The sequence below is a fragment of the Pseudochaenichthys georgianus genome, chromosome 1, assembly GCF_902827115.2.
Source record: "Pseudochaenichthys georgianus chromosome 1, fPseGeo1.2, whole genome shotgun sequence".
NCBI classification, from domain to species: Eukaryota; Metazoa; Chordata; class Actinopteri; order Perciformes; family Channichthyidae; genus Pseudochaenichthys; species Pseudochaenichthys georgianus.
The window spans coordinates 16,562,513-16,634,017 of record NC_047503.1 but is presented as its reverse complement, the minus strand read 5'-3'; the positions used below and the strand labels follow the sequence as shown (position 1 = coordinate 16,634,017).

At 40.3% G+C, this 71,505-nt stretch overlaps 5 protein-coding genes across 6 annotated transcripts in view; 4 read left to right on the top strand and 1 right to left on the bottom strand.

Moving 5' to 3' along the window:
- slc2a15b (solute carrier family 2 member 15b) overlaps positions 1-5,681 on the top strand; it is a 16,928-nt gene extending 11,247 nt beyond the window's left edge. Inside the window, exons 8-12 of the mRNA XM_034090918.1 lie at positions 267-377; positions 1,334-1,435; positions 2,217-2,292; positions 3,443-3,570; positions 5,469-5,681. Of these exons, the coding sequence (XP_033946809.1) occupies positions 267-377; positions 1,334-1,435; positions 2,217-2,292; positions 3,443-3,570; positions 5,469-5,681 (630 nt within the window). The remainder of the gene's footprint in view (positions 1-266; positions 378-1,333; positions 1,436-2,216; positions 2,293-3,442; positions 3,571-5,468) is intronic.
- A 24,589-nt stretch (positions 5,682-30,270) lies between these two features.
- Positions 30,271-34,787, top strand: fgf8b (fibroblast growth factor 8b). Its single transcript, XM_034082624.2, has 5 exons — positions 30,271-30,979; positions 31,071-31,107; positions 31,702-31,882; positions 33,548-33,654; positions 33,929-34,787. Exons 1-5 carry the CDS (start codon positions 30,921-30,923, stop codon positions 34,223-34,225), a joined length of 681 nt encoding a protein of 226 aa, XP_033938515.1. The 5' UTR covers positions 30,271-30,920; the 3' UTR covers positions 34,226-34,787.
- A 1,651-nt stretch (positions 34,788-36,438) lies between these two features.
- On the bottom strand, positions 36,439-38,893 carry dpcd (deleted in primary ciliary dyskinesia homolog (mouse)). Its single transcript, XM_034092842.2, has 6 exons — positions 38,756-38,893; positions 38,061-38,141; positions 37,830-37,954; positions 37,567-37,700; positions 37,305-37,407; positions 36,439-36,882 (listed from the first exon to the last, which is right to left on the bottom strand). The coding sequence occupies exons 1-6, from the start codon at positions 38,817-38,819 to the stop codon at positions 36,778-36,780; spliced, it is 612 nt and encodes a 203-aa protein (XP_033948733.1). The 5' UTR covers positions 38,820-38,893; the 3' UTR covers positions 36,439-36,777.
- A 181-nt stretch (positions 38,894-39,074) lies between these two features.
- poll (polymerase (DNA directed), lambda) lies at positions 39,075-52,267 on the top strand. Its single transcript, XM_034092283.1, has 9 exons — positions 39,075-39,129; positions 40,291-40,434; positions 40,574-40,871; positions 41,454-41,571; positions 42,693-43,031; positions 43,185-43,358; positions 47,410-47,538; positions 48,119-48,287; positions 51,195-52,267. The coding sequence occupies exons 1-9, from the start codon at positions 39,114-39,116 to the stop codon at positions 51,548-51,550; spliced, it is 1,743 nt and encodes a 580-aa protein (XP_033948174.1). The 5' UTR covers positions 39,075-39,113; the 3' UTR covers positions 51,551-52,267.
- Positions 52,268-52,683: 416 nt separating this feature from the next.
- wbp1lb (WW domain binding protein 1-like b) lies at positions 52,684-71,283 on the top strand. Of its 2 annotated transcripts, none has more exons than XM_034097095.2 (4): positions 52,684-53,037; positions 60,503-60,605; positions 65,199-65,360; positions 67,398-71,283. In XM_034097095.2, the coding sequence occupies exons 1-4, from the start codon at positions 52,951-52,953 to the stop codon at positions 68,204-68,206; spliced, it is 1,161 nt and encodes a 386-aa protein (XP_033952986.1). In that variant the 5' UTR covers positions 52,684-52,950; the 3' UTR covers positions 68,207-71,283. The 2 variants fall into 2 exon arrangements, with proteins under 2 accessions (XP_033952986.1, XP_033953066.1); XM_034097175.2 differs by lacking the exon at positions 52,684-53,037 and adding an exon at positions 58,870-59,131.
- Positions 71,284-71,505: the final 222 nt, after the last annotated feature.

The following is a 71,505-nucleotide window of genomic DNA, read 5'->3' as shown; positions in this document are numbered from 1 at the left end:
GATTAATGAGAACACACAAATTAATTTCAGAGGGAGCAGTTGTCAGACGTCCATGCTGATGAAACGATGTATCTCAAATGCATGAGTGATGGGCGGTGTGATGATAATGATCACGATGATGAATCACGTGGACACAGCAAATAAACATAGCGACTTTTTGGCTTTTCTTTAAAAAGAACGTTTCATAGCATCTGTCTGGGTGGGTATCAAGGGTTGGTCCTACGTATTTATCGTGTCATTGACTTCTTTTCACTTTCAATTTTCAGATTTGGTTCTATACAAATGACATATTTAGGGACGCAGGAATCCCTGATCTTAATATTCAGTACGTGACTGTGGGAACTGGTGCCATTGAGGTCATCTCTGGGATGCTGGGGGTGAGTAGACATAACCACACTTCAAACACCATAAAGATGACATATTATATAACACTATCTTGTTTGGTGTTTATATAGTGGATCCATTGTTGGGATTTGTCGCTCCATTTTATACCATTCTTTAGTAAATATCTAGCATAACAAGCCGTGCCACCTCACCTCTGATGAGTGTATTTATAGACTTGACAGTTAATCAAATAATCACCTAAACGAAAATTGATTCATCCAAAATATTGACTTGTTCATAATGGTAATAGTCAAAGATTGCCGGCTGAATACTGTTTATTAGCTTAAGCAGCCAAATTAAAATAAAAATGTTGTAAAAACATTAACCAAATTGCACATTTTTTATTTGCTCTTGTAGTTTGTAGTTGAAGACGGTATTTTCATTTAATTTCATAGATTGAAAGTTAATTGCCAAATTGAAAAAAGTATTTGGGAGATTAACCAATCAGATTATAAGTGTTCATTTTAGTTCTAATCATTTGTTGTTAGTCATTTGCTAATTTGTCCTAAGAACATTTTAAATTAGTCACACAATTGCACCTGTGGGATTTCTTTTCTTTTTCTGTTCACTGTACAAAGGTCCATTTAGGGCATCGTTTTGCAAACTACATTATTTTATAGACATTTTTTACAGCCGTAAAAGTGTAGTTGTAGTGAAATCATTAAAAACAAATAAATATCTGCTGGAATAGGTCTGTTGATACTGGTCCATACTGTATACTCACCCTGACAATTAAACTAATTGATAACAGAAAAAACTGCGAAAGCACAAATCATTGACTTTTATCTTCAGAACTCTACCTTTACTTACTTTTCACATTATTTAACATGAATGCAATGTAATGTGCCAGATTAGCTAAACGGCTAATCATAGATGCCTTGTGTGTTATGGAAACATCGGTAAATATTCAGCCAATCACAACCATTTTCTCCTCTGTGTCTGTTTGCAGTGTTTCACGATCGAGCGTGTGGGCAGAAGGCCTCTCATCATTGGCGGCTTCCTCTTCATGGGTATCTGCTGTGCTGGGATCACATTGTCTGTCCTCTTCCAGGTCATCTGTCATCTGATCCTGTGCTAAACAAAGAATATATTAACAGCACCAGCAGATTGAAGCTTAGACTAGCATACAGTGCATTGTTTTAGATGGCGCCAAGGGCATAACTACATTTACATAATCATTTACTTAACCAAGATCTGGTTCTAATGTATGGTTGTTGTTGTTGGCATACAGTAAGAACACCATATAAGGGGGTTGCCCATATAACTATTTAGAATAAAGTGTATTATATGCTTGAGGGTTCAGCAGTCTAAGATCCAAAATAACTAATCAAATGTAATTCTTCCAAAACCAAAGTCTGTTTAGTAATAATTTCCCTTTTTGTTTCCCTTTGTGGCTACAATGGAAGAATCATAATGAAAAAGTGAATTTTGTACTTAAAAGGCTAATCATGGAAGATATCCACTTGATTTGTCTAGTCTCGCTTACATTACATGACATTGGGATAAGAAAATAACCTAGAGAATAAAGAAAATTGAAAATAGCCCAAATGAGCAGGAGTGTGTCATGTGACACATTTGAAAAACGCTGATTAATTGTTTTAAATGATTTGTAAAATTTAAAAAAAGGTGAACAATTTGAATTATTAGATCATAAGTAACAAATGTCAGGAGCCCCACATGGTTCATATCATGGAACTCATTTGTTTTTAAGTTGTACGAACAATAGTCAAATGTTTAATTGTGAAAAACTATTACACTATAACTATACATTGTTTTTCGTATGTTTACAACTTCTGACCTCTGACTCCTGACTTGTGTTTGACCAATCACAGGCACAGGTGGCCTATATGCGCTACATCAGTGTCGGCTGTGTTGTGGGGATCATCGCTGGCTTCTGCATAGGTCCAGGTAAATACTTTAGTAACTCTCTCTATTTGGAACTCTTTAAAACAAAAATCCACTCCATACATACTTGCACTGCTGCCCTGTGTGTAGGATAACACTGCTCCCTGCTGGAAGCTCGCGCAACAGCAGCCCCCACATATTATTTCAAAAGCAGCACCCCTCCCTACTCCTCATGTGACTGTGAAGAGATATTGTATTTCATTAGTCTTGTAAATTAGGAAATCATAACTGCCACACTACATCCATTCCCACAGCCATTTGTACACGGGATGAGTTGAGTGAAGTGAATTAAGAGGCAATAGTTTACAACTTTGGGAGCCCCGTTGAGTGGACCTGCGAGGATGATGAATTAGAACAAATCTGGTTTACATAGCGTCATTTGTCAAACCGACAAAAATCCATACCTCGGCATGCGGACGAGAATTTCTGTTGCTGCAATTAGACTTTTAATGGCTCATTGTTCATAAGCTAGCCGTGATGAATACGGTTTCCTTTCAGACGAAACCTCGCATGCACAATGACGCCCCCCATACATACCGCAGATGTTGACAAATTACGGCCTCGTTATTGGTTTGACGATATTAAACCTTCCTGCATGCAATTATCGTGAACAGTTAATGAGGACGTCGTTGGGAAAAGCTCATCATTAGAGCTTTTACTAATGCATATTTCTCCTTCATGGCTTTCACTTTTAACAATGAGGAATTATGCGTTTTAAAGATAGGACAACATCTCTACATATTCAATTAATGAGCTGCACAAGTCCTGGCTAAGCTTTTCTGTTTCTTGTGGCGCTGAGTTGGACTTTCTCCAAGTTGAAAACATCCTTCTCTCTTTCAATCTATGACCACAGTGTAATAATGAACACATTATGAACTACACACAGAAAAAGGGAGTGTAATAAAATAGCATGTGAATTCAATTGGTTTCGTCATTGTTCTGTTTATTTTGAATGACTGCCAAAAAGTTCTGTGTGGGATATTGATCAACTAATTGATAAATGAAGATGTGGGTGTTATTTGTACCCAATAGATTCATATAGCTACACATGGATGCCTTGTAAGATCAGACCGATAGATGAACTACAGGGAACATGTCGTCAAAACCTGTCCTTTTACATAAAACATATATGTTTTCTTCTCTCCTTACGTAGCTGGTGTGCCCTTCCTGATCACTGCAGAGCTTTTTAAGCAGTCTCACCGACCGGCTGCCTACACGGTGGCTGGTGTCCTCAACTGGATGTCCAACTTCACCATCGGCTTCGTCTTCCCCTTCCTAGAGGTCAGAAAAAACTTTAAATTCTTCTGTTGGCTTTGTATTTTCAAATATACGACCCTAAAACACGGTGATTCACATCTCATGGGTTAACTGTCAGAAATGAGTTGACCTTCTGGCACTTCAGGTTGAATTGCTCGTGTGGAAGTCAATATACTTTTAGCATATATATAAATATATGTTTTTAGTTAGATGCCTGAAATCCCATAATGTGGTTAACAGAAGCTTAAGTTCTACAACAATAATTACATCAGTAAACATGTTGGTAGTTAACAAGTGACCTAATGGCACGTGGTTACGTAGCCTTTATCTTAGCGGTGGTGATGCGCAGCCTTGGGACAGTCATGTAGTTCCTTTAAAGCAGGGGTGTCAAACTCAATTTCATTGCGGGCCACATTCGCATTTTGGTTGCACTCAAAGGGCCGGTTGTAACTTTAAGACTATATAAAAAATACATATATACATATTTAACATATATAAAATAATGTATTATATATATTACATTATTGGCTCTGCATTGGATTATTATCGGATAGGGTAATACCTTCATAATTAACTACGTCTGAAAGCAGAAGTCTAGGGCAAATATTTGTAAGTCTCTTCAGTGAGAATGTCACAAAATGATTTAAAAAGAAAAGCCAAATTCTGAGAAAAAAGTCAAATTTGAGATGCATTGTGGGACATGGAGCTTATGGGCAACGTGCCTCCGTAAAGTAGCATGGAACCGTATAATAAACACATCATATTTTTTGCAAGCTCTTGTGGGGCCACATAAAATGGCCTTGAGTTTGACACCCCTGCTTTAAAGCCTAACGTTAGATTTGTATTGCTTAACCATAAAGCGGTATTAATATGTTGAGATTATCCAACTTAAAAAAACCTGTAAGTGTCATAACTGTTTGTTTGCCACAGAGCTTGTTTTTTTTCTATAATCTAAAAGCCAATGTAAAAATCCTATTAGCATATTGTCGAGGGAGCCCTTGTGATGCTAACATCTTGGTCGGCCTACACAAACATGTCATCCCTGCATCACTCACCACTAAGGTTCGTTGTAAAATCATCATCTTGTAATGATTTCTAATATGTTGTATAATAAGTCCAGTTGATATTGAAACACTCATCTTGACATTGCACCAAGGATCTGATGTGGCTTCACTCACAGTGCCAGACAATTGATGTGGGCTGTCTGGTTTTGTTTGAATAGAGGCGACTCCCCACAAAGCAATACAATTACTAATTAAAAGCGACCTTGCTGTGGCTTAAGGTCTAGTAAAAGACTTGTCTTGTAAAAGGCACAAAGTAAGGAGGACGGTGATCTGTCTTGTGGAAAGGGTTTGATCTGTCATCTTTAATTTAATTTAGAGAAACAAAATGAACCGAACAGCTTCAGTGCTTTCCAAAGCCATACTTTCCACTTGGACTTATGCTAGCAGCTAGTCAAATACTTATGTGTGATGTAAGTGATGAATCCGAAGATTAGTATCCGCTAACTTTGCAGTCCCTTAGCTCAACAGGGCGCAACAAAATGCAGTTTAGTGTGTAAAAGGTGGAGAAATGTACATGGTAAAAGAAAAGAATAGAATATATATCCAGTAAGGTTTATGAATACAAAAGGCAATACATTGTATGATATATGTAACTTAAGGTATGAGTTAGCCGCTAGCTGGTGAACATAGCGGTGGGTGCATTTAGCAGCTAAAGAGACATATGTCCTGAAGATTCCTGAAGAAAAACCCTGGAAATAGAAGGAGAATGAATATTACATGAACATGATTCCAAATGAACGATCATGTTACTCCGAATCTACGTGTAAATGAGCAACTTGCCAGAACATTGGTTTTCCTTGATTAGACATTTGTAATCTTGTATTCACTGTGACACTGTGTCCCCCCCCCCCACTACAGATGACTATGGGCCCTTACTGTTACCTGATTTTCTGTACCATCTGCTTGGGAGTGGCCCTCTACACCATCTTCGTTATTCCTGAGACCAAGAACAAAACTTTTATGGAGATCAGCCAGATGTTTGCCGACAAGAACAACATCCTGGAAGAAGAGCTGACCTCCAATGGGTATCTCAAAATGGCTGAGATGAACGGCTACGGAACGCACAGCTAAAGATCAAAGGGGCGAGGAGACATACCTACATTTAAAGATGATCTTCTTAGTATGTAATGACTGAAGTTAACGTAGTAGAGGTAAAAGGGGGAACTTCTGTGACCAAGACGAGATCTGCTGCTTCAAGTTTAAAACTACAAAGACCCATGCCAACACACACACACACACACACACACACACACACACACACACACACACACACACACACACACACACACACACACACACACACACACACACACACACAGAATCATTTATGTTTCAACAGTTAACCTCCTGTCAAAGTGCAGCTCCTGTACATAACGTGAGACAGAAGTCACGCGGTAATCCTTTTCAAATCAAGCATCACTGACATTTTAATCAGTTTCTCCGCATCTTAAAGCATTTTACAGGAGCCGAGTTGGTTTCTCACAGTGCTCTGAGAAGTTTCAATCTCCGCATTAGCTTCACTTTGTTCAAACACATCCCATGATCACTTCATTGTTCACAGTCAGGGTTGAATGCTTCCTTTGTTGCTCAATTGACACTGACATATGTTCATTTAGTGACACAGCAACAGCACACACTAAAGGAAGATATATAATTTATCCAATGTTTCAAACAGCTGTTAAATAAGTCACAAGACATCGTGAGAATGATATAATGTTATATGTAACTGCGTGTTCACAGTGTTCAGCTCAAGGTGAACGTTTCCTCCAACAACTTGAGCTGGTGTTTGTTTCTTCTTCTGTTCACTTTGTCAATTTGATGTCTATTTTACGAGAGCTGGATATTGTGGCCATTTCTATTCGATATTGTCCAAAGATACGCACATATATTTAAAGCTTGTTAAAGAGCTATAACTTATCAATAAATCAAAACAAAGTTTAGTTTTTTCTTTTTGAACTGGCCTGTTTTACAAGAACTCTGTGTTTAAAATACGGTGGAAATAAAATGAAGGCTGTTCGAAAAATGGCTTATTTAAATATGTCTCTCTCTCTTTTTAGTTTTTCGCTGTAAGAGCAAAAAAATGAAATGTAATCTATATGCAATAAAGTCATTTACTTCACCAACCACCAATATGTAGCGCAGCGGTTCTCTAGCAAAACAATTATTTTAGGGCAAATGTTTATTACTTTAGCTGTTTCGGCGACCTTTAACTGGAGATTGTGTCCATATATAGAATGTAATACATAAAGTGAGAATATAAACAGACACATCTGATCTTCCCACAAAGCCAAAATGATTCCTAATGTTGACCTAATAGAAAGTATCGTTGTATCGTATCGTGTTGACCTTAAAAACAGTGGTTTAGAAAGTAAACGCCCGCATGAAGGTCAATTTAGTGGTATGATCAGGAGCATTTATCATATCACATGATCATCATCAGCAGACCCAGTGTGCCATTGACTCTCCAACGTGAACGATAAGTACTAATTGACATTTCAACATTTACAATTCCATGCAAATTTAGCAAAAGTCATCTGCTGATGAGGACGATAGGATATGAACAGAAGCTCATTGAATTGAATTCAGTTCAAAGCTGATAATAAGAGCAACTAGTTACAGAAAATCCATTTGGCTGCATTTCATCCATTGTACTTGGTAATTATTCAGTCAAGCCACGGTTATTTAAAAAAGAAAACACAAAGCAAGTGCCATTAAATATTAATATAGCACCAATAAGAAAAAGAAACATTTAAACTATAACCAACAAACACACTTCTTTCTTACTAATAGGATCTATAACAGTGTACATTTAACATAATCTTAAAGGTCTCCTATTATACTCTTTTTCATCAATATATTATAGGTCTCAAATACAAAACATGTCTCTGTAGTGTTTGGCCTCGAAATACCAAAACAGATCGTGCATTGCAGCATCCCATAATCCCCTCTGTTTCAGCCCTGTTTCCAAAGTGCTGATTCTCTGTCTGTTATTTTAGATGAAAATAAGGAGCCACTCCCCTCTGAGAGATATTTGGGGGGGGGGTTACCCTTGGTTGGTGATTGGCTAATGGTTACACAAGCCAAAAAAATCGTTGTGACATCATAGATTGGCCAAAATCTGATCAGCTCATTTTCAGACAGGTGTTTATATAAATGGATCAGGACAGAAGAGAGAGAATCTCTTTACGCATGGGGACACATGTTTATATATAAAAGACATGAAAAAGAGGATTTTGCATAATAGGTGACCTTTAACAGTCTCTGCTTCTTTTCCTACCAAGAATTCTGCCCTGCGTTTGAGGTTATGACCATCTCTGATATGTTTGACCTTCACGTCAAACTGTGTATTGATCAAGGTGTGAATAATCTCCCAGTGGGTGAAACTGCATCGTGACTGCAGTCCTTTGCCAGCCAGGGTTGTGAATGTGCCATGTGACATTGTATGGTAAATCTGGGAGGCATACAGTATGTGCAAGGATGGGAAGTGGCGCTCTCTCTCTCATCTCAACTCACTGCCTTTAGGCTGGCTGATCCATCTGTCAGAGTCCTGCAAACCCCCAACTGAGGCAGGATGGATACTCGTGTAACACTTCTGCTTGAGAGTGAGAGGAGGGTCTACCAGGCCGTCGTTGGAAACATCCCATCTGGATTGTTTTGAGGAAGAGTGCACTTTCACTTTCAGACATGGCTCCCTGTCAAAGCAAAGGAAGGAAAAGGAGGTTGGTTGATTGAGAGTCAACCTTTGGAGTTGTTGATTTGCTGCTGAATGACAAATGGACAGCAGAGCCCTGTGAGAGGAGGACAAACAGGGGCCGTGTGGCTGTTCATATGTAACTTCACTGCCAAACAAAGGGCTTCTTGTCACTGCGACTACAGTACATTTCTGTGGATAATGCCAAAGCACATGTGAAAACACACTCACACACGCAGGCAGGCTCACTCCGCCTGGGGCAGGCAGAAGCTATAAATCAAACAAATAGCATCACAGCCTGGCGAAGGAAGCATTCCAACAGATAAAATGCTCTCCCCCACAACAAAGCCACACTCACTGCGTAATTAATTGCAACAAATTACCTCTCCCTCTCCCTGTCGGCCCCCACCTCGCCTCTTTTACGGCACTGACAAGCGCACTACACGCCGTGCGTTCGCGTGCGTGTATGCGCACGCGGCGCACACTCCTGCGCGCATGGTGGCACCGGTGCCCACACACACATACTCGGCCTGCACCCTTCATAAGTGCTTTAATGTGGCTTATTGCAGTGTGCGGTCCCCTTAGCCGTGGAAATATTCGCTTGACGGATGTGCTTTGTCGCCGGCGCTCCCCGGCGGAGGGCGGCTGTCAGGGAGGAGATGATAACATTAACAGGGAGGCAAGGCGATGACAAATGCCTGTTATCAGCGAACGAGGCCGGTGACAAATCGAACGGCAGCGCCCAGGCAGCCCCGGCGCGGCGTAATAAAAAAGAAGATGGATGGCACACCCAGGCAGGGCCCGCGTTAATGCGATTTCCACTGCTCTCCCTGACTCCCAATTAAGGCTGGGAGGGAAGGAGGAGGGTGGGGGTGAGGGAGAGAGAGTGTGTGGATGAGAGTGTTAGAGGGAGCATGATGTGAGGTAGGGGTAGAAATGTGAGGGCAGGAAGGGAATGGGTGCAGTCAGTGGCATTATGAAGAGGATGGATGTCACCGAGGATGAGGCACGAGTGACAGGAACAAAGTGGAGGAAGCCTCAGCAGAAGATGCAGCTTTAATTGTCTGCCGAGCCCATCTGCTCCCCGCCTCCTATCCCCTTTTACTCACATCTCAATCAGGGCCATGTCTCAGAGGTGTTGGGTTTGTAATATGTCATTGCGGCCAGGTAATGAACAACACCTCCCTCTCTTTGCATTGGCAGCTTGACGCTCCTTGATTAGCCATCAGGTGTGTCAGCACTGGATCGAAGTATTACAAAAAGAGTCCTGCATGCTCTTGTGGTTCTCTATTGGCTCAGGATTCAAGGGCTGCTCCCTAAATCAGCTCTTATAAAAACAGATCTGACAGACAGCCCATGGCTTACAGGCAGACAGAGCTATAGAGATGAGCTACGACTCTGAGCCGGGATGACTGTTCCAACTAATCCTGTCCAAGGACCCAGATGTTATCTCTTTGCTAAAAGGATCAGCGCAGGATATTGAGAAATCGCCGAGGGATGGTGGGGGGCATCTGCGCCCCGAATACCCAAGGGCTGCTGTTTTGTCACTCTGACAGTGTTTTATAAAAAGGCTGAGGAAGCTCCGAAGACTGCAGAAACGAGGGCCCATATATCTCCTGCTATTACACCCAGGCTAGGAAGAGAGGCTTGAAATGACAATGAAATATAGCCCCGGCTCAACGGGACAAAGAGAACAGGGTCTAAAGAGGGACGGCTGAGTCTCCTCAGGAGCCTGCAGGGGCTGTGCTCCAAATCGGAGACAGATGCACGGCAGTCCCAGACACTAACCCTGCACAATACTGCAAGTACTCAGAGGTGAGGAGGAGAAAATATGTGGCTCATAGAGAGGAGTCCTTGGAGAGAACATTCTCTGTGAGCCTCTGCTGATATTAGTCTGAAAGAACAAGGAGAAATTAGAGCCCCGCAGGAGGAGACGAAGGGAGAAGGTGAAAGTCCAAACTCGGCAAGGAACCCTGCATCATTAAGTTGTCAAGTGGACGGGAGGCCCCGAAATATGACTTGGAGTTATGGCTGGGGCCGGGGCTGATGATATAAGAATTACAGTACATGGATCATGGCCGGATCGATAGGTAGACAAAGTCATTATGGAGGGGCTAGAGTTCAATGCCTCCCTGGGGCTGCAAGCGGGGACAGAGGGCTTACATTTATCACCATGGCAATGTGTAACACACACAACACACAGGTGGGTAGCTGTGTAGTTATATTTGCCCTTATTTCCAAAGCTATCCGTTCCAGCTGTATTGATCGGGCTGCAGAAACAGACCTCTGCATGTGTGTATGTAGGTTTGGCATTTATTCGCCAATGCTTTTGTGAAGGATGTCCGCACATATGTGTGTTTACAGGTAAGCTAAATGTCTTGGTGCAGGCACATCATTCAGCGGCCAACATTTGTCCTTCCTGGCTCTCTTGTCTTTGCAGCAGAGGGATGGGGAGCAGGAGCAGGGCAGCATCGATCCTCTCTGTGCCGAGAGAAATTAGGCATGAAATGAAAGCTCTCATCAAAGGCCGGGGCCGGCACTGTCACCTGATCCAGCACTATTTATACTCCTGGGAGATGGCGATGATGATGTCTCCATCACGCTGATGATAACAGGACAGAGAGGAGAGAGGGAGAGAGGTGGAGAAAGAGAGTCTCTCCCCTCCATCCGCCATGCCACTGACCTGCCATCATTTATACTGCCAGGGCCCAAGTGCAAGGTTAGCGCCAGCCCGAGCTCCCATAAATCACTGCTCTGCTGGACGGAGCGAGGCCGGGGTCGACGCCTCTCGCAGCCAGCCTCTGCCGATGAGAGAGTATTTATAGATCAGGAGGGAGAGAGGAAGGAAGAGGAAGGATAAGTGGCTTAAAGGAATACTTCACCCACAAAATGACCATTTGTATACCGATTACTCACCACGTGTTATCCTGAGTTGAATAAAACGTTGCTTTTCTTGCAGGCCTCCATGATGAATGAAAAATCCGATTGAAAATGTCTTGATGAGTTTAAGGGAATAGATCAACAGCAAAACGATCTGTTTTCCAACTCTCAAACAACTCGTGTATAATCCAAGTGTCATTGATTCAGGTGTATTCTACTTCTTAAATTAAACTACTTTGCTAAAAGTTCACTATACAACACTTTTGCCTTCAATGGATTAGAAGTGTGCTTGCACAAGCATAGATTGTTTAATTAGTGTTTTAAGGTTTTAGTGAACTTTTAAGGGGATGTTTTTGATATAGTTTTGCTGTAGTTAAACATAGCAATCTTTACTTTAATGCTTAAAGAATATTCTCAGTTTTTGTATTCTTTGTTTAGTGTTGAATGCATGATAGAAAAAAAATGTCTTCACAAATTCAAGGATACACAGGATAAACACGTCGTCATTTTAGGGGTTAAGTACTCCTTTAAGAGGACATGTGCTCACAGATATAAATATTCGAGGAAATAATCTAAATGCATCAAATCAACTTTAGTGCTGCTGATAGCAAGTTAGAACATAAACTGAGCTGTTTAGCTGCAGTAATATGAAGTCAGTGAGTGTACAGGAGTCATAGAGTTGTGAGGAAGTCAGGAGACAGCAGGGGGAGCCCACCGCACATCACACCCCGTGTTGGGTTTCCTTCACCCTCACACACTCTGACTTTTATTTAAAAGGGCAAAGTTGCCTTTTGTCCTCTACTTAAGACATCACGTTTAAACAAGACACTCAACCTGCAAGTTCAAAAATGTCCATGTCAAATCAGCAGCTTTAGACACATATTTTATCCAGTCACATTGTGCTAGCAGTCCCTGCCAGGAACAGTGTTTTGACAGCAGGACAGCAGGGCCCCGCATGGAGCTGTAACGACCGGGGGACAAAGGTTGTCCAGGCTAAACACTGGTTACGGTGAACCACAAGATGACGGGTTGTCTCTCAGTCTCACTTTTTTTTGCATGCTGCTGGTGTGCCGCACGGCATCCACCTCTCCAGCAAAAATAAACGTTGGCTTTGTGCCAGATTTTCACGATTTGTTGAAGAAAAAAATCACTTTTAAAAAGTTTTTTTGTGTGGTGAAACAGTGATTCGATAATGACTTAACGTTGTTGTTTTATTCACTCTGAAAACCTTCAACAATTACACGAATTGTGAAGGGATTTCAGTATGCAGTGTTTGAACAGGGCAACAGAAGCCTGGGGATTAGAAAGGAAGGCTTGTGATTGGTTCAAATCCAAATTGGCTCAGTTTTGGGAACATAGTTGGAAAGTAAATTGACTTGGATACTGTACAGTGTACACCCTCAACATACTGAGTCATTTCTCATATTAACTAGTTATTATTTTAATTACATTGTTATATTCTGAAATACTTTCTAAAGATGCCTTGATGAGAGAGAATTATTGTATATTTACATTTATAATCTATCTGTGGTAACTTTACAGAGTAAACTATACTACTCAAACTGAACTCATATAATGTATTGCTAGAGTGATAGCGAAGGATAGAAATGTGTTGGTGGGGTTTTTTAAACAAAAGAAGAGAAGATTTGAAAATAAAATCAACCAATTAATTAGTAATGAAAATAAACCAGTTGCATTGCAAGGATAACTGTATTACATGTTATGGAGTAATCTATGCAAAGCTTCACTACTTTTGAAAATTAAGTAAAGTTTACTGTAGAAACTATACATACATTCTGAGTGTTTTTACCTTTAAAGAGGTGTTACTACATTACATTGTGTTTTTGATTTGCTTTTTCACTCAACTTGAAGTAATAAATTACTCAAAGAGCCTTCAATAAAAGCCAATAAAAGTCAGAAACAGCAACTCATAGATAAATAGATTATGCATATGTATTTCTCTGCTATACGCTCTTATATTGTATTGAATTTACTATGTCAATCACAAGACAGCACCCCCCCGCCCCAGACCACGTCTCCCATTACAGCCTCCCCACCCAAACACCCCTCCTCAGGACATGAAGGTCAGCGTGGCAGATAGCAGGGGTGTTTGATCGATAAGCACCACCCTCCCCTCGGCTCACTGACAGCTCCTGTCAAGTGTCCAGCAGGGCGCGTATCAAATGGATCAACCCTTTAGCCCCCCACCCACCGCCGCCTGCCCCCCACTTTAAAGGAGAACTGTCACTAACTGCCACTGTCACATACCAGTCAGGTGCTTTCAACGCACTGATAATGTGCCAAGGAATTTCACCAGGACTGTTATCCCAACTGTAAGGTGGGGGGGAATGTGTGTGTTGGGAGGAGAGCTGTTGAAAGTTGGCCGGTATTGTGCGAGCGAGCGAGCGTGTGTGTGTGTGTGTGTGTGTGTGTGTGTGTGTGTGTGTGTGTGTGTGTGTGTGTGTGTGTGTGTGTGTGTGTGTGTGTGTGTGTGTGTGTGTGTGTGTGTGTGTGCCCTTTCTGACCCTGTTTTCATTTCAGATCAAGCCACTAGAATATAGGATTATTCTGCCTGTTTGATTGATTTTACAGTTTCTCTTCTTCTGTCGACAAAAGTGCCCGGAAAGACTCTGTCCTGCAAGAAATCATCATATGTGGAAAGAAAAAGTGACTAGTTGAGATGAGTTACAAGGCTGGAAAGCTATACTTGTTAAAAGAGACCTGCTACTCTCTGCATTTCACCAGAGGAGTGGTGCTCCTCCTCTGTGACCCATATCACAGATGTTGGAGGTGGAAGAGTCCTTTGTGTGAAGTCTGAGAAATCTGTGTTGGTGTGTCCTACACCATCCACAAGACCCACATTCTTAGGTGCTTAACACATCGACGACTGTGTCCTTAAACTGAGACGCAGCAAAGCGGCCTACAGGCTCACAGAGTTGGTGTGTTTGTGTGTCTTGGAGTGGGGTGGGGGGGGGGGGTTAAAGGAGCGACAAGGCGATAGTGTCGCTGATTGACACGTGAAGAGCGACTAAAAAATGCTCCCCTTTGGAATGCGACAATCTCCCACCGTCCCGTGTTGCTCTGCGTCCGACAGTGAATTGTTAAAAGCATTCCTGGCAGTTGGGGTGAGGGTGAAAAGAGGGTAAAAGGAGACGGTCTGGTGCTAAAGGAGGAGTTTGTTTACCCCCAAAGAGGATGAACCGTATCCTCAAAGGCCTGAAACATAATCACACACAAAAGATAAAAGATGGAGGACAAAAAAGGGATGAATATTTGAGCTTGTGTCTGAGCATCTCTGTGATGTTACTGTCATTCTGAAAGGCACAAACAATCTTCCATCCTTTCTCTTTAAGAGCTAGTCAAGCCAACATTTGGGATTTTTACTGAGGACAGGGGTTCAAAAGACCCTTGGTGGTCCCTGGGCTCCTGCGGTCGCATACACCCCCCACCCCACCGTCCCAAACCCACCCACTGAGGCAGGCAAGGTTGTGGTGGTCGCGCTACGGGGCAAGGGCCTTGTTGGAGCGGCAGGTTAAACCGACCACACGACAGTGGCAAAAGCCCCCCGCTTACAAGGTCTAATTGGTTCCACAGGTTGCAGACTACAGAGGAAAGAGGGGAACGGGGCAGAAGAGGAGGGTGAAAGAGGGGGGGAGGGAAGAGTAACAGCAGGGAGTAAGAGACAGATAAATGGGAGGAGGAGAGAAAAAGGAAAGAGGAGGGTACAGGAAGGAGACATCGGGCATGAAGAGTAAAGCAAGCCGCGGGGGGAAACGCAGAACACAGATAGAAATCAGATAGATGGAAAACACAGAACAGAGATCAAGCTAGAAGGGGAAGTGAGGGATGAGGAAGAAGGGAGAGATGGAGAGGTGGAATAGAACATACAACTACATTATAGTAACATACAATTGTTGGGTTTTGCAGTGACTTTTACTGAGAGCGTTGAGGACGGGACTGGATTAGGATTCATTGGTTAAACGCTGGGCAGTGGTCATCCTAAATGGTTGCCATCTTGGCTACAAAGCAGATGGGAACGGACAAACAAACTTGGTGTCGGGCGAGGAAGCTGCAGCAATTGCAGTTGCTCCAGTAGATACAGGAAAACATTAATACAATTGTGAAAAATAAAAAATAAATGTTAGTGGCTGACAAACGCTGTCCGGTGCACAACAGCAGTGTTCAATCACAGAGAAAAGCATCGTTATTCAAACATTTAATAAGTACGTAAACGGTGTTAACAGCATACTATGTGGTAGTGTACAGAAAGAATTGTCTAAATGTTTGTAATATTATTTGGAGCCATGCTGACTGATCTTCAGTGTGTGGCTGCACAACTGAACTTTGAGCTAATCCTAACATGCACACAGTACAATGTTTACATGCTCATCTTTAGCAGGCAAAATGTTAGCCATGTGCGGCGCTATGTTAGTTTAGCTTGTTAGCATGCTAACATTTCTTATAAGAACTGAACACAAGGTAGTCTACCGCTGAGGCGGATGGGAATGTCTAAAAGCTAAGTATTGGACAAAACAAGACAAAAAAATGGACTTGATGACGGTTCTAGATGAATAGCTAAGGGATCATCAAATTATTACAGTTTATTCTGAGAGGGAAATGTAATGCAATTGCTAATTTCATGGCGGTGCCAAAGATATTAGGCTGCATACCTTTGGATTATCAATATCTGTGAAAAAATAGTTTTTAGTTCTTAAAAACTACAATCCATATATGAAAAGAGGTCTATTTTTGTAGTGTCTTGTTAGTGGTCTAGTTACAAAAGTTAAGGTGATGAGGTTTTCCTGTGCCGGCATGTCAATTCCAAAAGGGGAAATTGTTTTTTTAACTCGCTCCCCTCCACAGGAGGTCAGGGAGCAGGGTCAGCAACAGAGCGGCATCCCACCAGCAGGACAACTACTTGTTGTCATTCATGGAGGCTTGAACATGGGCCTCTGCATTCAAGGTAACCCTGTCTGAAACCCATTAAGCCTAAACAGACTTGGAATTCTTTCAAATATTTCTACAATTCTACATAACAAATGTGGTTTTTGTTTTTTCTCAGAAAGCCGTATGATTTTGGATGTTTACTTACAAGAAAGTATATAGTTACTTATTTACTGAATTATTGACTCTAACCTGATAAAGTCATCTCATCATTTGTTTGTATCTTTAAGGAGATGAAAACTTCCCTAAGCAAAGCCCACATGTGATCCTATATTGCCTGTTATGTCTTTTTTTTGTATTTTGTTAGATTTACATTACCTCTTAATTTTCAGCCTATGACAAGAATGAGCCAGGCCAATAGCCAGACAACCACAGCACAAAGCCTTAAAGCTGTAATGCCATTGCGAAGTAAAATCTGGAACTGTTCAGCAGATGAAGGAGTGACTTTGTGAGTCCTCAGAGTATTTATTTATTTTTATACCCCTACGAGCTTTAGTCTGTATTATTGGTAGTTATAGAGCAGAAAATGGTATTCCCAGAAAAATCACCCTGGGTGCTATCACACCACAGGAAATCTTACAAGTCATTTAATATAGTTAGGGCTCTTAAAATATTATTTTCCTTAAAAAAGCGGTTAAAACATCTAACAAGGTGAAGTCATTTAACATACTTCTAATGCAAATACATAAAATGCTTGAAATGTCTTGAAGAGTGTCCTTAAAAGAATACCTTTATGATACTACAGGAGCATTCGGCTGGTTTTTATATTGTTTCTTATTTCAGCTCCATGTCTGAGACACCTGATACTGTGCTGGGAATACGGAGAATTACCTGACTGGTATACTTCATGTTTTGGGAACAATATGATTTTCCATACACTACTTTTTATTGCAGACACCGTCACCGTGTTGCATAGTTTATTTTTTATATGGAACAGGTCCAATTTTACATCTCCATGACATCTGTCCTAGACTGTCTAGACTCTAGACCATAGTAATAACACATATAAATTCCTAAAGTGACTGGCATTCCCATTTTATGTAAATTGATCTGCTGTGTGCTTGCCAGGAAGGAGTGAACAAGATCACTGACACTTCTCCGGTTAGACAATTTATTTGTAGGATTCACTAAGTATAAATGTTCCAAATCCTTGTGTTTTTGTACATGATGCTGCAACTGTAAAAATGGAGTGAAAAGTACCTGTGTCATTCAAAAGCTTCAATGGCACTCCTCTCAGCTTTTATCTACTAAAACATCCATTCAACAAAAAAAATTGTCAACTTCTTTCTGCCAATTCCTTATCTCTAAAGCTGCTAAATGGGTTGTTTTCCGAGCATGGACACCTTCAGCCAGTACAGCTGCAGTTAAGTCATGCCATGGATAAACTATTATGGTCCAGATGTTTTGAAAAGTATGCAACACAGATGTTAAATGATGTATTCATAGATGTGTTATGAATGTGTCAAATATCTAGTAAATGTAAGCCTTTACCACATCTTTTAAATTAAAAAGAACTTGAAATAGTGTACAAATCTGGTTTCTCAACTATGTGTCTTGACTTTTAACGGGTTATTGGACTCTATCCCGACACATTTATATAGAGCCCAAACCCATCCAGCTATTCAACGGAGTAATGAGAGCAACTCTGCAACCAGGTTGTGTTAACTTTAACAGAAACAAAGATTTAAACATTAGTGAAAAGGCCAGTGTGGTTGTTTTAACTAAATACTCCTACACCGCGTTATGGTGCTTGGTCAGAAAAGGAATCATTTCTGAAAGTTAGATGAATAGATTGATACTACTTTCATTAGGAAATCTAAATTCGGGAATAAGGTTTTGGAGTTCACGTGGCATCCAATATTTTTCACATCAAACAGTATGATAACAGTAGTATGTGTTCCTTGTTTGATTCTCGTAAAACAGCAATAATACACAGGTAATTCCATCCCCAGTACCCCCTAGTATCTGTAATATGGTCTTGCTTTTTTTACGTTTTCCGGGACGCCAGGCTCCATGTCAGCGAAAGATGGTTTCATTTCCCTCTGCAAAACATCCTGTACTCAGCTTGAAAGAACTACAACAGCCATTATTCAAGAAGGAAACAGAAATGTGCCAGATTTGGCACAACTTTGTGTAATGGGACGTACCATATTTTTCTAAGGTTTCTGGTCATGCTAAGTTCTATGCTACCGTTAAAACTGATAGGGCAAACAAATAGCTTGGCAATCCATAACAATGAATCAAAATCCAAAACACATGTTTTTACTGGGGGATTATTTGTAGAACCATTTTTTGGCGATACATAGATAGAAACATCGTACTGCACTTGGAGGTTTCACATCGTGTGAATCGTGTTTTTTTCCCTTTGTTTTTGTACATAAGACAATCAGTGAGCTTTACAGATGCTGATCAGCATATTTGTTTTACCTGACAGATCAAGGCTAGTTTTCCTCCCTGTTTCCAGTCTTTATGCTAAACTAAGCTACGCTAATCTAATCAGCTGCTGTTCATAGATTTATATTGACCATATAGACGCATCAATCGTTTCATCTCACTCCCCTCAAGTAAGCCAAATAAGTGTATACTCCAAATGTGAAACCATTCTTTTAAAACTGTACACTTTACACTCACATGCTGTGACACTGTCACGTTTTTCCACGCACGCACTGACAAAAATCTAACTATTCTGCAGGCAGAGAGGGATTCATTTTTTTGTTGATGCTTTGCTGAGTTGGACAGGAAAGGCGTGCATATTCATCAGTTGGCTCAATGTGACTGGATGAAATATTGCAATAACCAAAAGTGGATTATAAAAATAAACATACAAAATAATCAAAAAAGGACTTAAATCATGTACTGCTTATCAAAACTCTTACTTGTTAGAGATACATATCTAAACCTGGTTTGGAATGAATGTTTGAAGTATTTTAGGGGTTAAGCCCCCAGTTGGTCGGAGGAGATAGGGACTAAGAGCAGCCCATGAATCCTGCGGTCTCTGCAGGCACAGCATGGTAAAATAATTACACCCGCCTTTGAAGGGGACTAAACAAACACAACAGCACTCAACACCAGCCCATTCCACTCTCTATCCCTTTCCCCTCCCTGCCTCGAAATGGACTTCCCTTCTCTGCTTTCTCACTCTGTTACCTGCTGCACTTAGCCCCCCGTGTTAACCAGCCGCCATCCCACCCATAATTCTCAATCTTTCATCCTCCTCTCTCGTTTATCATTTTGCCGTCTCTCTCTCTCTCTCTCTCTCTCTCTCTCTCTCTCTATCTCTCTCTCTCTCTGTGCAGATTCTCCTGGGGAGGAGGGGCGGGGAGTAGGAGGTAGAGAGAAGGGCCAGGTGATTCACAGGTCAGTTTTTTACATCTTCTACAGTTGGCTTTAAACTGAAGGGGGAAACAGAGCTGCTGGAATACTTAACTAGTAATCCATAAGTGTTATGACACTATTAAAGTCCCCTCTGTTAAGTGGCCTTTAAAACGCTTGACAATAAGCGAATGGAAAACGTGTGAACTGATTCTTCTTGGTACTGTAAGTTCTTTTGAGGTTGGGTGACAGAATGAGAACTCGTAAGAGGGTGGTTTTTGCAATTTTTGATATTTTCTGCGGAAATGCCTTTTTATATATAATTCTGTCATAGTTTAAAGAATAAGAAAAAGATAACGAATAGACATTTAGGATTTTACGTGTTGAATTCAAATTCAGAACAGTCATTGTTGGGAAGGTAACTTTTGAAATGTCATCAGTTAAAGATTTGTAAACTTACTGAAGATTATTGGAAAGGATAGTTTGAGATTTTGGTAAATATAGTCATTTGCTTTCTTGTCTAGAGTTTGAGGAGAAGTTGTACTCTCATGTACGCTAATACGAAGCTAAAGCCTGCAGCCAGTTGGCTAGCTTAACATCAAGATTGGAAAAGGGTTAAAATAGCTAGCCCGGCTTTGTCCAAACGTTTGTTTTTTTACTTGCCAGCATTTCTAAAACTCACCAATTCATGTTATATCTTCACTGTGCAAATAACTCTCACCTGCTTTGTGTTGTATGATTAAGCTGTTAGCTAGCTGTTCACCCCTGCTTCCAGTGTTAGTGCTAAGCTAACTTTATGATGAATGAGGCTGCTGAATCCATACAATTGTATCTGTGCCTGTTAACAGCTAAACATGTTGTGCGTGTATCGAAAAACACAGATTGCTCACGCATGATATTAATGGAAATGTATCAGTGATGCAACCACAGAAACCACACATGGCAATTGTTAGTTTGGAGGTTCAGCACACCAAGGAAAGCCAATTACATACAATTGAGCACCTGCTTTCTGACTGCTCTTATTCCCACACACACTCCCTGGCCGGAGAACTCAAACTTGAGATTGCCGTAAGTGCACACTTACAGCAATCTAAAGCAATCATGAAGCCAAGCTGCTGCATTGTTACATCCAGCTAGCATAACACTGTCCAACATAAACACATCAACTAATAGAGACAGTGTACAGTGTGGCTGGAGGAGAATTAATAGGATTAGAAAGCCTAAAACTGAGCAATTTTAAAAGAAAGAAGCTATTTGAGCAGTACCAAAGGGGATGGTGTGTATGGTTAGCAACTGCTCTTTTTTATGATATCCCACCACTTGGAGGAGAGTGAGGAACGGTGATCTCACCGCGGAGTGGACTGATGGTGATGATGCATGAGGGACATTACGTTCAGCTCCAAAACTCCAGCTCCTCTGTCTCATTTTTCAGAAGCCGAGGTCGAAATATGCTAGAGATGAGAAATGTGGCCATCGGTATTTGTTTCATTTAATGTGAATATCAGAGCAGCAGAAAGTGTTTATTGTATCAGGGTTGCTGCAAAAATTGAACTAGTTGTGTTACGCTAGAATCTTGAGTGGAATTATTAAGAAATGAAACAACTAATGCAATGCACATTACAGATTAAAGATGAATAGTGCAGCAGTGGAAAATACAATTAAGAGTACTACATCAATTTAACATTGCACTCCTAAAAGAGGACACATGATGGACAGAACAAGGATTTCAAATAATAGATGAATTATTCATTATGATTCATTACACATAATCCTCTTCCCTGACAAAACCTTGCACCGATGCGTTAAGCTAGAACCGCTAAAGTAGCTTTGAGGCGCTAGCCTAAAGCAAAGATGAAGAGCACACTGCAAAGGTCTTGTTACTTCACTTGTTTCTAACTCTACCGCCCAGGTTTTTCTTGTAGTCACTTAAGGCAAATAATCAGTCTATATATTATGTGCAGCTCCCTCTGGAGCCGTAAAAGGCTTTATACAACTTTTCTCACATGTTGTCTCATACTCTGCAAGACCTGCTAATAGTATTTGATCTGTAACATCATTGGAGTTAAGAGAAACTCAATTGCTAAAATCAAAATATTTAACAACAAACCAAGTTACTGACTGTTTGGTTGAGTCTCACGGCTCTCAGCAGCTCCGAACCGCGTTTGGTCTCCATAAACTCTTACATGACGAGTCATTCGAAAGATCTGAGTGAGCACTTTACTGGAACTTTACCGGGGTAACTGCAACAGAGACAAAGAGGTTTCAACAAGAGCAAAACATTTTCCCTTTTATTAATCTATTTCATAAATGTACAGAGATGGAGGACATTCACAGAAAGATTTCCTTGTGGGTTTTGAGATCAATAAGAAGGTTGTGTGGATGGAGTAGGGGCAGACCCAATTGACATAAATGAATGTCTTTATATTGACTACATTTAGAACATAAAGTTAATAAGCACCAATCTTATTTTGATGTACTTCATTCACTTGAATTTCAAATTCCTGCCAGCAATAGGCTACTCGACAATAAACATTTGAACTAACAGACATTTGTGAATGGTCGCAAAGCACAAAACTTGGGCAAGATTAATTGTTTTATTTGTTTAAAAAGTTGCAATTACAATGTCTAACATAGCTAATTTCTTTCATGTTTGTCAGGTAATAAGTCTTTAAAAGGTTTACATTTCCTGAATTAAACTCCTCACTGCAAGAGTTTGGCCGTCTTCTTTCATTCTATGGTTGACCTTCAATGAAATGTCTTCCTGCGTCTCAATTTGTTTTAAGGCAATTAAGAAATGTAGTGGTAAAAGGGAGCATGTGAGGTCTGTTGCAGGAGGAGAGGTTGGTTAACGAGAGATGTGAATCTGAAGCACAGTGGTTTCAGGTTTAATAGAGACAAGCAGTAACTGCAAGACAACTAAGTAAATAAGAAGACAGAAGGACCGACTGAGAACACTTTGGAAGATAATGAGCAAGCAAGAGAAAGATAAAAAAAAAAGAGAGGAGAAATAAGGTAGAGAGAAAGAGGGGAAGTAGAAAAGAGTGAAGCATGGGGAGGTATGATTCCCGGAGGACCTTTGAATTTCCTTTCTTTCTTCTCTGCGTTTTTCATGGTCCTCTCACTCCCAGGTCTACACAGCTGTTTCAGGGCCGGGGGCTTCTTTCTCCAGAGCCCAGATGAAAGAGCCGCCCTAAGCAGCCCTGCAGGTAGGTCTGTTAAAGCCATTGCTCTGGCTGTCCACTGCCCAACGCAAGAAACAAAAAAGCCAGAAAGAGAGAGAGAGCGTGGGGGGAGTGTAGGAGAGGGTGAGGGGAGGGGGGGGAGAGGATGATATGAAAACGGGAAAGAGAACCTCAAAGAAGAGGAAGAGAAGGAACAGACGACACAGATGACAGACAAGGAGAAAACATGGAGATGGGGATGGAGGGGGGGAGGCTGACCTGCCCTGAGCCACCATACCTCCCTCTCTTCCTCCTCCCCCCCCCCCAATACCAGGAATGATGTCTGCTTTTATTGACTTTGTTAAACCATTTTCAATGCTACTTCCTATGTGTTTACAAGACAGTAAATCACGCTCCATTCGGGGTGGGGGGTTATGGGGGTGAAGTGCGGGGGAACATCCAAGTAGTGGAAAAGGAAGAGCTCTTCGAGGGAGCCAACGACAACTTTGCAGCTTTCTACCTCACCGCTAGCACCTCACGCACCTTTCCTCGCAGGAAATCGATGGGGACGCCATTGCGGGCCCCTTTGTCTTCATTGCTTTCAGTTCCATCTGTTCTAATTGGGGTCAATGAGTAATTTAAGACTCACTGACATCATTCAATTGATGTAGAGATACTTTAAAAAACAAGCCTACCACCAAGAGAAAAAGCAAAGCAAAACGGCTCTGCTCAACAGTTGTTAAAAGGTTCAACAGAGAGCTTTATTTAATACTACCAGGAACAGCGCTCAAAGTCGTTACGCAAACACATTTGGGTTATGGCAAAATCGGGTCCCCTTAATCACTTCTACACACCGGGGTCATTCCCAGACAGTCGTTTCATCCAGTTAAAAAGTCGTTCCGCTCCCCTTGAACACGAGTAAGTACTTCAAACGTCATACGGTGGCGAGAACTTCGACTTGATTTTCCAAATTTTCTCACCGTGACAATTTTCTCAGGCGCTGGCGCTGGGAACCACCACATACACACTCAATCAAACACACTGCAGCCCACTCTCCAGATCATCGCCACCGTGTGACTGAGCAGCTCTGGGTAGCTATAAGGTAGACAGACCCCCGCTGCCCCCTGATTACCTCATCGTAATGGCACAATTACTGTCCCACTCACACTGTCTTTCCATCAGTCCGAATTCACTTCTAAGATAACAAGAAAAATGACCTTGCAGAGGCAACGTCTTGTCTGCATTAATTTGTATACAAATAAAATGGGTTCGTATGGATATCCTTGAAATATGTCGCAGACAGCTCTGCATTCGAGGCGTACATAATTCTAATTCGCTTAATGAAGAACATTGCTACATGTTGTGTGGTATAATTGGAAATATCAAATACTTGACTGGGAAAATTAAGGTTATTTTACTCCTGTGGCCCCTTACAGTTTAATGCGGCCATGCTAGAAATACATTATTTAATGGTGATAAACCATCAAGTCTGCGGTTATAAATGAGCATAAGTCATTAATAATAATTCAAGAATTTCAAACTGTATGATAAGCCTACAACAAATGGGAATAATTCATCTATATGTTTAAATTGTAATAAGTCTATGTGTGATTAAAACACATTCTTAGGTCTAATAGACAGAAGAGATGATTCCGCATTGTCTCTACTGTATATAACATCTTATATGGGGGTGGGAAAGTACCAGGATGATCGCAATTTTTAAACTGTTGGTAAATGGTTCAAATTGAAAACAAACTATGTTGGTAGGTCAGGAAAGATTATGGTTTTGGTTAGAATAAGTATGTTTGTAACATTACTTACATCAGTGAATGGTACATTTGCACACGGGTAAAGGTTACAATTTATTTTAAGTACACCATTTCAACTAAGTTAAGTATATCTCAAATCACATCTCAACAGTGATCACTTGGGCGAACGTGTGTTTGTTGGACTAACCTCTTCCCTACAATGTCGTTGTCGCTTTTTAAACCACGCAACCTGGCTTCCGCCTTTGCTATTCTCATAATTACTGTGGCCACTAGGGGTAGTCACTCCAAAATAAACGTTAAATATTGGTCGTAAAATGAGCTGCTTTAACAGACGATTTAAATGGATGATTCTTAGTGGAGGACGGACTGGCAATAAACCAAGTCTCCAGTTGTTAATGATGTTAAGATCCAGCGCCCTTTTCCAGAAGGTCAACCCAAAAGTTGTTCTTGTTATACAGCCTTAGTCAATAATAAATTAACATTAAAGCGGACCTATCATGCAAAATGCACTTTTTGATGTCTTTTAAACATAAACATGTGTCCTCGGTGTGTAAGGGAACTCACAAAGTGTCAGAAAACAAAACCCTCTCTCTTTTCCTCCGTAACCAAATCTCTAAAAACGGGGGTACAACGGAGCTGATCCAGATGTACGGCCGATCTGACGCAATATCGGAAATGAGGACCCACAGCACTATCAGAAATGTTGCTATCAGAAACAATGCCCGACTGTTTTGGAAGTAATATGTTCTTTGTTTACATTAGCAAGCATCACTAACACTCAGAGCTAACCTGTACTGGAGAGTGTATGTGTAAAAAAGCAGGAAATAAAAAAAGGAACTCACGTTGTGGTGAACCCGTGAGAGAAAAAGCATTTGAGCTCCATTCTGTTCAGAAATAATCCTTGATGTGGTTTGGAACATGATATGGCGTTTAATCACGGCAGAATTTAGCTGAGTATCTCGTAGAATTCTGAGCAGGCACAAGCTCTCCCTCCTATTTTTTAAAGCTAAGGACCCTGAAATAGCACTTCTCTAACAGGGCTAAAACAGAGGGATATGAGGGATGTCTAAAATGCATGATCTGTTTGGTATTTTGAGCAAAACACATCATAGACATGTTTTTAATATATTTGTATCTGAGAGCCATAATAACCTAACCATAGCATAATAGGAGACCTTTAAAGTTACAACATATGAATCCTATCCAGGATAACCTATTAAGGAGGTTTCCATTTTCCTTTCAGTTATTTTTTTAATATCCTTAAAGAATTAAACGGTTCCATTCTATTATTGCTTAAATGCCATTAATGCTCCATGTCATCCTGAAAGTGCCCCAGGAGCAAACGACAGTACACTCTCGAACCAGTTCAAGGTAAGTGTTGTGAAGTGGTTCCTGGCACATTATGTGGTTCCCGTTGTTGCAACAAAGCAGCAGTGCATAATTACAACAGGTGATTGAAGAGTTTATTCCTTCTAAAAAGCTGCTGAGGTTTGGGCGGTGAGCGACACTGCTACCAGATGACAGTGGGAATCCCAACATCCCACATTTTCTTTCCACACTCCAACATACACACACCCTCTCATATTCTGTCCGTCTTTCTCTCTGGCTCCGTTTTGTTTCTCTTCCTCTATGGTGTCTACCTTTCCATTGGCTCTGCCTTGTGCAAGAGTGTGTACTTTTATGTCTCACATTAGCTAGGGGGAATAATACCTCTCACTGAATGGTAGTCTGCTCTGGGGCCTTTTCAGACATTCAGTCACTCTTCTTCTAAGAATAACCAATGTACGTCTTTGCCAGAAAGTTCCTCTTTTTCGTGATTGCTGTTTTTGTGCCTCATTCGCTGATACCGGGGCTTTGTATTAGTTAGCAAACTGTGATCCAAATGAGAAAAGCAGCATTGGGAGACTGGGAGAAAAGACAAAAGGAGTCAGGATCTGGGGCAAAACTTGGACCTGTGTCAACTCTTCTCAAACTCATTAAGAGGCCAGAAAAGCTAGTCACTAGAGAATCTCAGGAGTGAGGCAGCAGCCAGTTAGGTATGTAAAAGCGAGAGTAAAAAATGATAGCTTTTGATCGGGTTTCAGGGGAACCTTTCATGTAGAGTCTGGAGAATTTTAGCCAAACTGTCTGACAGGTCACCTTTACCAAATGCCATTTACATTGGCAGAGACAGAGTTCTTTCTAAATTGTAAGTGGCTGTTGTAGACTGTGGTGAACTCAAAGAGAAGTATCGACTGTACTGTACAGGACCAAATGTTCTTACTCAAGTTTTGTTAAGAAGTTAAAACTGTGGGGAAGATACTGCATGTAAGCATTAGTAGCTCAAATGTTGTGTATGGAATAGTCCAACACTTCTTAGCTGAGACTCAGATTGAAATATTCTTGTGTACACTTGAAGGCATTACATGACAAATAATGACACAAACATGCGAATACTTGAAAATATGACATGTCCATAGGCCTTTTATTTAAGAAAAAACAGAACCATTGGATCAAGTATACACTGCTTATATGAGGGTTGAAAGGAGTAATAAAGTTTGATGCCTTGGTTGGGACCACGGAGCCTGCATACATCTAGGCTCAACTCAAGCCGTTCCGCAAAACTTGATTTGTTGAGGCCTTTATTCGACATGCAAAAGCTCAGAAAGATGTACCTCATTCTGTTGCTCTTATGCTGCTCAACATTCAAATTCTGTGTGAAAGTAATCATTACAAAAACAACAGTTTGAAAATAATTATTGGTGTGCAAATGTATCTCTGGAAAGAAACGCTACAGTCAGTTAGCTTAGCATAATGATTGGAAACATTTGGGAAACTGCTAACAGGCCATGGGTAAACTCACGTTTTTTTTAAAACTCACCAGTTAACTTGTTATACCTCGTTTCTTTAATTCATACAAAGTATACTCTTTGTGGTTATGAACATTTCTGACACTTTCTTAGCTGGGTGCAGTGAGTGCTTAGATTCACTGTTATATTTGTGTGAGACAAATGAAATGGGATCAATGCCATGGACTGTACTTATATAGCGCTTGATCAGGTCTTTACGACCCCTCGAAGCGCTTTTAGATACTACAAGTCATTCATACAGAGCAGTGCCAATTGCTCTTGGATAATAACATTCACACACATTCATTCACCATTGGCCGTGCCATAGGGAGCCACTCAGGGTTAAGTATCTTGCCCAAGGATACTTTGCCATGTTGACTGCACTCTCAGCAAGAAAGCAAATGAGCGTTGTCTGAAATGTCCACTTTAAGACGTAAAAATCCAAAAAGGTACGTACAAATTCTGTGTCAGTACAAGTGGCACCCTGTAAACAACAAATATTGCTAAGAAAAAACGATTTAACAGAACTATTAATTAACAAACGGATGTTATTCTTAAGGCTGCTTACTGACAAACGCTGACTGTTCTGTGCAAATCTAGTCTAAAGCAAGAACTGATTAAAATGCTTAGGTAGACAGGTTTTCATCTTCACACAGCTATTGCAATAAAATCCTATACTGTCGATGTTTCTTTCTTTTCTTTTCTTTCTGGCTGTCACTATATTAATGAACATGTGGGAAAGACAGCTTCATAGCAATCATAGGACTGTTGTCTCTGTCTGGTCTTAACTGACCCGAGGCCATGACAAGAGTATGAAGTAGGCTAAGAATCTCAGAGAGAAAAATACATTTTGAAGTGAAGTAGTGTCATGCTCTCTGCATAGACTCAGCTGCTTGAAGAAGGCATGTTGACTGATATAAACAATGGAGAGGAGGGGTTTCATGTTTTTATCTGAAGGAATTTGGATTTGCTTTAGAAAATAAAAATACATTATTTCTCTCTAAAATAATGCATTGTATGTATATATAATGTTGGGTTATGAACAGTTGATTGTTACAAAACATAAAAAGAGACCTTCCATCTCTCCAGGTTTCTTCTTCCTAATCGAATTTTCTTTAAATGATTTGTGACAGAACTGATCCGTAGGTCAAACATGATGCGTCACTGTGTGGTCTTCATAAAAAGTGAATCACTTTCATTATCATGCATGTGGATATTAGCTTTAAGATGTGTGATCATTGCTTCATGGGGTCAAGATATATGAGAACAAAGAGCTGAATTGTTCCAGGTGGCAAAATGACTTGTTACAGTGTCCCGCTGGAACTAATAAGGCAGGTCCATTTTCACCCTCTAAATCCCCTGCATTGGCTGAAATGACTGATTTACAGCTAAGACATGGACCAAATTCTAACAATTATATACAATATGTTATACTCCACTCTTGTACAGCTGTGCTCTGGGAAGGGTGCAAAGGTTTCCGACCATCCAGAGAAAACCGGCCTGTTTTATGAGAACAATCACAGGTAAGAGTCAACGTCAAGAAACGGTATTCTTTCTCAAATAATCTGATTTGAGGCTTGAATTCAGTTACTGCAGAGTGGCTCTTCTATCTGACTCAAATCGTGTACATATGATCTTGTTGCCTAAAGTTTTGATGTTTCCCCTACTGTCACAGTTTCTGAAAGACATGGTGAATTATTTCATAAGCATAAACCAGAATAGTAGAGGTGGAATACAGTGGGGATCAATATAAGATGTTCCATCCATTTGTCATAAATATATGACAGAACTTTTGCATCTTTGAGTAACACATCTGGATAAGAGCTTTAATTATTATTCAATCGATTAATTTGGACTATTTTGATAGTCAATTCATCGTTTAAAGTAAATATTTGTGAATTAAAAAAAGCAGAAAATAGTGTTTTCAGCCCCTCAAATGTTAAGATGTCCTCCTTATCTCTGTTTTATTTAATTTTAAACTGAATATCTTTGGGTTTTGGAGTTTCACATATATTTAAAGACATTGAGAAACAGGGATAGACATTTTCCACTATTAGCTGACACTTTATAGACCAAATAGATTGATTACTATAGAAAACAATTGGCCAATTAATTGATAATTAGAATAACCACAGCCCTCATTAACTAAAGTTATACAACCAGTACTTCAAAGGCAGTTAGTGTAGATCAAACCTATAATGCATTCAGAGAATTAAGCTACTTCAACATCTTCATTTATAATTCATTTCTGCTTGTGTTTGATCAAAAAAAGTGTCAACACAATTGATCAATGTAGTTTCTGCCAGGCCAGAGTTCATAGTATACCTTGTAAAGAATAATCACCTTATAATTGCATGATATAGTGCAGTATGTCTTGCTGTGAAAGTAAAGCAGACCTAGGCCAGAGACACTTTTGAAAATCAACCCAGGTTTGTGAAAAGTTATGGAAGAGTGACTGCAGTGCAAGCAGGAGAACATTTGTATCCAAGGCGAAGGCTTTAGATGTTATGTGAAAACCATTCTGTGTCATGTGTTCACATGGAATACATATTACTTACATATGTAGGATGAAAAAGTACATCAAGGTCCATCCTGAGGGACCACCAAACAACCTCTAACCTGCAGCCAGGGAATAAGTTAATGTAACTGTAGATTTTCTTAAGTACATGCCAGGGAATTTTTCCATGTGTACATGTCTGCTTATAGATGTACACTGTGATTTAACATGGATGAAGATACATGGCATGTGCATGATTTAGATGAATGTGTATAATTGTGAATACATTCAACATTTGGAAGAAGCCGAAAGCTGATTTTAAATGTGTTTGTGTGTTGGTATCTTTTCTCTTGATATCTCTTTTTCTTTTAATATACAAAATTGGAAGTTGTCATATGTTCATATTGTTGAAAAATATACATTCAGCTCATTGGTGAATGATGTGCTTGTGGATTTGTGCGCAAATACGTGCAGGCAAAGCGTTTTAATAAGTATTCAGTTTCAAATTGGCTCCAGCTCGGACGCTCCGCCTGCTCTCGCAGAGGATATTGACTTTCCCGCAAGTTAAAGTATTTAAATGTAGAGGGAGACAGATGCTGTGGACTAGAGGCGACCACAAGAAACACACGTGTGGGAAGAAGGTTGACGTTCGAGTTTTTTTCACTATCCGTGCATCTCATAGAGGGACAGCTGTAACACAATTAGGTGCAACTGCACAGCAGATCATTAAAGCCTTGTCGGTACTTGTGGGATGCATTGAACATTTTTAATGTAACCGCTTGTTTTAAGGAAACTCAAGGCGCGCATCTCACCGCTGATGCCTACAGATCCGTGCGTAAAACTAAAAATAATCGCCACTGCTCTGCCATTGAATGTCAGAGAGGATTTATTTCGACTTGATATCTTAATCAAGAGCTTCTTTACTGAAAAAAGTGATTGACACGGAGAGGATTTAATGGAGGTGGCTCGGTGACAGCGACACTTCTCCGGACTTTCAGTTTGGATTGGAACCGAGGCGCATTTAAATCTTCTGGACTTTATTAATATTTCACTAGAGAGGAGAGGGGATCCTGTATCCTGCATGGGACGTTGACAGTTTTTGGATCTCTTAATTGTCCCGGCTATCATCTTCTATGTGTCACAAGAGGGGGATAAAAACGGACCTGAAATCCCCACCAGGAGGAACTTTATTTCCGAGAGCTCCCAGCACCGAATCTGTGGAGTATTCATGAAGCAATATTTGAACTATTACAAGATGAGGCTGAGAACATCGAGGTTAGGTTATCTGTAAGTAAACATTTTCCAACATATTGTAATTGTAACTTCATTTACATTTGAACATAACGTCTAATATTCTAATTGCTTTTTCTTTTCCCAGGTTACTTCAGTTCACGGCGCTTTGCTTTTACGCACAGGTAACTCAAATTTGCACTTCAATAACAAATCATTAATGTTGCGTGAAGTTTTATAATTAAGTAGATAACAGTTAACACAGGTATGCAGGCGCCGCACTTTAGAGTCTCTACATCTGCAATAGGCTGCAATAACAATGAAAACATTTTATTATGAGTGCTATGGCAATTGGCAACAATTCAAACATCTTGAAAAGAGGTAAGCTCTGGCCCATAAAGTAATTGTTAAAACATATGTGGATGGAGAAGGGCTGAAAGGAGAAAAAAAGAAGTCAAGAAGGGGTGAAAGATCATCGGTGGTAAAAACAACCTATCAGAGCGAAATGTCATCCCCGAGGGTCCATGAAAGCATCTCGAAAAGGAAGATAGACCTACATGTCCATGTACAAATAGGCCTACATGAAAGAAGAAAAAAGAAGGAGGCCTTATTTTAAATGTGATTAATGACATAATGAACTGTGGGCCTGGGACTCGGCTTTTTGACTGGCAAGCTTTAGTCTCCTCACTCATAGTTGACTTTTTCCCCCGAGTTGTTAAGTAAAACACATTAAAAAGTAATTTTACATGTAGTGACATGTGTTTTCTATTGTCCGACAGAACACTGTGCAGTCCCCACCTAATTTCAAGCACCATGTCACCGAGCAGAGCCGGCTGTCGGACCGGATGAGCCGCAGGTTGACCCGAACCTACCAGCTGTACAGCCGAACCAGCGGGAAACACGTCCAGGTCCTGGCCAACAAGAGGGTCAACGCCAACGGAGACGACGGAGCGGTGCACGGTAAGAACAAAATACCAATGTATATTAGAAACTATTAAAAGAGATAATAATACAACTACAAATTACAAAAAACACAATTCAGTGTATATAAGATGTTACGTTTTAGTAATAGGCAGGACATGGACAGTGAATTTGCGAGAGAAGTTTTCAAAATATCGCGAGAACAATAATATTTAGCTTTAAACATTAGGCTATAGCCTAGCAAAACTCTTACCTTAAGTGGCGAACAAATACATATTCAAACATCTCTTATGCCAATTATGTAAAGCTAAACATTTTTTTCACACGTTTCTTTCTTTTAAATGTGAGATCTTTTTTGCTGTCTTTACAATGATGCAGAAACTTGTTTACTTGAAGCCCCGGTGTGCCACAGCGAGATTAACAAAACCGTTGACAGCTAAACGCCATCTTTTGTTACATTTCAATTATTTTAAACCTCAGAAAAGCAATACAAAAAGTGAACGTGTTCACTTTACAAACACGGGAATAGTTTAAATTCAATGGTGCGCGGGGTGTTGTTGAAAATAGGTATAAATTATGTCGTTCTTGGCATGCTGCTGGAAAATGTTAGAGCCAGGAGAAACCGTTTGCAATTGTAAACATCGTTAGTGACATTAGTGTTGCAACCTTTTAAGGCCTTTGAAGATGATATATTGAAGATGATGATATATGTATATAGGCCTACATTGTTGTGTTTTTGGCAGGCTATAAGTCCTCGGTACATGTAATGATGGACTTCAGGGAGATACTTTTTGCTTCAAGCAGAACAACTAGCTTAAACCTAAAGTGAGCAGAAATCCTGTCACCAAAGGAGTTTGGTGTGTCTAGCCATCTTTCCACCCCAGCCACCACCAAGATCCATCCCCTTCTCTATGCCTGCTGCCTGGTTTCTGGAGGTTCATTTTATGAGGAATTTTCATTGCTTTACAACTCAATGTATGACTCAATTTATTAGGAGCGGTGAAGTCAGCATCTTCACTTTATACCTTTTCCTCTCCTTGCCTCTCCTGTGTGCTCTTTTGTCTTTTAAACCATTCAACACACACACACACACACACACACACACACACACACACACACACACACACACACACACACACACACACACACACACACACACACACACACACACACACACACACACACACACACACACACACACACACACACACACACACACACACACACACACACACACACACACACACACAGTGGGTGTCACTTTTGTAAGTGGCCCAAATCTGACCGCTGCTCTGTGCTTGTGGCTGTGTCCCTGACCGCAGTATTCTCACTCTCCTTTCTCCACAGTCTGAGCTGCATCACAGCACAGCATTTACTGACGTTCGACAACAATCGCGCCGTGCGAAATAACTATCATTTGGTGCTTTTTTGGCAGGCTTACATGCTTTGTTAAAGGTGGCTACTGGACTATAAAAGGGTTAAGAGAGGGAATGTATATGTCATCTTCATGATACTGGTTCACTGCTCCTGAAAAACCATTAAGTGTTGACATTAAATGTTGAAGTGATGTCATTCCAGTTCATTACAGTACCCACCGTACATAAAGAATTCATTTGTCTCACACACCGTAACATCATTATCTGCATGCCTGCACCATGTCAGGACTGTGTCATCTCATTAGTTGTGATGTGTTTGTCTGCGCAGCTAAACTGGAAGTGGAGACGGACTCTTTTGGAAGTCGTGTTCGCATCAAAGGGGTGAAGACGGGATACTACATATGCATGAACAAGAGGGGGAAGCTGATCGGCAAGGTAATCTGGAATTCATAGTTTGTGTGGCTGAATATGGCTACAGCAACATCTTGAAGTATGTTTTGTTTCTTAGACATTTCCAGATTTGCAGCTTATGGCAACACATTGTTGAGAAGCATTCAAAAGCCAGAACAAATTGGATTTTGAGTTTTTCTGAACAGCCCTCTCATGGTTTCAAAGAGTATTTGATTGTCTGGAAATAAAGACGATTTTCTCATTCTGGAAGTGTTCCAACATACCTCAACTTCTCTCCCCCGTCTTTTTTCTCTCTCAGCGGAAAGGACGAGGCAAGGACTGCATCTTCACTGAGATTGTTCTGGAAAACAACTACACGGCGCTGCAGAACGCCAAGTACGAGGGCTGGTACATGGCTTTCACACGCAAGGGCCGTCCGAGGAAGGCCTCCAAGACCAAGCAGCACCAGAGGGAGGCCCACTTCATGAAGCGTCTACCCAGGGGCCACTTGCTCAGCGAAAGGAGACCGTTTGATGACCTTCCCCTCCGTGTCCCTGCGAACCCTTTAGGCAAGCGGACTAAGCATTCGCATCACCAGCGCTCAGGGGGCCGCTGAGGACTGAAGCCACTGAGTGACGAACCCGCACAAAAGAACCACTACAAGGGGAAACAAGTGCTCCCAGAGAAATTAACTTTTACAGTCAAGTGCCCATACACTTTTTGCCTCATTTTGTGGACTTTGTGTAATTCTTTGTACTGGATTGTATGTAACCATTGACTATCTAATCTGTTAGTTATTTCCAATGCAGACAGATTTTAGGACAGATTTTTACTTATAAAATCAATGGGCAGGAAAGGTACCGAAGTGCTCAACAATATTGTCTTGAATGAAAACCTCTGGTTAGAAGTAAAACCAGCTCAGCAACAAAGAATGTTTTAAAAGAGAAATTAGTACAATGAAGCTAGACACGGCAGCTATCTGTGGATTTACTTGTGGTTACAGCATCTGAGTCTCAGTCGACATGCTATCCTGCCTTAAGGAGGCCATTCTGGAGAATCTTTAACCTGTTTTTTTTTTTTCTACATATATGAATATATTTTTACTGTAAAAATGTAAATGACGTCAAATGATGGAAATATTTATTGTAGAGTGTATATTAAAACCACTAAAGAATCAATTCACAAGCTGTGCTGCTTTTCTCTTGAGTGTTTTGGGATGGAAATCATACATTGTTGGTTGCCCCCCCGAAAAAACTGTTGTTTTTTCTTCTTCTTCTTCTTCAAGCTAGAGACCCAGATAACTGAGGGGCAATATCTGTGACAGGCTACTGAATTCAATGTGCTCAGCAAGTGAGACTTGGGCCTGAATGGCCCGAGCTATGCATTAAAAGCGATGAGGTCAGCCCACCATTTTGGCCCAAACAAAGGTTACCACCATGTAGTTGCATTTCTCACGATCGCACACCGTAACCCTCTGATCAAATGGGCCCTTTGTGAAACCTCATATAAAAGGGCATGTTATACAATAGTGGGTTCGAATAATAACACGAGGAGGGGTCAGTTATCAAAAAGAAGCCAGTCACACAGGGAGGGGTTGAAGGGGTGGTGGTGGGGGGGGGGGGGTTGCGGAGAGGGAGTTGAAGGGTTGCAGCAATAGCATCGGGGCCTGTGTGGCAAAATGTGGCATCGGCTGAAAGAGGGGGAATGGCTGGGAAGAGGCATTCGGCAATGAAAGGGAGGCAGAAAAGAAACCCTCTTCCCAGAAGCAGTTGAGCATGACCATCAGAGGCCAAACGACAGGGGAGGAAGAAGACCCCGAACACAGGGACCCGGCTGCTCTCACAGTGCATGAGCTGGATGTCCAATTTGTTAGTTGGTGTTTGTTGCTGCAGGAATTTGTTTTGACTGCAGTTCAAGCTCTCAAAACTAAAGCATTGAAGTAAATAACTAAACTTCTGAATGAATGCTTGCTATTTACCCGCACAAAGTAGTATCAACACAGCACCTATTTTAAAAGAGAACAAACATTTTTTTTTCTAAAATTAGATCCCTCAAAGGAATTTGCAAAACAACAAGACAGGCTATGTTTTTTTTGTACTCTTGTTCTTTCCATCTGGAAGAAGACAAAGCACTAGTGAGAGACCTGCGGTTTTGTTTCTGCTTTTTGCACTTGCTCTCTGGGTTTAAAGTGGTACAAAAAATGCTAGGAATCACACGGTTGAAACAAACTATACTTAAAGTTATTGTCTCTTTTGAACAGCTCTGCAAACAATTGTATCCACTGTCTAAGTATTTTGTGACTGGACTGTGTTTGTATGGTCTACTGAGATAAGTAAACAAATCTAAAAATATTCTATCTGAAGGATTTGTTATCTTTAGTACATGCTGTATTATAAATAGCAATACAAAAAATCCAAAAAGCTTGTAATGCCGTGTTTATATTTGTTAGTAATATCAAATTTGATGTTACAAAGCCCTGCAACATTCCTAACTTTTGTGCATGTAGTTTGAGCTGCAGACCACAGAGTCAGACTGACCCTCTGTTGTAAAGGGGGAACAGTAACACTAGCTCGCTCTCTGACCAGACTTTCAGTAATGGCTTTCAGGGTGGGCTACTACATGCAAAGAACATGAGGGTATTCAGTTAACACAAATGGGATGTGCTGGTAACGGTGACCCCAGAACGAACAGGGATGAGGCATTGTGTGTTTTGAGTGTTTTACAAGGACATCAATGAAAGGAGGATGGTAGGTTATGTGATCCTCATCAAACTTGCTCCCTAGTAGTTTTGGGAACGAGAAGCGAAAAAAATAGACACTGTTGTGATACAATTTTTTATGTAAATTATTTTTTGCAAAAACAATAATTAGAGAAAACACTTTTGGTTCACCTAGAAAGGTAATACATCTAGTTGTGAGGGTTTAAAACACAAATATCTGGAATGTCTGCATCATATATAACCAGAAGGAGAAAATGTTAATATTAACGTAATAAATGAATCCCAATTAGGAACAGATTGACAAGGCACTGTGCAAATGCTTTCTTAATGAAGGGATCCGAGTAGAAGGAATAAATAAACGTGGGCTCACATGTGACTTGAACATGACGCAGTGAGGTTCTGCTTTAAATTCAACGCAGAATATATCCCCTCGCTCCCACAGTCCGAATTCACTGAGTTTTGCAGTCCACATCCCCTTCGTCGGTCCCCTTCAGTTTCTTCAGCTCCTTCAGTAGCTCCTGTTCCAGGGTTAAGATCTCCTTGGGTTTCTTGTACTGGACGAGAGAGAAGAACAAATTAATTACTTAAACATTCGCTCCATTTCCCTCCTGCAAATCTGTCACTGTAAATCTTTTTGCAAGAGCCTGCAAAACATAAAGAAATCATAAACAAAGAAAATATTTATGTCAAAAATGTCAGTTATTGATGTTCAAGGGGAAGGCTTGAGTTGAAAAATTTGTATCAAATACTGTATCATTCCATAAAAAGCTTTAAATAAAACACAATTAAACTTTTTTGTTCATCTACCTTTGCAAATTACTGCTGAGAATAACATCATTGGTTCCCTGCACTCAAGACTTTAGGTCAGAATAATAAGAATCAACCTTTAGTTCTTACATCTTTACATTTAAAGCAATTGGTAACACAACATTATTGGTAAAGATTCATGTGTTTGTGATTGTTGTGTAGGACTTACGCTGATAATTAAAGTGTTGTTTGCGTGAGAGAAGTTGACGGCAGAGTTTTCCAATAGCAGCTCATTGCGATCCAAATCAGGAATATTGAACTTCTTATAATACCTGGGGAGATATGGAGAGGATGTCAAACTCCTACACTCCTGTGTAAACAAATGCATTGTCAACAGTGCCATCTATAGGGAGGATACGAGGATTACATGCAACAAGTGTACAACACAGGAATGATAAGAACATATAGAAAGGGAAACCCAGTGTTTTCACTTTTTGTTTGACGTTTTAACGACGATGCATCTGTCAGACGGCTCTGCAGAAACACTGAAAACATCTTTAGGGAAGGGAAGGTTGCGGATTCTCCACTGAAAGCTGTTCTTTGTGTCTTTACGCATTAGCACAGGCTGTGGAAACAGAAACATTCAAATCCATGTTGCAGACATGACATTCACTAGTGTTTTCTCTTGAAAGATTAAAGAGAACTTATAAAGTAAAGAAGGAAGAGGATTAACTGTAGAAGAAAGAAAACCTACGTTGGAGCAGTTCTCCTTGATCACCTCCGAATCCAAAGAAGTGTCAGGGCCCGCTAGAGGCTCCCCGACCTCCACCTGCCATGGGCCCTGATCTCCGAGTGTACTTTTATGGCGCCACTTTCGTACTGTAAAGAACCAAACGTTTTTATAACATACATAAACTTATGCCATTAAAAACCAGAAGGGCAGTAGCTACATGCTTCTGTTCGAAACTCAAGATGTATTTCTCACCAATGAGCTCATCTGTTTTCAAGTCGTACTCTTCTGACATTTCTTTTCCATCTGTAAAGAGGTAGTGGATTTTCCTTTTGCCTGGAGGTGGAATTTGAAACGATTTTTCATATAAAATTACCATTTAACAACAAAACAAAACACACCAGAATACTATAATGTTAGTTTAGCACAACCTATACAACTACAGTCTGTAATAACACAACATCACATGGCATTATTGGTTAATTTTGTATAGCTGTAAAAGGAAATCAACATGGATGAATAAAAGGTACTTCAGGGAGTAATGTAAAGCGAGCAGAGATGCTAACAGGAAGCAGAACCAGACTCAAAATTAGCTAGATGCTAAAAGTACAAATGCATAACTTCTCTCTACAGGCAGTTAGAAAAGCGAGTCAAAGTGTACTTCTTTAGTCAGACACAACTTTTTCTGAAATGTTGCTACAGGCTCCTGGCGAAGGGCTTAATAAATTGTCAAAACATATTTTACAGCATGAGTTTAACGGTCTATTTCTGTTAACAACATGTGTAATCTGCTACAAGGCTAGTTGTTGTGCCACCTGGTTCTCGCAAAGTGACATTGTTGTTAGCTTGAGAGCTAGCTAGCAGACTAAATTCATGACAATGAATATAGCAATGTTGGCAAAAGCATATCTAACACTTGTGTAGCGTCGTTTTCTTTTGAAGTCCCTCACCATCGCTTATTAAAGCTGTTTTCTTTGATGATTTCAGGATATCAGTCCAGTTTTGCACAGCCATGTTTCTAAAGAGGTTTCTCGTACACAGGGCCACTTCCGGACACGACCCGTAATGTACGGGTCGTAACCATAGACTGTATAGGTCGTAACCACAGCAACTGGTAAACTAAAGACGTAAACGAGAAATTGTATTCAAATATATAAAATTATTTAATTCAACTGTTTAGTGGTAAAAGTAATTTTACTTACATGGTGTAATATAAAGACATCAAAGCATTATTGAAATAGAGATATATATATATATTCGTAAATGACCCGGAAGTGAAGCAATTGATTTGGCTGTTGTTCTGTTCGTATGGTTCCATCTGAGGGTAAGAGCCCAAATATTAGTTTTTTAAAAGCGTTTTGGAAATAAAAGTACAGTTGTATTTTTTATATATTGTAGTGAATTAAACCTGGATTTAAACATTGAGTAAAAATAACAGTTTAAACAGTTTTAATATCGATTGTTTAGGGTTAGAGCCCGATAGCACAAGCTAAATAAAGTTAGCTAACACGATTTTATCGTTAAAAAAATCTCGTGAGACATTATATTGTTATCACAGATTGATAATTAAGCCTTTTGTATTAACTGCTGTGTCAGCTAGCTGGATATCTGTACTGAGTACAAGCTGAAACTGATCCCACTGTTTTCTATTCCAGTGTGTTTAAATCATAGACTGTATATGGTTTAAATCTACTTAATGTTACTGCTACAATATATAATGTTGACAATGCAGAGCAATGTTATGCAACAAGTGTACAAGAAGTGTACTGTTCTGTCATAGATAAATGAAAGTAATTCGAGATCAACAGGCATCAATGAAAAGGCAGTCCTGCAATAGCATTTACTCATTCATTTACTTAAGCACTTCAAAACACATTTAAGGACCTACTAATGCGATTTAAATAATACATATTACTTTGAAGATGAATACTTTCATGCTTTCAAGTTTCAACACAACTGATCATGTTAATAATTACAACGTTTTGTTAATATAAATGTAACTACCCCACCTACTCCAGACAAAATTACTTCCATTTAACATAAAATGCTGCACATACATTTATGGATGTATTGTAGTATTACATAATTTAACATTAACAGGTGTGCATATACCTTTGCTACCTAGTTAATTAAGATGAAGATACATGTGCTTAGTACATTTAGATTAGGATACTTGCATTACTTCATTATGTAAATAAGAATGCACTCCATTTTAATATAGCATTCTTCCAGTGTAACATCGCTACAGTCAAATAGTAAAAACTATGGCATAAGTATCATACATTTAGCAGGCAAAAGGAGCGTTTTGCGAAGGTTTAATACTTTTATTCAGTCAATATTTCAATGTGTAACTACTGCCAACTCAGACATAGTTAACATGGTTGCTCTTTATGGTATCACACAGACTTTATTATAGGTTTGTGGATGAATTTTACTGAACGAAATTCTAAATAATAAATAAATACATCTGTTTACCATTTCACAGGCCTCTGGCACCCTCCTTCAAGAGACACAATGGAGCCTCGTCACGGTATTATGAAAGCCTTTCCCAAAGTTAAAAGAGCCAGAGTGTTACAGGGAAAGGATGCTCCCCCAGTGAAGAAGAAACCTGAAGAACATGATGTCAAAGGTTATTATTGTGTGTGTGTGCACGTGCACGTGCGTGTGTGATCTGCATTAAGGTTGTATTAGGAGAAGAAACCCCAAAGTTGAAGCCAAAAAAATTCAACATATTCCCTCTTTGAAACATGTTCCTCTTTCTGTCCCAGGAAACTGTTTTAAAGGCGTCACAGTGTACATTCTGCCTGCTGGAATAGGAAATGCCAGATGCCAGATCTTTGAAAGGCAAATTGAGCAGAATGGAGGACAGACAGAGAGAGCGCTGTCTCCCGGTGTCACCCATGTTGTTGTGGATGACAGCATGGACAGTGAAAGGGCGATGCGATTACTTAAAGTGGATTGTATGCCCTCTGGAGTCCAACTGGTGAAATGCATTTGGTTGAGCTCGTGCATCACTCAGAAACAACTGCTGGATGTTGACAGCTACAGCCTTCTTTTACCCAAGAGGTAAATCATGTTATTGTACTTTTTTAATGCAACTGCATCTTGATTTTACTATGTTTCCAGTTTATCACATACATCGTTTTTTTGCAGAAGAGAAAGCCATAAATGGGAATCCACTTTTGAATTGTACGTCACAGTTACTACTTAAAGGGAAAATTAAGCGCATAATTACATATATTTTATTTAGCTTGTAGTGCTTTGTATCAATCTAAATTGTAATATGTTAAGTTGCAGTCTTAAATTCCAGCCATAAAGATGTCTGCCTTCTCTCGAATAAAATGGAATGAATTGGCATTTGGCTTGTGGTTTTCAAAGCCCCCAAAAAATACATTTGGAAAACTCAACAATAGTTTGTCATTTAATTAATCCTGAGTGTTTTACTCAAGATAATCCACAGATCTTGTTGCGAGCAGTTTTATATAGGAACTATTTTCTTTCTATTGACCTACTCTACTACTACTGTTCGGCTGTCCCTTTCAAAATGAAGCATTTCCACAAGTCCTTTGAAATTAAACACCATACATATGTTTGAAAATGCAACGAGTTGTCAGTCTTAAAATCTCTTTTAATGTTCTCCCCACTTAGGCAATCTGAAACAAAGAATGAAAACATTGAAGAAGAGCTGCCAGATGTCCAGCCGACTGCAACCGCTATTGTTGAGCCAACGTCTGATCACAGCAAGCAAGAGGAGACTTTAGACATGGTAGGTATCCTGCTCCTGTGTACAGGTTTTGCAGTCTGTAATCATGTTGTACCATAGGGAACAAAAGCTTGACATCGAATACATAAAAACAACACGTCTGTGTTTTTTATAGTTAGAGCTGCACGATTTTGAGTAAATTATATTGAAAACATTTTCACATTTTCATTCAGTATTATAAAAAAGATCATCTTGTGATTTTCTTTTAAGGTGATATCTACCAAACACAGATTATTTTTTATTAAAAGGGCCATTTTATGGTTTTTAGGTTTTCCCTTTCCTGTAGTGTATTATATAAGTTTGTGTGCATGTAAATGGTCTGCAATGGCTAAACTACCAAAGTTCCCTCCAGAGGCCTGGAAACGCCTCTAGTATAGTCCTTTATTTCTTCCGCAACATAGTGACATCACTAGGTAACACTAAAGCTTCTATAGACTAGGGCTCCAACACATTCTACGTGATGGGCTAATGTGCGGGTCAAGTACAAAAGAGCCAGCCAGCTAACCAATCAGAGCAGACTGGGCTCTGGTTTCAGACAGAGGGTGAAAAGAGGTGCTGCAGCACAGGCAGTATGAGAAGAATAAAGAGCTTTTTGAACATTATTACATGGCTTAGTTGAATACTCGATTCTGATTGGTCAATTCAGAACACGTGATACGTTGTTAATCCAGAACAGACAGACGGCTGTCAAGCACTTATTGACCGTTGTTAAGGACGCTCACATCTGCACAAACAAGTCAGTTCGATTTAACTGTATACAGTTTGGCCGAAAAGCAAACTGCATGCCGATCTAGATCCCTCCGCTTCGCGTCGGGCTCCTGATCAGCCTGTCGGTGTTCTTTTCCCCATAATGACCGCGTCGCTGCACATTATCCCTTACTTAAAGCATGGAGACATGTCACAGTAGAGACACTAAATATGAACTTACAAATGAGCATAATAGGGTCTATTTACGTCTGTAGAATACTGTTAAGCCTTGATTTCTCTGCAGTACTACAATACTTTATTAAGAATGTTTTTGCTCACATATTTAGCATTTACCAAATATTGCACCAATTGCCATTTGGATGTTGCACTATTCCATATTGCAATTTGATAACATAACCTTCATATTTTACTCTCAGGCAGTCCTAGACACTCAAGAGGATGTGCGCGGAGAAGAAGACGGGGTCTCTCAGAGTGACCTGGAAGCTCTTATCACTGGTCAGACCCCCCAAGAGGAGACTCCTGGCCCCAGCCTGGAGCCCGCTACAGACTCTGCTGCTCAGAGCGTCGTCCCAGGGAAGTGGGTCTGTGCCCAGTCTTCTCAGTCCAAAAGTAATAACTTCAACAAGGACATCACGGACAAACTGGAAGTGCTGGCCAAGGCCTACACTCACCAGGGGGACAAGTGGAGGGCGCTGAGCTACTCCAAGGCTGTCAACGCTCTGAAGAGTTACCACAAGCCCATAACATCCTACCAGGTAGCCTGAAAGCCTTTTGTTGGTAGTGTCTGGACTGTGTGTGTAGCAAGTGCTTTTAATTTGATGAAGGGCAAGTATAAATATTATTCTAATGCACAATAGGAAGATTATTTTTTGTTAATTTTAAATCAAACCTTTTTTTATTTGTTTTAGGAGGCTTGCCAGATCCAAGGAATTGGAAAACGCATGGCCGACAAAATCGATGAGATCATGGAGAGCGGTCACCTGCGGAAGCTAGACCACCTCGGGGATGCTGTGCCAGTGTTGGAGCTTTTTACTAACATCTGGGGTGCAGGGACTAAAACTGCACAGCTGTGGTACCAACTGGTAAGACAGACATATAACCTGATTTAGAATATCTTCTTGCTGATTTATATTCCCTATATTGAAATTACTTTATTGCATATTTTGACGCGTATCTGCTGTCTGACAATTAACAAAAAATTGAAGGACATGAAGGATTAATAGAAACATTAATTTTCTAACTAAAAAGTCCCCTTAGTACTAATCTTGCTTAAAGTGGACCTATCATGCTATATTTGAATATTATAAAACGGACAAGTCAAATCAAGCAATCTGATTGGTTCTTAGCCGTGATATACTGAGCATATACCACGGGTAGAATTGTAAGTTACTTTTCACAACAAGTCAGTATCCCTCCGCGTCTGAGAAAAACAGTATACCATTGGGGTTTCATACTGGAACAAGAAAGCCGACGTGGCAGAAACCCTCCTTTTTACCCAGCGGTCCAGACATAGACATCAAATGGCAAAACATATTCAGTGTGCAGTTCCTTTGGCATTAGGGCAGGGATATCTAGATACTTTCCAAGGTTTGACATAGTGAATTGTGCTACTTTTAAAGCAGGCAACGATGTTTTCAAATCTGTAATCAAAGAGGTCCGCAAAAACACTATCGGCCAATCAGATTGCTTGATTTGACTTGTCAGTTTTATAAATATATTTACATTTCTTCCGTCAAAGCTTAAAATGGAAATATTTAAGGTTAACTTCGACCTCCGGGGTGGTCTTACTATGGAGGAGTGGATTGAGCAGTGCCTATCTCCAGAAAAAAAGCACCTAAACGACGACATGCAGAGCTACGTGAAGAGCAGGTAGACCAAGTGGAAAAGTACCACCATTCAAAAGCTTTCTGATGCGGGTCTTGAAACAAAGCAGAGAAATTATGACCGTTAGTGGCCATAGGTGCGAAAGCTCTCTCCAGAGCTACTGGAAGCCGAATCTCGGGGACCAGAGAAAGTGGAGAAATATTCTCGCCACTCCAAGCAACAGCCTAGAACAACCTCAACAAGTAACCACGTAAGCCATGCTACTGATGCTGGACAGGTTTTCAGTGGGTGCAACATACAAATGAATGTAAATAAATAGCCAAATAATGGATCAACGCTCTCTGTCTAATATGTTCGCTAGCTGTTAGTGTTGTTGCATAGCAACCACCTCACACTATGTTTCGTGCAGAAGGCAACGGAGGGACTATTTTATTTTGAACATCATTATTTACTAATAAAAAACGATTTAAATTAGAGTGTATTTCTCTTTCATATTGCCACACTTGGTAACCGTTTTAGAAAATCAATAGCTCACTTCAGGCCGTGATATATGCTCATTATATCACAGCTAAGGGGCGTGGTTCGGCCTGTCGTGAGCTTTTGCTTAAATATATTGTAGGGCCATACCTATATAAAACATGTCTGTGAAGTTTTTTTTTCAAAATACCAAACAGATCATGCATTTTAGCCATGCCTCATTTCGCTCTATTTGCTCTATTCCAGCCCTGTCTTCACAAGGGCTGATTCTGTGGTAAATGAGCTGCAGCTGACCACGCCCCCCTGCAAAGGAGGGGGGCGAGGCACGAACGTCATGTTACCATGCTGTTACCATGCCACGGCAACCTCTCATTCCCCTGATAGGTGGAGAGTTGCCCATATAGGCGGAGCTCCTCGTTTCTGACGTCAGAGAATTTTCAAATCTGTATCAGTCTGTATCAGATCCGTTGCAGCCCCATTTTTAGAGATTTGGGTATGGAGGAAAAGAGAGAGGGTTGTGTTTTCTGACACTTGGTGAGTTCCCCGACACACCAGGGACACATATTCATGTATAAAAGACGTACAAAAGTGCATTTTGCATGATAGGTCCCCTTTAAATGTTCAAGGGCATTTTTACAGGCCAAAATGTTGTCTGTTGAAATCAATAATCAGTTTGTGCAGTTTTAGACACAGTAATCGTTGTCCAGAGCAGACCAACCCCAACCGATTAGAAACCCCTTGTGAGAGTTGTTTAACATAATTTCGAAGCGATCCTTAGTGCAGTTAAAATGCAATGAGAATATACACCGACCCAATCCCTATGTTTTTGGTTTTGGCAAAACATGAAACAATCCCTTTTTTTCACAGATTTTTTTGGTTCTGCCAAAACATGGGGATTATAGGCTGCCTACGCAGGCAATTGTTGAGATCAAGACAGATTAACAACCAATGCTTGTTTGACATCTCGCCTGAAAATAACATGTAGAATATACTAAATGAAGTCCATAAAAATAGTGACGTTTGTAGACGCAGGGTTTTCACTGTTTCTGTGTATAATTTTCTAATGCAACATTTTCAACCAATAAGAAAGGCTTCTGAAAGTACATTTCCTGGTCCGCCTCCTATGTACATGCAGTGTTTCCCACAGAATTTGATACTATTTGTGGGGGCACATAGAATGTACCCCACCCCCCCGTCAAATAAGAAAATACATGCGAGTTCATGGCTACTGTAGACAACTTTGTTGTTGCTCTGTGTTGCGTTGTTAATGAGTGAAACACACCGGAGTTGAGGATCTGTGGGGTTTACTCTCCCAAAAATATAATTTACAATTTAGGTATTTAGCAGACGCCTTATTCCAAAGCGACTTACAATGACCAATTACAGGGACATTCTCCCTGGAGTAACCAAGGGCTAACTGCCTTACTCAAGGGCACACTAGTAGTGGTGTTCCAGGCAGGATTTTAACTCGCAACCTTCCGATCATCAGCCCACCTCACTATCCATTAGACCAGTGTTTTTCAAAGTGGGGGCCCGACCCCCCGGGGGGCCGCCAGGGTGCGCCAGGGGGGTCATGCAAAGTTTGAGGGAAAGGGGAATTTTTTTTTTTTCATAGTTACATTTTTTTTTTTTTGTAGATGTTATTAATAACTGCATATTTATCCATCTATGTGTCCTTTGATGCGGATCTTTTAATATATTTTTTTAATTAATATTTTATTTTTTTGTTTTTAAATCACACGACCGCCCTTCAAGCCAATCAGAATCGAGCTGCCGCTACTGAGAGTGAAACTAAGTATCTGCTCAGCTTCTGGAGCAAGTGAGAGCTAGTGAATATTTCGCTCTGCAGCTGGATGAGTGCACGGATGTAGCAAATATTGATGTTTATATATATGAATATAAATATGTTTATTGTTAATAATTACTGTTGAGTATTATATATAATATTATTAAGGCATAAGTAGCTTTCAAAAATGCTAAAAATATATGTTAATTGTTCATATTACTGTTCAAAATTATATAATATTATAAAGACAGAAATCACTTTAAAAATGCTTTAAAAATATGTTTGCTGTTGATATTACTGTTTAATATTGTGTTAAGAATGTTTATAACAGAAGACACAATGAATGTAATGAATGACAAACAAAAGCATTTTTTAGAAGAATAACTGATTATTAATACAAATATATATATTAAGAAAATGTATTCAGCTGTATGAATAATTTGTCATATTTTCCATCATAATGTACTCATCATTTAAAAAAAAAAATTGCAACAGGGGGGTCCCCGCCAGAGGATAATGCTATATGGGGTCCTTGGCATGGCAAAGTTTGGGAACCCCTGCATTAGACCACCAAAAAAAGATATATAAATTGATGTATGGGAAACACTGACATGCCCCTTGAGTATCCATTTTCTTCAGATTTGGAGTAGACAAACAGACCATGGCTTGTGAAAGCGCCCATAAGAGAACCTTAAACAAAATATAAGTTATCCTTTCTAAAATGTTTGTTAATACATGTCAGATGCATTGAATAATATATATGTTAATATAATTATCTGATTTTGTAAACTCTCAGATATCAACTGAACTATCATCCTTAAAAATATAATTTGTTGGGCTGTGAATCCCTATAAAAAACAAAAACTATGAAAAACATTTGCATTCTTCATCAAAATCATCAAGGAATTGTAGTTAGGCTGTGAACTAAAATATGTTATCATAATTAAGTGCATAACAGAGAAAAGAACGACACAGGAGACACATTTCTATTATATAACATGCTTTTTTCTTTTAAGATGGATTTAAAATGTTTTTTCCTTTTTTAGGGATTTCGCACACTGGAGGACATCCGCACAAAAGCCCACCTGAGCACCACTCAGAAAATAGGACTCAAGCACTACGATGATTTTCTGGACCGGATGCCCAGAGAAGAAGCAGCTGCCATAGAGAAAGTGGTAATGCATCTTCATCTGTCGCAATATTTACATCATCATTCTGTATAAAAGACTGAAATATGCCTGCATCTTTCACCACTTTCAGTATGTAACATGAGGTGAGGTATCTCTGAAAAAAGATTCCCCCTCTAGCCCTCAGTCATTTGGAAGGAGATGCTGGAAGTAGAAAAACAGTTGTGTCAGCTTTCCTTGACTGCTTGATAATGGGAAAACCAGACTGCTCTCACGGAGCGGAGCATCCCAAAGGGGAAAACTACTCCTTAAAAGTAGCCGCATCTTACGTTAGCCAGATACCTGTTCACTCCAGAGCGCTGAGTACAAGACTAGTTGTTTTCATATTGTATTACTCATTTTTCCTTGAAAGCTGCCAGATAGAAAGTGCACATTAGATAGATGACTAAAGCAGGTGTATTCCCTCCGGCTTGTCAAAAAAATGATGTGCTGGTTCAGCAAACCTACCTCCCAGGATAAGGCTAAAAAGCGTACTTGTAAGATTAAAGAACATATCCAAATATTTGAAAAAATCCTCCATCATACTCGGAAAGACGATAGCCTATATTCTCTGTCTTTTAATGTGCAGGTGAAGGATGCTGTCCATGCAGTAGACCCAGGCCTGTTATCGATGGCGTGTGGCTCCTACCGTCGGGGAAAAGCCACGTGTGGAGATGTTGACGTACTTATAACTCAACCTGATGGCAAATCTCACAAAGGGGTTTTCAGCAAATTGTTGCAGAGCCTCCGTGACAGTGGTAAGTTCCATCTTCTTTAGGTGTTAAGTGGCGTTTTTATATGTACAAAAGTGGTGGGGCACAAAAAACTTAGATGTCTATATATAAGCTTCTGCAGTGAGGTTCATGGCTAGAGGCACTGCCACTGACTCTTCAGGTTTACAAATATTATATTTTGACCTAAATCAAAATATAATATTATTTTCAAAAGTTTTTTTGTCTGATGCTTCAATTAATTTTAAACAGACAGTTCAACAAAAGGATACCCAAACAATTTAATTTTATCATTTAAATATTGAATTGTTCTCTCTTAGTAAGATCCCATTTTCAATAAAATTGCAGTCTTACCTTGACTGAAGATTAAGTCCATTTGCCTATCCTTCTGGACAAAAATCGCTATTACTTTTTTGTAAAAGTCCTCCTTATGTTCTTATGGACGCGTCACTGCAGCTCTCTCGTCTCCTCTTCACACACCACACTTTTCGCGGCACACGTACTTACAGCCAATCAGCTCTGAGTGATGTGAGATGACGTATGGTGGGGATGGCAGCTCGATGCCCCTATGGTCATTATTTTTTTGCCACACACATTAAATAGGAAAATACTCTGAGCATGCGCAGTGTAGTTTTTACAGTCACCATTGACTTAGACCAGGGGTGCCCAACCTTTTTTGAACCGAGAGCTACTTTTAAAGTTGCCAGTCTGCCGAGATCTACCAGTCCAAATAGAGGCGTAGCCATTACTGACAGCCTACTACCAGGTAAATACACACTTCTACTTGTATAAAACTGACCTTCGTACGATTAATACCTCATAAAATACTGCAGATCCTTTATCTTACCTCTTTCTAATCTACACACAAGTATTTAACTGAAGTTACACAACAGTGTTGTTGATACAGAGTTGGTGTTTATTCACACGTCACTACAGTGGGTAATGTTTTCAAGAAACATTGAACAGTGCTGCCACATATGACACAGGGAAAAAAGAAAAGACTCTGAACCCTTTCTTTGCCATTATATAAAAATAGTGTTGCTACAAAAGTATAAATTAGGCTTACTAATAAGACAACTCAGATCTGAAGCTACACAGGAATCTGCTGCCAAAATGCAATAAAAAAGACAAAATTAATAGAATCAAACCCTTTTTTTGTTGCATTTTAGTAGATTATAAAAAGAAATGCCTTTTAAAATAGGATGCAAGCAACACTAGTTTCTTAACCTGAATTGATAATAGACTATAATCAATTTAAGTTTGGACTTGGACAGATGGACTTTGAATTGGAATAGATACAAAAATAATCATCCTCCCACTCGGAGTGAAAATTATATATTTTGGGCTTTTTTGCTTCTGCCATAATTGCGGTCTTGTGTGTGTGCGGACTGTTGACACGGATAACGTCAGCGAACTAGTGCACTGCCCACTGCCCACCTGCCACGCCCCGACACATGGGGTCACGTCGGCCAATCACAAAGCTTGGATGCGTTCAAGTGCATTATTCTGGCACAGGAAGATTATGTTATAGGACATAATAAAACAGAATATTGTTGTTCTATTTTTAGACACATCTCATGATCGACTGGGAATCTCCCCGCGATCGACTGGTTGGGCACCCCTGACTTAGACAGTGAGAGGGAGGGGCAGGATCGGGTTTTGTCCCACATGGCTCTAAACAGCTCAATAGGCACACACTGTAGACAATAATTAGAAGAACACAGACTAACACAGCAATGTACAGACGAATCAGATGATTAAACATGATCTTAAAATATATTTTATATATATTTTAATTTATTTTTTGCATTTTGTTGTAATCATTATTTTAATACTTTCTGCTGACACTAGGTGGGGCTGTGTCAATATATAATAGGTCTCAGATATATACAAAACATGTCTCTGAAGTGTTTGGCCTCGAAATAGGGGTCTGTTACTTTAGATGAAAATAAGGAGCCTCTCCCCACCAGAGTCCTGCATCCCGATGGTACCCGATGGGTGATCCGCAAAAAAGGTGATTCGCGGGTGGTATTTTTTCAAACGCTTTTTTCCGGGTTCGGTTCTGGGTAAAACAAAGATGATGCGGGTCGGGTCGCGGGTATTGCATAATAAATATATTAAAATAATAATAATTTAGTTTAATGTTTAAATCCTCAGACTTCTCCCCCGCGGGACCGCGCATAATCATAACCTCTGCAGCGCATCAATCTGCTGCTGTGCGCGCCACATTCGAAATGGCTGAGGTGAAGCTCTCTAGTGGAGAATACAGCATTTTCAATAACACTTCCTCAAGAGCGAAATCCAACGTCTGGGAGGCTTTTGGTTCCTAGATGGAGAAAATAACCAACATCCCACGCTTTTTGAGACAAATATGCAACTGCGTGTGTTAATAATTGCACGTTTTCACTGCTCATATATAGGCTATGCGGGTTCGGGTCGGGTTGGGGATCTTGTGACGACGGGTCGGGTCGGGTTGCGGAACTAATTGGCAATATGTGCGGGTAGCGGGGCGGGTTCGGTATTGCACGTCGCGGGTGCGGGGCGAGAGCGGGTCTTGAAAATCAGACCCGTGCAGGACTCTGCTCCCCACGCCCCTCTGAGAGATATTTGGTTAAAAAGAACACAATGGTGCTCTAGGACGAGATTCAGGTGATAAGGGGGGGGTTACCTTGGTTGGTGATTGGCTAATGGTTACACAAGCCAAAACATCGTTATGACATCATAAAGTGGCCAAAATCGAATCAGCTCATTTTCAGACAGGTTTTTATATAAATGGATCAGGACTGAAACTTTCAGACTCTCTTAACGCAGAGGGGACACATGTTTATGTATAAAAGATTTTGCATAATAGATGACCTTCAAAAACCGCCTGATGTCTTTCTAAGATGTTTTCTTTCCTAAAGAGAAACCTTAATAATAAACGTTATTTCTAAGGGTTTTTGACGGATGACCTGGTGAGCCACGAGGACAACGGAGAGCAGAAGAAGTACATGGGCGTGTGCCGTTTGCCAGACCACCGCCATCGCAGGCTGGACATCATCGTCGTGCCCTACAACGAGTTTGCGTGTGCTATCATGTATTTCACTGGGTCGGCACACTTCAACCGCTCAATGAGAGCCATGGCAAAGACAAAAAGAATGAGCTTATCGGAACACTCGCTGAACAAAGATGTGGTGCGTCAGGGTAGCTTAAAGGTGTTTGGCGGCACTCCATTCACTACAAAGACAGAGAAGGATGTTTTTAGTATTTTAGGCATACCATACAGAGAGCCCCATGAAAGGGACTGGTGAGGTTTCCCCAATCACAATGTTTTGTCTGTTTTTAAAGAATAATCATGATGATGAATGATGACAAACTGCAATTATGGCCAAACAACTATTTTTAAGAATGTTTTACTGCTGAACTGATCATGCATGAGTCCTGTTTTACTTGAATAACATTTTATTCTACAGATGAATTGATACGTACCATTTAATCATAAGAACCTTTTTTCTTGCACTCAACCCTAATTGTATCTTTTCTTCCAGATTGTGTAAGGGATGTGTACCAAAGTTTTGAGATATCCATCTCTGAAACTCCTACTGACACGCCATTACAAAAAAATATTGGGAATTTTGCTCTAGCCTTTTAAAAAAATATTTTTAATTGAATTCTTAAGGAAAGTTTCTTACATTTATTATTCACAGTGTAGAAGGTAGCTGAATGAAGCTGACTAAACAGGAACACTATGAAAAATAAATGTTGCTTTGAAGTTTAATCAATGTTAAATTGTAAAACTTCTATTATTCAAGGCTGACATCAAAGGTTTTAAAGGTTAATATATAAGCAGGTTAATCAAAAAGCTATGTGCAGGGCTGGATACAACTTGAGGTGAATAGAAATATATATATATGAATATGCAAGTTGATTAAATGTGTCTTTAAAGTAATTTTAACATATATGCTTGATACTTTGTATTTAAAAAAAATTAAAAGTGGGTTATGGTAATAAACAAAGGGAATTGAAAATATATTTCTGTGTCTTGCTTAATTTTTTTCAGAACGGCACAATAGAATGTTTTATGTTTACAAGCTTTAGTCTGACAAGACAGTTCTAGCTGCAGTATTTACTGGCTTGTGTTCTGTGACATTCTATGTAACTTGACCGGCGTTTGGTACAATCAAAAACTTCTCTAGTCATTTTTACATTGAATATAGCCTCATAAGGGGGATACCACATTTAAAAAGTCATGAGGAAATACATAATTTCCCCCATAAACTGGAGAAGGGGCACCCAAAAAGACAACAAGGCCATGCACTGGAGACGCACCGGTCCCTGATTGGTCAGCCTCTCCCCAGCTGGCCTTTGCTGTCCAATCATGATTCAGTCCGCAAAACCAGTGGCGATCCACGCAACCGCACGCCCATCACGTTGTGCACTGCACATGGATCGGGTCGAGGTGAACACGCCACACCCAGCGGACGGAGTGGCTGTGCTGGAGGAGCGGCTTGTGTAACAGCTGTATCCGCCAGTGGCACCGACACAGCCAGCGCCAGCTCCGAGTGAGATGTCCAGAGGAGGCGGCGCGTCTAGCGGCCTCTCAGCGCCACAGGGGCCGCGAAACAGTTGAACATATTCGGGCATAGTTTACGAACAACACTGTTTGCGTGCGTATGTTTTTGTCAGAGCTGTAGCCACTTTTTTTGGAGGAATGAGAGGCGTATGTCCGGCTCTCAACATGGTATTGTTTTTGCAGGCTGTTGGCTCTGTCACCCCCACCGAGTCCCCAGCAGACAGGGTAAGACTGAGCAGTCAACAACAAGGCTCTCTCAGGGCTGTTAGCTAGCTAGTTATCCGGCTAACTTAGCAAATTGGAAAACTTTATATTAACTGGCTTATAAAACAACATATCGAGTCAGTATAGCAACATACTGTTTCTGTTTTCATTCTATATTGACTTTCTTTCACTTATAGTGTGCTGTCAAGAAAGATATTGGCATGCTTGTTGACTTCGTCTGCTAGCTGCGATAGCTAACCCAGTTAGCATAGTTAAAGTGAAGGGACGCTCGAGTCAGGGCCCTGCTGTGTTTTGTTTATGGTAAAGCCAGGGTTTGACATTTCAGTTAGAAGTGTGTTCCAAATAAAAATAAAAGCAGTTCTACAGGTATGGCAGTGGCCACACAGGTAGACATAACAAATAGCATTGACTGGTACATGTATTGATTACTGCCATCTAAAAAGAAAATAGTTCTAAAATTATAGCAATTTATTTTATAAGATAATAAAATATGTTGTTGGCAGTGTCTTGACAATGACGTTGTTATAACAAGTTGACCCAGTCATCATGTCATCAAGCAGATTTATTATTTCTACAACTGTTTTAAATACAAGAATAACTGTATTATTATGTGTTAAAGTGTTATCGTATGTAGAACAGAATTTGAAGTACAGTCTCCATACATTCTCCTGTCTTTTTTATTATAATAGTCACCTAGGCAGATACTGTTGTTGTTGAATGTGACAGTTAAATGTTAAATAATTCATGTTGATTAATAAGAGTTACCTTTTTTAAACTTCTGAATTGATATTCTTAGGGTTTCTTCCTTACAGCTAAACTTGTATTGTAACCTGGTGTTATTTCCTGTTTAGTACATTCACATTGCAACTTCTGAGGAGGTAGACATTAGCAGTGAGCTTCAGATTATTGTCAAAAACAAACCTACCTGCCAAGAGGGATATTTGTTTTACATTCTCAATTTTTGCAGTCTTACTCTGCTTTTGTTTTGGAGAAATGCTGTGGTTGCAATAATACACATTGTTGTGTTTCTTATGGCGTCACTTGTGCATGCACAATATATATATATATATATATATAACATAAAGTATATTTAGTCATGCAATTGTCCTTGGTCTTGTGACTTTTCAGTAAATATTTTAAAGGCGTTGACATTGCTCTGAGAGAAGCAGTTTGATTTGTAGTGTTTTTAGGCCATGATAAGTATGAAACCACAACCTTGCAAACTACTGAGTAAGACTTATTTATAACTGTATGTTGAAGCAGCAGATTTTGCATTACGTTGTTTCAAGCACGTTGTCACTGTAGCATTAATGAAGAGATGCAGTTACAACATTCTTGCAACGCATCTGCCTTTTTTGCTGAGTTAAGACTTAACGATATTTCACAACTTTCTTTTTACTAGCTTGGCTAAAAAGATTTTCGTGATCATTTAGATTCCATCAATGGTATCCAATCCGTGTATCTACGAAAATCTAAGAAAAACATCTATCTATCTACATCTATCATGATGATGATCAACATCTATCATCTATCTAAGAAAAACAATTGGACGGTAGATACACGGATTGCATCCACATTACTGCTGTTTTCCTCTGATTGGATGAAATGACAAATCCAAAAGAACAATATGCTACATACCTAAGAATGTCTAGTCTTCGGTTTGGAGCTGGAACAGTATTGTGATAAGCGATTCATTGTTCAAACAAAATGTCATGCAATTCAAATATTTAATATATATAAAATAATGTAATTACTTTATTGTCTCTGCATTGGATTATTATCGGATAGGGTAAAAACTTCATAAATAACTACGTCTGAAAGCAGAAGTCTAGGGCAAATAAGTGCAAGTCTCTTCAGTGAGAATGTCACAAACTTATTTTAAAAGAAAAGCCAAATTCTGAAAAAAAAAGTCAAATGTAAGATGCATTATGGGACATGTAGTTTATGGACATCGTGCATCTGTAAATCGGAATGTAACCGTATAATAAACATATTACATTCTTTCAGAGCTCTTGCGGGCCACATGAAATGAAGTCGCGGGCCGGATTTGGCCCCCGGGCCTTGAGTTTGACACCCCTGATCTAGGACTTTGTGGATACTTGCATGGAAATGTTTCACTTTTTACTGTAATTTACAGGCCAATTGATTTAATCTAGAATATAGTCGAGAGATTCATCAATAATGAAAATGAGTTGCAGTTCAAGTTATGTTGCTGTAACTTGGAGTTATTTGTCCTTTTCTTTGTGGTGAGAAAGTAGAGAAAATGTATAATTCATCAACCCTATCAAGACTTGTTTTTTTATACACGATATACAGTGGCGTTTCTATATGTACAAAAGTGGTGGGGCACAAAAAACTTAGATATCTATATAAGCTTCTGCAGTGAGGTTCATGGCTGGAGGCACTGCCACTGACTCTTCAGGTTTACAAATATTATATTTTGACCTAAATCAAAATATAATATTATTTTCCAAAAGCCTCTTTAGTCTGATGCTTCTATAATTTTAAACGGACAGTTCAACAGAAGGATACCCAAAAAATGTAATTTTATCATTTAAATATTGAATTTTCTCTCTTAGTAAGATCCCATTTTCAATAAAATGGTGGTCTTACCTTGACTTGAAGATGTCCATTTGCCTATCCTTCTGGACAAAAATCTCTATTACTTTTTTGTAAAAGTCCTCCTTATCTTCTTGTAGTTTCAAAAGTCTGTCATAAATCTAAATGATGGATTTATGATTCGAAAATTATAAAAGTAGACATGTGGATATTATCCGACTGAACAAAACGTACATTTATCTAACAGCTACGTTTCCCACAGATCTTATTTTGAGCTATTTTCTAAAATCCTATAGAGAAATCTCATTGCTTTTTTGTCGAGGGAAGCCATCCGCAGCTTACTTTCTGGTTTTAGGACGTGTCTCTCTCCTCCTCTTCTCCTCTTCACACACCACACTTTTCGTGGCACACGTACTTACAGCCAATCAGCTCTGAAGTATGTGAGATGACGTATGGTGGGGATAGCAGCTCTATGCCCCTAGGGTCATTATTTTTTGCCACACACATTAAATAGGAAAATACTCTGAGCATGCGCAGTGTAGTTTTTACAGTCACCGTTCACTTAGACAGTGAGAGGGAGGGGCAAGATCGGGTTTTGTCCCACATGGCTCTAAACAGCTCAATAGGCACACACTGTAGACACTAATTAGAAGAACACATACTAAAACAGCAATGTACAGACGAATCAGATGATTAAACATGATCTTAAAATATATTTTATATATATTTTAATTTATTTTTTGCATTTTGTTGTAATCATTATTTTAATACTTTCTGCTGACACTAGGTGGGGCTGTGCCATTCCTCTGTGAGTACATCACGGCACAAGAGCCACAAGCTAGGGGACAGAATTGGGCTTTACTTGTTGTTTTTCGGAGCAAAGAAAAGTACATTTTTCTTTTGTAGTCACTCGTGTTATCACGTGTACTAGTGCCATGTATCTATCTGTTTGTTATCAATGCACGCATGTGAGCAAAATTGCTAAAGTTATGCAACCCGTAATTGCAGGCTTATCTATCCTTATTTCAGGACAAACAATAGTACAAATGATGCCTTCAAGAAGTACGTTATTTGTTCATGTATGAAAGACTCATGGCCCTTAGGAGACCGTTTCAATCACATGGCCCTGAGCTATATCTTCTATTTGAATTCATTCAAAAACAGGCAGCTATATCACAGTATTTTGATAACCTGTTATCGTCAGTTATTATGATTAACACTCAGATCTGTTTTCATCACCTGTTTATAGCAAAAAGGCAAACGATTTCTTCTAGTTTGCATCATTTCCGTAATCTGTCAAAAATGTGTACCTTCCGCTGATAGATTTGAAACGTGATGTATTCAAGAGCTGGTGTCTCAAAAGCTTTAAGCGTTTTGTTTCTTTACACAGCTTAAGTTATCATAGCACCTAAAATAAGAAACAAAAGTTGTCAGTTAATTTCTTCACATGACATCATGGGGTACAAAAAAGCTAGCATGTAAGCCGGGGTCTTGTCAGCATCCTCCACACACACATCTTAAATGTATAAATACAGTGTTTTGTTTTGGGGGGAAAAGGACCGTTAATCATTTCTTTATTATTACTTAATTGCAGGTATTAACATAGCAAGTTATCAATCTCATGAACTTTATCATTCACCCTGCCACATTAACTGTGTAACCAAAATAATACTTATAATCATGATACTACCGTCATTTCTGAAGCCATTGACAAATGTCATGTTTTTATAATGAATAGTAAAAGCTACAGTAAGTGTCATCTTGTATCCTAAAGTCCTGGCAAACACACTGTATGTTCTGACTTGTATAATGTAGCTACTTGTTTGTTAAACTGAACTCCTCAGCTATGTGGGATAGTATTGCATTTCAGGGACAGTTCACACAAACAAATACATACTTTTTTCTTTTACCTGTCAATCTAGATTGTTTTTAGAATTTAGGGATTTGGGAAATCTCCCAAGGCTCTTGCTCCAGATGTAAACAGCTGTAACGTTAGCCAACTCAGTAGGGCTAGGTGAGCTAGCATTAGCTTCGTTCTCTGCGTTGATACATTGGCCGGTGTTGTTCGTTAGAGAGAAAGTAGTTCCTCTATGAACCTGTGCACAACATGCCTAGTTGGATTATCTGAGTAACCGGGCCTTGAGACATTTCTGACGAGTACTACTTCATTTTCCCCCCTTTTCTTTTAGAGAAGGTAAAAATGTCTACGACTAATGCCTCCACAATTATTTAGATTGATACATTTAAATAGCTCTTTAAGTAAGAGGAAAAATAGGTGTTTTACATTTTTGGGTTGAACTTTAAGGCTGTTTGGAACGTATCAGTGGTGTTGTTACATCCATGACCTTGATGACGATAAAAGGCTCATTTCTTTGTTGCAAGACAGAATAATAAATAAGGGGTCGGCAAGGTCTTTATGTGCATCAGCTAGCTTGCCAAGTCCCTACAGGCCTGTATTAAGTGGATCAACTCAGAATGAACTAAGAACTGTACCCTCTTAACTCCAGTGGCTGTAATCGATAGCCGTTCTCACTGTCTGCTCATTTCAGCAGCTTCTCATTAATAAGGTTTATTATTTTCTAACGCAGCGATCATTTCTGGGACGGTAACCAAATCCAACTTTAATCTTGTGGCGTAGCATGAGAGAGTGGATTGTTGCCTGTTTGGATGATAGACAGAGGAATCTAGTCCCTCCAGATTCTTTGCTCAGTCACTGTCTCCTATAAGATAAAGGTTACAGGGATAGTCTCAGGTTAAGGCTTGATTGACGTCCCATCCTGCAATGTATCGCGCTGAGTGACAGATGTCAAAGATTAGATGGAGCACTTTTTCTCCACGAAAGGCCTCTTTACGAAACCCCCCGACCCACTTCAGTGCTCTAGTATCTTTATGCGGCACAGGCTGAAGACCCAAACCGACTAGATGGTTATCTGTATCCAAAAAGGGCTCAGCAGCCTGCCAAGTGGGGAGCATATGGTGGGGAGTAGTGAGTCAGTGAAAACAGCTGAAGTTATCAGAGGAACAGAACATTATGTGTTTATTACACAGACAATTAAATCCCTCCGTGTTGGGGGTGTTTTCTTTGGGATAAAATGTCATGTTGATAAGGTTGAAACAGATGTTGAGAGAACTTTTGAAGGTTGCGTCCACATTTAATGTCAGCAGTTTAGATTGTGCTGATCCAGCGTGTGACCAATCGTTCCCGCGTTACCTACCTCTCCGTGTTCTCGCCCGTTCTTCCCAGGCCTCACACTTTAAGACACACACCTCTCAGCACCCTGTACGCCTTATTATCATGCCCAGCTAGGAGCTCGCCCTCCGCTGCTGCTTGGAAATTTCCGTAGAGCAATCCTTGTCCATTGTTTAGGGTGAGGGAGGACAGAGGGAAGAAAAAAAGATAGAGGGAGGCAGGGACTGGGAGAATGTGTGTGAGTTTCTATTGAGGGATAATGACCCATGAGGTTGGAGGGACTTGTCTGGGATTTTTGGAACCTGGATCGTCGTCGGCATGCATCGCAATCTGGGACCTGCACTGGTAATCTGCAGGGATCAAAAGCTATCCTTCTCTAGAACTTGGGCTAGCTAATCATTGAGCTCATTTAGAAGAAAACCTCTGAGGGATCTAGCTGCAAAAACCCATTTGAAAGGATTTTGATTACTCCCTTGTCTTCTGGCACTATGGGAATCATCGGATCTGATTATCCTCCGCAGTCAGGTTAGCTTTTGATCATTTCATTGACACTAGGCAAATACCTTATTGGTTTTGGATTCAAGTTGACTCTTGTGCCGAACACTGTCTGATATTTTAAAGCTCTTTTAGGCCTCAGCTAAATCTTTTCAAGTTGAGTGTGTGTCTCAGATCTTGGGCAACATACGGAGAGGTTTTCACTGGCTGCCGCTCAGAAGTTTGCACTTGATATGGGTCTTGAACACTGATGAAATTCAAGCACCTTGTTTACGCCGGAGCTAAGTTTAAATGTGGCTACAAGATATGTCTGCAGTGTTATCATTCTTAATCAAATATCAGGGCTAGGCATGTAAGACGTGCTTTTTCCAGGGTTCTTTTCACCACCGTTGTGTTCTTTCTTTCAGCTTTGAGTCCTGCTTCTCTTTCCCTCAGTGAATTGTTGTGTGGGAAAGTATTGTACATCAAAAGAAAGTATGCAAATACATCATACTACCTAAAAGCTTTTTCTTTTTTTTTATACAACTGGAACATAGTACATGTTTGAACAAACTGAATACATGATTACACAATGAACTAGCTTCAGAACAAATTGAAATAAGGCCTTTTGACATGTCACTATAGGAAAAACAAGGGTGTAGATAAAACGATGAGAGCTGCTTTAGTGTCATGGAGCAGCCGTTCTGTATCGTCTGTCACTGTCACAGTGTCATGGCTTATTGGGACACTTGAAAACAACAGACATTGTCAATGTTATCTATACCTATTGAAGTGTGTGACAAAGTAAAGAGGAGTCACTCAAGTATTTGACTTGGAATACACATTTCAATATAATTGCATGAAGCTATTCTAAAATGGTATCTTTAAAGTTCAGAACAAACAACACACACGTACAAACATGACTTCTTATCTAGCTTCTAAGCAGGTGAAATGTTCTGCAGATTATCTTTTATTTTTGCTTGCTTAATGCAGATCATTTAATTTTTTTGTTTCGGCAATAAATAGTTTTACAAACGGAGCAAAACATGGCACAAATGTAATTTCACACTGTGTGTCAAGGAATACAAACATGAATCACTGTGGGGGGTTCTGTTATTTTAATTTATTGGCACAGCTCACCGTAACCACATTTCTTAAGATGATGTTTCTTTTAGGTTGTTTTTTTTAGTAGAGATGTTGATAACACTTTCCTTTTAAAGGGACACTGCTCCTCTCTTGCAGAGCCTCCTGCACTGTGAAGGTGTGAACAACCAGAGCTACGTCTGTGAGTCTGGACACTGCTGCGGGGAGTCCCTGTGCTGCAGCTACTACTACGAGCTCTGGTGTAAGTATCCTGCTTAAAAGAAAACATATATACTAATAATAATAATAATAGATTTATTTTGTTAGAGCTTTTACAGGTGCTCAAAGACGCTTTACAGATATAGTGAAAATAAAATAAATAGAAAGTTAAAGTAAAAAAATACAAAAACAATCACACATTAAAAGCCAGATTGAAGAGGTGAGTGTTTTGAAGGCGGTGAGGTCAGTGCAGTCTCTGATGGGTTGGGGGAGTGAGTTCCAGAGGGAGGGGGCAGCGACGGAGAAGGCTCTGTCCCCCCAGATCCGGTGATTGATGCGGGTGGGGATGGATAGGAGGCTGGCTTCTGATGAGCGGAGGCAGCGGGAAGGGGCGTGGTGGTGCAGCAGGTCTGTGAGGTAGGGGGGGGGGGGGCTGATTGTTGAGGGGACAATGAGGATGTTCAGGTTGCCGGAGTCAGAGGAGAGGAGGAGGTCGTTTGTGATTTTGAGAAGAGCTGTTTCGGTGCTGTGTTTTGATCGGAAACCGGATTGAAATGGCTCAAAGAGGTCATTGGAGCTGAGGTGGGATGTTAGTTGTGAGGCAACGACACGTTCAAGTGTTTTTGACAGAAAGGGGAGATTTGAGATGGGCCGGAAGTTGGACATGATGTCAGGTGTGAGTCCAGGTCTTTTGAGAATGGGTGTGACCGCAGCCAGTTTGAGAGAGGGGGGGGAACTGATCCAGATCTGAGGGAGGAGTTAATGATGGTGGCGATGAGTTGGGAGATGGCAGGGAGGCTCTCTTTAACACATTTGGAGGGCATTGGGTCAAGTGTGCAGGTGGAGTTAATTCCAGTCATGAAGTCGGACACTTGCAGGGGGGTCACAGGGGAGAAGTGGGACAAGGGCTGTGAGGTGAAGGGGGGGAGCCAGGAGGGGAGGTGGGGGGTGCTGATGAGGGTGTCAGATTGCTGTAAATGTTGCTGATTTTGGTTTGGAAAAACGAGAGGAAGGAGTTGCACCGTTCGGTGGGGAAGGACGAGGTGGCGTTGTCACAGGGTTTGAGGAGTTTGCTGATGGTGGAGAAGAGACGCTTGGGGTTTCTGGAGCCAGACTGAATGAGTTGTGAGTAGTAATTAGACCGGGCTGCTATGAGTGCGTTACTGTACTGCTGGAGATAGTCTTTTAGATTTGAAGATGGACTGTTAGTGTGGTTTTCTTGTGTTGACGTTTCCTTGATTTCATTTGGCGGAGTTCGGGGGTATACCAGGGGGCGGAGTGTATGAAAGAGACATTTTTAGTTTTTGTGGGGGCCAGTTCATTGAGACAGAAGGAGAGGGTGCTGTTATAATAGTCCACAAGTTCAGATGGCTTTTCAGAAAGTGGGGGGGGGGGGGGGAGACAGACATCTTGCAGGTAATGGAGGCAGTGATTGCTGAAGGTGAGATGGATTTGAGATTTCTGTAGGTTATTGTGCGTTTTTGCTTTTGGGCGGGGATGGGGATGTTGATGTCCATGATGATGGCCAGGTGATCAGAGATGTGGAGCTTGAGGCTGGACAGATGATGGATGGTGAGACCAGTGGAGCAGACCAAGTCCAGGATGTGACCACGGCTGTGTGTTGGGGAGTTGATGTGTTGAGAGAAGTTGCAGCAGTGAAGGGTTTCCTTAAATTCAGAGGCATATTTGCAGGTCGGGTCGTCAACATGAATGTTCAAATCACCTAAGAGGAGAACAGATGGGGATATGGCAGAAAGCTGAGTGAGAATGTCAGAGAGGTGGGAGAGAAAGGAGGGGTTTGGCTTCGGGGGACGGTAGATGATGGCTGTGACCAGGGGAGTGGGACCAGAGAGTTTAAAGATCAGGTGTTCAAATGAAGAAACATCAGGGACGGGGATTATGGTAGCTTTTATTTCCTTTCTGATAATGGCAGCTATACCACCATGTCGGCGAGGTTTGTCAATGTATGTGAATCCTGCTGGGGTGATTTGATTTAAAGAAAAATAGTCCAGGGGTTTTTGCCATGTTTCGGTCAGATACAGAAAGTCCAGGTTATATACATACCCCTTGTCACTTTCTCGCAGAACGCCTCTACTATTGAGGGACTGACAGGCCTAGGATATTAAGCTACCTCAATTATTCTGTTGTTGCCCAAAAATCTCAGCACCCCTTAGGATTATTAGTAATAACAAATACATTTAGATTTATTTTAAATAAAGTATGGGCGTGTTTTGGATTCTACAACATTTTCCAAGAACGTTATTGTTATTATGAAAGCACAACCACATTGGAGTTGGGACAGCCTCAAATGGTGCATATAATTTAAAAAAAGAAACACATGGAATGGATAAGGCATGGATTGGCCAATATAACAACATGTTAGCATTATAAGGATAAAATATCCATAAATTCCAGGAAAAAAAGTGTAATATATTAGCAGCAGCAAAAGTCAGTTACAGCCAAGCATGGGTCCGGGACAAATCTCATATCTGGACAACATTGGTCAGTTTCTAGGAATAATTTTTTTTGGTAAGCTATGTCATATTACCTTTTTTCAGATTCAGCTGACAGTGATAGAGCATCAGAGCATCAGAGCTTCCGGAATTTGACAGACTACGTAGAAAATGTCCAAAAATGTTCTTTTCTTTTTTAGCAGAAAGTAAAGAACCTTAAAGGTGGGGTAGGTAATTTTGGAGAAACCAGCTCGAGTGCGCTAGAATTATACACAACCGGAAAAAATCTGCCACTTCCTGACAGAGCCCCTCCTCCAACACACACGAAAGCGCACATGACCAATGAGGGCACGAGATAAGTTTGTGCACAGATGGAAGGCTGACAGGCAGGTAGGCCATCCAGTTACTTTAGCCAGGCTGGCTAAAATGATTGGTCGTGCTCTTTACAGCGCCACGGCTTCCACAGATGACATTTTTTTATGGATTTATTGTCAAAGCATTTAATATATTCATTGCTATCGGGATGTTAAGAGCATTCGATGGAATATAACAAAAAGTGTTTCTGAAATAAATTACATACCCCACCTTTAAGTTTTAAATAATTAATAATTTAAAGATATCTTTCTTGGGATTACCATAAAATAGTGATGGTAGGAGTCCCTGGGTTATTGAAACACAAAAAATGTAACGTAAATGAAATTATTACATTTTTTGAAAATGTTGAAACATGTTAAATGTACTTTTTGATTCAAGGTAGCTAACCCTTCTTCCCACTCTAAAAAATGTTTACATGTGATATAATGTAATGATATGTGTATGCAGTATTAAATGTATTACTTTACACAGATTCTGCTTGGAAGATATTCTATAAATAAATATCTGTGATAATGTAGCCACATTATTTCCACGAGGTGGGCATGACATAAGATGTTTGGTATGCTCAGACATGATGTCTGTCTGGGCTCCATCCATGTTTCTGACCTGACCCTGTAACTTTTTTAAATCGTCTGCTCCAAATTTTCCATGACAGTTTCTTCTGGCCTTCATTGATGTCATGAGGCTTACTGTAGGAACAGGCTGATGGCGTATGGGCAGTGCTTGCAGTCAGGATATAAGGGTTTTTAACTTAAGGGCTTGAATCCTTGTTTACACACACTACAGAAACATGTTTTCTACAAAATAAATAACCCTACTTACCTTATTAGATAAGACTTTTAAAAAAAGGGCGTGAGAAATGCACTTGTGATGATTTAACGCAGATTATTTCATACGTTTCCGTTGCTTTATAGTCACCATGGGTTTATGTGCTTAGTTAACACAAATATTGCAGACATGTATTTATTGTACATGCCACTATATAAGCTTGGAACCACCAACATAGAAAATCATATTTTAGCCTTTGGTCGTTGCCTGTTTTCAGAGAAGAAATTCACATGTAGTAGAGGCTGAAGTTTAGATGGTACCGTTTTTTTGTTTGTTGAAAATAATAATAATCACCTACAATGTGTTGTAGCGCTAGCCAATAGAAGCGCAAGTCACGTGTAACATAGGGATGTCAGTATTTCGTGGAAATAAACAAAGAAGTCCAATGGAGGCGTTTGAGGCAGAGGGGGGAGTGTGTGGGAGAGCATTTACATGCTCAAAACCTACATAACCTATATAAAGAGAAAACCCCACAAATCATAATAGAGCCCCTTTAAACAATGAAATTGTGCTGGGATGTGGTATTCATAATTTATATTCCCAAATAATAACTGCGTGTACAAAAGACATTTCGGTTTTATTTATTTTGTCTTTATTTGTTTCAACATTCACAATCAGAGTTTAGTGCGTGTCTAATATCTGTGGTTGCTTCACAGAGTAAACAGTCAGTGTCTTGTTGTGGAGATAAGTACAGACTTGGACCTCTTGATGACGTCAAATTCATAATGCAATGCATACCGTTTACGAGCACGTAAATGTTTCACTATTATAACCAGAGGTTGGTTGTATTGGATCTGTTTGTGTTCGCAACAGGCAGAACAAACTAGCACAGTTCATGGACATTGTAGAAGACACTTTCCTGTTAACACCCCTTCATCATCCAACAAGTTTATTATACAATATAGTGCCAAACAATCTTATATATTTGTTATAGTTTCACTGTAAGCAGAACATGACAGTGTTGATTCCTCTCTCGTCAGGGTTTTGGTTGGTGTGGGCGATCATCTTCATCCTGAGCTGCTGCTGTGTGTGTCACCATCGCCGCACCAAACAACGTCTGCAGCAACAACAACGGCAGCACGAGATCAACCTCATCGCCTACCGCGAAGCACACAACTACCCCTCCGTGCCCTTCTTCTTCAGTAAGATCTGCTGCACCAACACAGACGAGATAATAAGGAAACATGATATGATATAGTTGTTGGTGTTTTTGTACGCCAACCAGGAAATTATCATCGCAAAAGGTTTTTGGAATATTGCAGTAATAAGATTTGTGGCAAACACACGTTTAAGACACTTTGAGAAAAACACATTCTGATCAGCAGGATAATCTCAACACACGATTATAATAGAGGAAGCTTAAATGCAATAGCCGGAATTAAATTGCTAACACTAGTCTGTAAACAAACTACATCGTGCTCATGTAGCATCACCCCCGCTAAACTAAAGGCTGTCTCGTGATGGGTGAGAATATTTGTAGTATCACATTTAGTTGGCTCAGTGTGTTTGTGTTGGAACGTCTCTCTCAAAAGGTCAGTACTCTCACTGCCAGAGGGGGGAGACAAAAGTTCTACACGACAACTTAAAAATCGATTAATACCATTAACGCCAACAAGTGTTAGCTTAGTAATTGCAGAAACATTTTACAGAAAAAATCTAAATAAATGTGTATTTAAGATCAGTGGCACCAATTAGATTTTTGGGGACATTTTCCTCAAAAGTTGACAAAAAAAACATTTGTTGTGTGTTTATCATGTCAAGGCATCTTGAGTGCGTAAATAAGGCCTTCCTGTCACAATTTCAGGTTTTAAATCTAAATGGATAAAAAATATTGACGTATGTTTTTGAAAGTGTGATTTTGAAGTGTAATTGTGCTGAAGCATTTCATTGTTTGGTATGTACAGTAGTGCAAGGGGTTAATAGCACTGTTTTAAAAGTGGTTATTTAAAAATGAAACTGTATTGCACGCAACCCTTTTTTTGCACACACTAATTTCCTTCAGGCTCCAGACTCATTATATGTGTGTGTGGCCAGGGTAAATGATTGAAGAAGCAAATGTTCTCTTTGATGGTCTCTCGTCTTGAACCCGCCTGTTCTCCAAAATCGATGTTTGCTTCCTCCCCCCATTATATAAATATTTTTTCTTTTAACATGTAAACTACGCGTTCTGGTACTCTCTGACAAGAAAATAAAGCAAAAAGACAATGAACTTCAGGCAAACAGGCAAACCATATTGCATGTTTGAGTCATTTTAGAATCAGTAGAGTAAGGAGGAATTATTATTAGTTTACTTTTTTTAAAATGAAATTGCCTGCGCCCTGCTGCTGCAAAGCGGGAGCAATGTTTTTCTTTACATTTTCTATTAAAAGTTTACTAACATGTGAATATAAATTTAAATACTTTGTGCACGCTATTTTTCAGAACATTTATAAGTTGTACTGGTCATTTAAAAAAGTGGTAAAAGGACGCCTATCCGAGGGCCAGTGCTGCCCCCCCCCCTGCAGTCATGCAACATGTTGAAGTGTCAACCCCAAATTGCTCGGAAGGCATGTCGACAGTATTGAAGTGTATGTTAGTCGCTTTGGATAAAGGTCTCAGCCAAATAACATGTAATGTAATAACTTGACCCCATTACAAGGATTACCAGCTGCGTGTCGAGTGTACGACTCAAAGGTCGCCTATGTCAAGTCTATCGTAGAGGTGAAGGTGTTTTGGAAAACAAAAACTCAGTTCTTAACCGTTAGAATTTCAAGCACTAACACGTAATTATCAAACTGAGGAATTAAAAACGAGTGACAAACAGCGCGGTATGAGCCTGGCTCAGTGTAATGTTTGCACTGACATGTATCCCTGGTTTCACACGGCGTCAGAACCTTCCCTGTTTGCATGCCCCAGTTTTCAGGAAACGGCCGGCATCCTTGGGTCCTTGCCAGTGTTGCAACAGCATCGCGCCCGGAGCTGCAACGGCCTTCAGCACAGAATTGACCCAGATATGAGCTTGTTTTGTCACATTTTCCCCCTATTGCTTTGGGAATGTTTGAATAAGTGGAAGTTCAGTGAGGTCATGTTAGAATCTTTAGGGGTCAGACAGCGAAGTTATGTGAATGCAAAAATAACTAAGTGTTGCTGCCATGAAACATTTCCAGTGCTTAAGTAGATTTCTGTTTTTTTTTTATCAGGGTTTCTGCCAAACTACCTCCTGCCTGACTACGAAGAGGTGGTCAACCGGCCCCCGACACCCCCCCCTCCCTACAGTGCCTTACACACAGGCCCATCCTCAGTGGCTACTAGCCCCCTGGCTCCTGATCAGCAGGAGGGACACTGTCCAAACATCCAGCCCACTCCGGTGCCCCCGGTCTCTGACAGTCTGTGCAGACCCGGGACAGAGGAACCACAGCCCCCCACCTTAGACTTGAGGCCAAAGCCTGACAACAAGCCGCAAGAGTCTGGCGTGATACCGCTGTCAGGTGGACTTAGGGAGGGACTTAGCAGCCCGGAGAAAAGGAGCGGAGGTGCGAAGGACTGCTGCAAGGACCCCCTGCTGAAGGAGCCGACGGAGGGTCCTGCTGAGGACAAAGATCGATTCCCCAATGGACGGAGGAGGCGATTCACAGGGGACTCCGGGATTGAGGTGTGTGTGTGCGGCTCACGAGGGAGCAGCGGTATTAGTGGAGCTGGAGGGACAGGCCAGGAGGGAAAGGAGTTGAGGGAGCTAGAGGGCCTGCTGGGGCATGAGGGGGAAGATGAGGAGCAGGGGGGAGAGGAGGAAGAGGCGGGCGACTTCTGCGACAGCTGTGGCAATCGAGTCTCCTTCAGTGTGGAGGAGGAGCAGGCGCCGGGCGAGCCGGAGAGGCGGGTCGCCCCCGGGCCTCCTCAGACGGCTAACCAAACAAGCGGTGCCGCGCCCCACCCCCCCGTGTGCCTCCTCCACACCATCAACGAGCAGGAGGGGCCGCACCTCGGCCCCAGCACTGAGCCGCAGGGCTGACACACACACCTGCATGTCGGAGAGGGAAGAGGCTTTTGTATCTGACGGGGGTTTTATGTCTAAATGCTGAGTGTGAGTATATGTGTGTAGATAAAGCAGGTGTGGGAGCGGGAAGTTGAAACTCAACAAAATATGACTGAGAGAGTTAAGAAAACCTGCCCCCCCCCCTCACACTGGAACGGTGGCCTTAACCTGTGTTTTTTTGGGTTACGTTCGGGCAGTCAAGCCCCTGTAACAAGCCTGGGCAAATTGAGACCACACACACACACACACACACACACACACACACACACACACACACACACACACACACACACACACACACACACACACACACACACACACACACACAGTCCTTCAGTTGACCTTGTCATGCAACAGAAACTACTGACACACAGTCAAAGACTTGAAAGCTAAAGCTGTGACGTCAGGAAGGGACATGCACTGCCCTGGATTAACGCAGCTCTACATTTTGGGTGCTTGCAACGTTTCTACCAAGGCGTTTTTCAAGGCGGGAAACTAGGTAGTAAAAAAAAAAGGAACACACACAGCAGGAACATTTTTGGGTGAGTGCAATGTGGATTTGCCACCGTGCGTGCTTATGCAAACTGATACTGTACAGCAGTGCTTCTCAAAGTGTGGTCCGCAGAACACTGGTGGTCCGTGAGCGCCCCCTAGTGGTCCGTGAGTATATTGGTAACATTTCACAATTTAAATAAATGTATTTATTTAAGTTTTCCGCACTCTCGCGGGGATATCTCCGCAATGGAACAAGCTTAATTCGATTGCATGATATAGCCCAGCGCAACACCTTCATCACACATGTTGCCACTTGTTTGTACCATTTTCAGGCGATTTGTAATCTGTTCTAGAAAAATGATGTGTTTTTGGATGTTTGTGGAGTTAGGTGGTCCGCGAGGGTTTTTTTTATTGGTTAAAAAAGTTTGAGAAACACTGCTGTACAGGGACGCTAGAACAAGACTGTGTGTGTGACGTCCCATCAGATTTCAGAAGTGCTTTTTTAGCTTTTTAAAAACCGCTCTGCCTTGTGTGTGTTTGTGTTGCTCTCTATCTGCCCCAGCTAGTCATAGACTGTGAGCCGTTCCTATTTTGCACAAAGTGTATGTATCTTTATAAATGAAACTTTAATGGCTTAAACAAATCAAAACAGAAATAGCTTTCAGTCTTAAATTGCAGTTACATAATTTAGTGTCTTAGGGTTTTGGGGCAACATCAATAAGAAATGGACCTCTGGATTGTTAGTAGGGAATGCAACAGACTCACTCTGTACACAATCACTTAAAAAAAAAAATGGAATGTTTGTAGTATGTGCCTACGCTCCCCAAAGAAAATGCAGAACTTTTATGGAACAATGACGGTTTCAATGAAACTGAGAGACAATGAGAAAGCAGGTACCAAAAATAGAAAATAATATATAAAAAAAGCTTCTTAGAGATTACAGATGAGAACGTCAGACTTCAAACTCAGTCGCTTCTATACATAACCATCTTCACCAGCTATACAAATATTGACACCCTGTACTGGAATTTCATAATAGCACAACCTGAATACACTTTTGCTGTGGTATTCATCCATTAAACATCAATAGCAGCTTCCTGTAGGGTCTGTTAAGTTGGATTTAATTAGACTGGTGCAATTGAACCAAAATAGCTATATGAACAGCTATATAACTATAAGTATGTTTTACTAAAAGATGACTGTCAATATAATGCACTGTGCTGTACAATCTGAGAGGAAATGTTCCGTGTATGTGTATTTTCCTTTATTTTTATACCATAATTTAGCCTGTTAAATGGAATAATACCTATTTGAAGACTTGAATTAATGAATAAAGGAAAATAAACCAAGTAGCAAAAAATAAGATAAGGTAATAAAATAAGTTTGGTAGTTGTCCTTTTGTTATTATCAATACCAGTAAACAAAAGGATATTACTTGTTACATGTTTTATGGACAAACATTACAGTTTAAAAAGCAATATTGATAATGCTGCAATGCGAATAGAAAGCAAAGACCACCGTTGTTCCATCATAAGTATGTTGTAATGCCTTTTAAGATGTTTTAAATCTAACCTTTTAATCCAGATTTGACAGAAGTTCCGATGATAAATGGGCCATGAAAAATGACACTGGTTGAAACAGGAGCATCCAACGTAAAACTTTTACAAAAATAAGTGAAATTAGACTCTGTCCATTCCCTAAAGCCAACTGGAACTTGGTGATGCGACATGTCATTGTCATGATAATGTATACACTTTGGAGCACCCTGAAAAATGCACACGTCCCAATGTTTGCAAAGCACAAATGTTTCCTTTCACAGATTTCTATATACCGCTAGATTTTAGGGCCTAAAACAATCTAACAAGAGATCTCTAAACTTCTAGCACAAATTAAATTGTGTCGTGAACTTTCTGTATAAGCAGTAAGGTGATTGAATCTTACCCATGAATGCCTGAACACTTGTGCTTTATATGTTGATTCTTTTTGTGAGCTAAAATGTGATATCGTGGTACATGTAGTACCAAGAAAAAATATTTTTCATATCAACTGAAAACCTTTACAAAAAAAGATATTGGAACTGTATAAAATTTCAGAACCACTTTATATTTGAAAATATGTAAAATATACTGTAACATGTTTGTGAACCAAATAGTTGCTTTCATAATTTGTATGAAATCATTAGCTTTATTGTTATGGCTTTTCTCATGACTATTTTTTGTTTCTGTTATTAGAAGATTTCACTTCTTAAGCTGTGTGAAGGGTACGTTTGGACTAACAATACAGTCGATAAATGTAAACAAGACCAGGGGCATCTTGCCAAAGACACCTTTTCTTTCTTAAACCAGTGTGTGTCAGGTGGTTTTGCACATATTCTTTGAATGTTCTGATCATAAGCCATGTATTACAACCATCAAGATGGACGTATGTTAAATAAAACATGCCCTTTCAAATTCAAGCTGACTCTTGTTGTTAAGACTGAGTGGAGCTCTATTTTTGTGTGTGGGAAACTAAACTTGCACTTATAAAGACTGAATAAAAAAAGTCTAACATTCATGTCATATCTTTGGGATTTCTTTTTTTCAAACTTTGTTTTTAACTGTTTTTCGTATTTGTTAAATCAGACAAACAGTGTGAAAGCAGACCGGGTCATCATGGGTAAAATAAAATGCTTAATATCATGTAGAAGGAAAGAAAAGAATAAACATACAATACATACATACACACACACCTATACAGTACATTTGTACACACATGTATCTATTTAGATACTCTATTTGTGT

What these genes read in the sequence shown, in the direction of transcription:
- fgf8b (XM_034082624.2), top strand. Translation starts at nt 30,921, where the DNA reads ATGAAGCAATATTTGAACTATTACAAGATGAGGCTGAGAACATCGAGG. An exon ending in CGCTTTGCTTTTACGCACAG is followed by an intron (nt 31,108 to 31,701) that starts GTAACTCAAATT and finishes ATTGTCCGACAG; the next exon opens with AACACTGTGCAGTCCCCACC. An exon ending in AGACGACGGAGCGGTGCACG is followed by an intron (nt 31,883 to 33,547) that starts GTAAGAACAAAA and finishes TTGTCTGCGCAG; the next exon opens with CTAAACTGGAAGTGGAGACG.
- dpcd (XM_034092842.2), bottom strand. Translation starts at nt 38,819, where the DNA reads ATGGCTGTGCAAAACTGGACTGATATCCTGAAATCATCAAAGAAAACA. An exon ending in AACAGCTTTAATAAGCGATG is followed by an intron (nt 38,142 to 38,755) that starts GTGAGGGACTTC and finishes TTCCACCTCCAG; the next exon opens with GCAAAAGGAAAATCCACTAC. An exon ending in ACAACACTTTAATTATCAGC is followed by an intron (nt 36,883 to 37,304) that starts GTAAGTCCTACA and finishes TCTCTCGTCCAG; the next exon opens with TACAAGAAACCCAAGGAGAT.
- poll (XM_034092283.1), top strand. An exon ending in AGCCCATAACATCCTACCAG is followed by an intron (nt 43,032 to 43,184) that starts GTAGCCTGAAAG and finishes TATTTGTTTTAG; the next exon opens with GAGGCTTGCCAGATCCAAGG. An exon ending in GCAGAGCCTCCGTGACAGTG is followed by an intron (nt 48,288 to 51,194) that starts GTAAGTTCCATC and finishes GTTATTTCTAAG; the next exon opens with GGTTTTTGACGGATGACCTG.
- wbp1lb (XM_034097095.2), top strand. Translation starts at nt 52,951, where the DNA reads ATGAGAGGCGTATGTCCGGCTCTCAACATGGTATTGTTTTTGCAGGCT. An exon ending in CCGAGTCCCCAGCAGACAGG is followed by an intron (nt 53,038 to 60,502) that starts GTAAGACTGAGC and finishes CCTCTCTTGCAG; the next exon opens with AGCCTCCTGCACTGTGAAGG. An exon ending in CTACTACTACGAGCTCTGGT is followed by an intron (nt 60,606 to 65,198) that starts GTAAGTATCCTG and finishes CTCTCTCGTCAG; the next exon opens with GGTTTTGGTTGGTGTGGGCG.